Below are 71,901 nucleotides of genomic sequence, written 5' to 3'. Positions count from 1 at the left end.
ACAATGGTCACTTCAGTGGTGCTTTGCCAGTATGCCCAATGACTCCCTACTTGTGTCCAGAGAGGCAGTAGCCTGCAGGTCTGTCAGGAAGAACACTTCCAGCAGGTGTAAAAGGACGCTCTGGTCCTCGATGCCCTACACAGTCCAGGAACAGTGCCATGGCTGACTTGTGGTCCAGACAGAGCACAGTGGCTGGGTCTGGTTCGACTACAGTTCCATCTGGATAAATGACAAGCCCCGAAAGAAATTTGGACAAATTTAACCACATTATATTTCCGCTAAAGCAACAATTTTTTGATGGATGGATTTGTAATAAATGCTTGGCGATCTGTCTCAACATGAGCCAACTTAACCCCAGGCTGGTGAGACTAGAACCAATGTATCTATAAAAGTGGAGAATTTTTTTATTTTTAATTAAAGTCCAAGCTGCAAAGATTGGGTTTACAACCACAAAACTATAGTGACTTCTCACAGACGACTGACCTTTTGCTAGAGAAGGGAGTTGGAAAGGGATGCTGATGACCCCTTCAAGGTCTTGGATGGGGATGAGGATTGCCTTTTTAAAGGTTCAATGCAGACATTTTTAACTCAATAAAAAAAAAAAATTCTAGGTAACAATAAAGTCCTCATTGTTCAATTAAAATGGTCAGAAACAAAAATAGCTAAAGCCCTATTTGGACGGGATTAGTTTTATTGGGGGAAGTCGGGTAATGTAATTATGTGCACAAGCACAAAACACCACTTGCCATTTTTGTCCCGTCCGAATCTACCATGTCAGTCATTTTTACATGTTAATAGAGTAACAATTCCAGCCAGAATAACCTCTGACAATACTAGTCCCGTGCAAATCGACATCCCTGTGTTTTGAGAGAAATGTCTGAGTTTGATCAGGAAAACATTAACTGAGTCGATAAATTTATATATGAATGGCCTACATGTATCAACTTTCACAGTGAATGCTTTTGTTTGTTGTTTTGTACATATGAATATTGCCAAATGCATCAGTAAAAAAATATTGCGCCTATTTAATCCAACCCTTGCTGTTAATAGATCACAAAGCAGCATACAACTGACATAAACGTTTGGAAAGGACAAGTTAACTTTCTCATCCATAGCCTTATTAAAACACATCTCAAGTGCAAATGCACTGTTTAGCTCACATCTGAAGGCTGGGGGTCATTTATGACAAAATATCCTAATTACAATATTTCCTCAATTTAAGTATTATGGTGACGCTATACCAAAGACGGTTTGGTATGGTTTAGAAATTTGTGAACCAAACTCGAGTCAGTGTAGCCCTGCTGACACTGAACATGTTGAAATACAAGGTGTTTCTCAATATGCTTACTACCGTGCTCCACACTCTCAGTATGGAGAATGCATAAAACAATACATTTGAGAAGCACTCACACGCCACCTACTGTATTACATGACTTCTTCACCTCCCATTCACTGAACCTTCTTCCAGCCAGGACAATGGCAACAACAACGAAACAAGACATGCAAAGCAAACGTTATTACCTCATAATAAGCTAGATATGTGAATCATAATATCCTAGCTAGCTAGTTACAGGCAAAAATGACCTAAAACAAATGTTTTGCAAAGTAGATACATTTTTCATGGGTAGCTAACAATTCTTCGTGGCTAACTAGCCAGTTAGTCCTATGGACTTACCCGTTTACTGAATCCCCTTCCAGACAGAACAGAGACGAAACAAGATATATACAAAGCAACCGTTTTACTTCACAACTATCAGCTAGTTATGTGAATTGTAATAATGTAGCTAACCAGATAGTTTAACAGACAAAAATGATCTAAAACTAATTTTGTGCAACATAGATGTCAATTCTTCGTGGGTAGTTAGCTAACATTTTTTTGTGGCTAATAGTACTAGAAGGTAGCCAGTTAGCCCTATTGACTTATGGGCTTGCGATATACGGTATGTTGGCAGGTAACATGCCAAAATAAACACAGCATGTATTTATTCGCGTATCAAGATAAAATATTGCAGTCAGGTAACATGATATGTGAATAGGCAAAATTTCTTTTCGAAGTGCGAGTGTATTTTCTATCGCTTCAGCTCAAATAATGGTCGCCGATGATTAAGAAGTTTTGCGTAATTTTTACGTAGTTGGATCATATTTCTTTACATACTTTGTTGAAGCTTGCGTCGATGCATGCTTCAAAATATGTACAAGTGGAGTACGCATTCGAGAAGTCTCCTCCATGCTCCATTTCGCATACTACATTTCGCATACTAGGATTTTAACTCGTACTCCCACGCTCCTGTGCTCCAATTTGCATGCTCGGAGCACTGCAATATGCTTAAGTGATAATGCCCTCGAAGCCGGTGTTTGAAGGATACATTAGCACGGGTTATTAGGCCTGAGATGAAGTCGTGCCAATATATCCTCCAAACACCGGCTTCAAGGGCATTATCACTTTTATACAACGGGTTACCAACATTCAAATAATGATTTAAATATTCTAATTAAAAACTGTATTCATACTATTTCATCCTTCCACAAGATATAGTCCTGACACAAGTATACAGTTGCTACCCAAACCGGCTGGTCGTTCGCTCTATCGATTTGGTTGCCAAAGACGTGGCCCAGTCGTTTGTTCTAAATGTTCTATGGCCATACTGGCTGGCAACGTTCTTATCCCTTGCTTGCTAGCCAGCCTACTACGGCTAACTTACTAGTGACATTTATTTGGACACATCCATAACAAAGAGCTAATGAGGCTCGATTTCACCTGGCATAGAAAATCTGCTCTCGTCAGGACACTGTTGTTCAGAGGAGCTAGCCATTAACTCAGCTAACACAATCAAGGCACCCTTTGCCAGATCCGTGTAAAGCTGTTCTAACTCTAGTTGTAAAGATTTAAATACAAACTCTTTTTGAAATAGAGTATCTTTCTTTAGAAAACTGTCAAGCTTGCTCATCAACTGTTTTTCTAAGGTTCTTTAGGTGCACATTTAATGGCTACAACTGACTTTATATTTGAAAAATTCCCGTCTACTTCCATGACTCAAGTCCTTTCTTGCAAAAAATATTTAGCTAACATTTATGTTTCCAATGAGAAAAGGATCTTTAAGAAGTGTTTAAATTTCCAATACCCTCGAGTACCTTTTGATTTTTTAGTAGCTTGTAAATCCAGGGAAATCAAATCATGATCAGAAAAGGGAGCCAACTGATGATCTACATCTATAACAAAATGGGGGAAATCAGGAATAAATCTATTCTAGATTTACGTGACATAGTTGTGTTGGTCCAGGTATACCACTTTGCATCCGGATTGAAATAACACTAGGCATCAGAGATCCTTGCATAATGTTGATATTGCTATTTTGAGAGCTTTGCCTCATTCTAGGACGAAAAGGATCAACAGTCATGTGTTTCATTAAAATTCCCTGAAATAATTAGAAAAGCCTCTGAGTATTTGTTGTGTAAATCCTGTAATTTTCTGGTAAATTGGGGAAAAAGGGTCTTATGGGAGCATGTGAGTTATGGCCATACACATTACAGATGATGAAAATAGCATTGTCAAGTTTAACAGTTACTATGACTCATCTCCCACCCTGTGAAGATGTGGATTTAAGAATGTTACCTTTAAACTTGTGGATAAGTCTCAAAACACCAGCAGAATGGTTTTCAAATCCCTTTCACATAAATGAGTTTCCTGAAGGACAAAATCTACATTACTGCATTTACAATATAAAAATACGGCTTTCCTTTTACTAAGATCTCTCAAACCCCTAGCATTCAGACTAACGATATTGAGTGAGATGAAAACAAACTCCTGCATTAAAAAAAGAGACAAACTAGATGACAGATGTAGTAATGTGAACAATAAAACAAACATTGAACCTTGAGGGTTACTCTGACGGAAATCTACGGTCAGCAGAGGTAGCAGTGTTTAACAGTATAACAAATCCCTTTTTTTCTTGGCAAGTGTTCATAAATTGTAGTTCAAACAGTAAATTTACTTGTGGTGTTACATTAAATGTACTCTTGGCAGTACTCCCAGTTCAAGTGTGGTTCATGTCAGAGTGAACCAGTAATCTTTCTTCCTTTGATAAATGCGCGTGGGCCCTTGAACCCAGCGTTCTTTCCCTCTTGTCGTGCGTTCTGTATAAGCGGCCACAGCTTCTCCCTGGCAGTCTGATCCTGCGGTATCAGAGCCTCTGATGCGGAGCTTCTTCTTGTCCAGAAACTTGTTCCCCTAGGCCATTTTTCAGATGATGTCCCTGTAATGGTGCATAGTGAAGCGCAGGATGACATTGCGAGGGGGTACATCAGATCTTAGTTTCCCAAGTCAATGTACCACGTCGATCATGTCTCTTAGCTTGTCTTTGATGTACGAAGCCAGGATATTAATGACGGCTTCCCTAATGTCCTCTCCCTCTCTTACACCTTGGATTTTCAGATTCCACCTGCACGAGTACTTTTCAAGTTCAGCTACATTCTCACAGCTCATTATTTTTGGGATTGCAGTTTCTTCAGCTCATTCTCTAGGAACGTTATCTTTTCCTTGTTCTTACTCAACTTTGTGATTGTCTCTGACAATTATCAATCTTTGATGTTTCTTCGGTAACCTGCTCTATGATGGACACTTTTGATAACGTGTCACCTTGTTTATTAGACAGGGAGAGGATTGCGGAGAAAAGTTAATACATGGAAATGTCCTTTCACTTTTTTTAAATTTGTGGTCTGAGGTAGGTAAAGCGGTTGCAAGGATCTCATCCTGGTCAGTTTTTTTTCCTCTTGCTTGAGCTTGCAGCATCTAGTGTATCCATGCTGCTCTGGCTCTCATCGTAGCCACCTACTCCTGTCGTCTTCTGTGAAGCTTGGATATTCCATCTTCTGTTGTCTTTCTGTCGTGCTCTTCCCATTTAACTTGACAAAAACTAACTCTAAAACTTGCCCTATGTGGTTAAAACAAGTTATAGTTAGTTTCTTGCTACATTGATAGCATATATTAGACTGTTAACCACCTAACCCTCAAAGTTGCTTTGACAAGTGAGAAAACACTCCCTCACAGCGACGCCATCTTGGCTTCATCTCTCTTATAGGTATATTAACTAATGTCACCAGGCAGGCCAAAACTCTATCCCACCAAAATAGGCTGAAACTGCAGGTGGCCTTTTCAAACAGCTCTTACACGAAAAGGGCATTATCATCATTTTCACAATAGCATTCCAGTATTCTCATAGTGTGGAAATATATGTTAATATATATAAAACACAGGAAATTAAGTTAACTGCCTTGGGCCTTTAAGCTCTGCCATTCATTCCAAGATCTTCAAAGACCTCAGAGAAGCAGCCAATGTAAAATTATTTAGCGGTCAAGTAATTTGCTTGATATAATACCAACCTTTACTTTTTGGACACACAAAAAAGTGAGGAAATATAGATTCTTAACCCTGATAAAGTTTGGATTAGTATGCAGTGTCAATCACTGCATGGCCAATCAGTGTAAACCCAGGGGAGCTATTTGTGGTCCTACAAAACAGCACTAGTGTATTGGACTATTGACAGTGTCCCATCAGGAGGTTAAACAGACTCACATGCATCTCAGGAGCACAGCTGCCCAGCAGGTTGATGAGGGCAGAGTAGAAGGTCCTGATGGCGTGGCCCATGTGGATGATGTCGTTCTCCACATCCTGCAACACGTCGCTGTGTGGGAAGTGAGAGAGAAGTGTTCACATGACTCAGATGCTCTGCACCATAATGATTTTATCAAGGCGAGACCCAGATGCAGACACAGGAGGCAGATGGTTGGAGTCTTACAAGGTTTATTAATCCAAAGGAGTAGGCAAGAGAATGGTCGTGGACAGGCAAAAGGTCAAAACCAGATCAGAGTCCAGGAGGTACAGAGTGGCAGACAGGCTTGTGGTCAAGGCAGGCAGAATGGTCAGGCAGGCGGTACAGAGTCCAGAAACAGGCAAGGGTCAAAACCTGGAGGACTAGAAAAAGGAGAATAGCAAAAAGGAGTACAGGAAAAACACGCTGGTTGACTTACAAGACTAGACATACAAGACAAACTGGCACAGAGAGACATGAAACACAGGGATAAATACACTGGGGAAAATATGCGACACCTGGAGGGGGACAATCACAGGAACAGGTGAAACAGATCAGGGCGTAACAGATTTTACTCATGTTTAAAGGTCAGTTGACATTACTGGATGCCTAATTGAATCAAGCTGAAGAGGGGACAGTCACAATTACAGTGCAAACAGTATACTATAAATAAAATTGAAAACAATTGTCACATTCGCCGAATACAAGAGGTGTAGACTATGTTTATAGTAAATTGCTTGCTTACGAACGTTTTCCAGACAATGTCGTGTTATAAAGTAAAAAATAAAAAATAAACTCCTTTGTCTTGTTGACGTTAAGGGGAAAGGTTTTTGTCCTGGCACCACACTGCCAGGTGTCTGACCTCCCTGTATGCTGTCTCATCATCATCTGTGATCATGCCTACCACCGTTGTGTCGTCGGCAAACTTAATGATGTTGTTGGAGTCATGTGTGGCCACACAGTCGTGGATGAACAAGGAGTACAGGAGGAAACTAAGCAAAGAGAAATTCCACAAATTTACTTTTAACAAAACACACCTGTTAATTGAAATGCATTCCAGGTAACTGCCTCGTGAAGCTGGTTGAGATAATGCCAAGTGTGCAAAGCTGCCATCAAGGAAAAGGGTGGCTATTTGAAGAATCTCAAATCTCAAATATATTTTGATTCGTTTAAAACTTTTTTGGTTACTACATGATTCCTTATGAGTTATTTCATAGTTTTGATGACATCACTATTAATCTACAATGTAGAACAGTAAAAGTAAAGAAAACCCTTGAATGAGTAGGTGTTCTAAAACTTTTGACCAGTAGTGTATAAAGATAACTTTAAATAGAGTAATCTTCCATTAAAATCGTACAGGTAGAACAAACCTCTTAGAATGATCCATCTTTAAACGATCCATCAAACAAGCAAAGTGTCAATACAGGATTAAGTTTGAATCCTACTACACCGGCTCGTCGGATGTGGCTGGGCTTGAAAACTATTACGGACTACAAAGGGAAGCCCAGACACAAGTTGCCCAGTGACGCGAGCCTACCAGATGAGCTAAATGCCTTCTATGCTCGCTTCGAGGGAAGCAACACTGAAGCATGCACGAGAGCACCAGTTGTTCTGGATGACTGTGTGATAATGCTCTCGGGTGCCGATGTTTTTATTTATTTTTATTTTACCAGGTAAGTTGACTGAGAACACGTTCTCATTTGCAGCAACAACCTGGGGAATAGTTACAGGGGAGAGGAGGGGGATGAATGAGCCAATTGTAAACTGGGGATTATTAGGTGACCATGATGGTTTGAGGGCCAGATTGGGAATTTAGCCAGGACACCGGGGTTAACACCCCTACTCTTGCGATAAGTGCCATGGGATCTTTAATGACCTCAGAGAGTCAGGACACCCGTTTAACGTCCCATCCGAAAGACGGCACCCTACACAGGGCAGTGTCCCCAATTACTGCCCTGGGGCATTGGGATATTTTTTAGACCAGAGGAAAGAGTGCCTCCTACTGTCCCTCCAACACCACTTCCAGCAGCATCTGGTCTCCCATCCAGGGACTGACCAGGACCAACCCTGCTTAGCTTCAGAAGCAAGCCTGCAGTGGTATGCAGGGTGGTATGCTGCTGTGAGCAAGACCTTTAAACAGGTCAACAGTCATAAAGCCACAGGGCCAGATGGATTAGTAGGAAGTGTACTCAAAGCATGCGCGGACCAACTGGCAAGTGTCTTCACTGACATTTTCAACCTCTCCCTGACTGAGTCTGTAATACCTACATGTTTCAAGCAGACCATCATAGTCCCTGTGCACAAGGAAGCGAAGGTAACCTGCCTAAATGAATACCGCTACGTAGCACTCACATCGGTAGCCTTGAAGTGCTTTGAAAGGCTGGTCATGGCTCACATCAACAGCATCCTCCTGGATACCCTAGACCCACCCCAATTCGCATTCCGCCCCAACAGATCCACAGATGATGTAATCTCAATCGCACTCTACACTGCCCATTCCCACCTGGACAAAATGAACAGCTATGTGAGAATGCTGTTCATTGACTACAGCTCAGCGTTCAACACCATAGTGCCCACGAAGCTCATCACTAAGCTAAAGACCCTGGGACTAAACACCTCCCTCTGCAACTGGATCCTGGACTTCCTGGCGGGCCGCGCCCAGTTAGTAAGGGTAGGCAACAACACGTCTACCACTCTGATCCTCAACACTGGGGCCCCTCAGGGGTGTGTACTTAGCCCCCTCCTGTACTCTCTGATAACCCACGACTGCATGGCCAAAACGACTCCAACACCATCCTTAAGTTTGCTGACGACACAACAGTGGTAGGCCTGATCACCGATAATGATGAGACAGCCTATAGGGAGGAGGTCAGAGAACTGGCAGTGTGGTGCCAGGACAACAACCTCTCCCTCAATGTGACAAGACAAAGGAACTGATTGTGGACTGCAGGAAAAGGCAGGCCGAACAGGCCCCCATTAACATCAACGGGGCTGTATTGGAGCGGGTCAATCTACCAACGATCTATCATGGTCCAAACACACCAAGACAGTCGCGAAGAGGGCACAACAAAATATTTTCTCCTTCAGGAGACTGAAAAGTTTTGGCATGGGTCCCCAGATCCTCAAAAAGCTCTAAAGTTAAACCATCGAAAGCGTCCTGACCGGTTGCATCACCGCCTGGTATGGCAACTGCTCAGCATCTGACCGTAAGGCGCTCCAGAGGGTAGTGCATACGGCCCAGTACAACCCTGGGGCCAAGCTTCCTGCAATACAGAACCTATATAATAGGCGGTGTCAGAGGAAAGCCCATACATTGTCAGAGACTCCAGTCACCCAAATCATAGACTGTTTTTTTTTGCTACCGCACAGCAAGCGGTACCGGAGTGCCAAGGCTAGGACCAAAAGGCTCCTTAACTTCACTAGGGTAGGGGGCAGCATTTGGAATTTCGGATGAAAAGCGTGCCCAAATTAAACTGCCTGCTACTCATCCATAAAAGCCAGAATATGCAAATTATTAGTAGATTTGGATAGAAAACACTCTGACGTTTCTAAAACTGTTTGAATGATGTCTGCGAGTATAACAGAACTCATATGGCAGGCAAAAACCTGAAAAAAAATCCAACCAGGAATTGGGAAATCTGAGGTTTGTAGTTTTCAAGTCATTGCCTATCGAATATACAGTGTCTATGGGGTCATGTAGGACTTCCTAGGGCTTCCACTAGATGTCAACAGCCTTTAGAACCTTGTTTGATGCTTTTACTGTGAAGGAGGGGGGAATGGGAGCTGAATGAGTCAGAGGTCTGCCAGAGTGGCATGAGCTGATCACGCACGCTAATGTGAGAGTTAGCTCTGTTCCATTGCATTTCTACAGACAAAGGAATTCTCTGGTTGGAACATTAATGAAGATTTATGATAAAAACATCCTAAAGATTGATTCTATACATCGTTTGACATGTTTCTACGTACTGTAATATGACTTTTCGTCTGAACTTTCGCCTGGACTTGCCCGCGCTTCGTGAGTTTGGATTGTGTACTAAACGTGCGAACAAAAAGGAGGTATTTGGACATAAATGATGGACTTTATTGAACAAATCAAACATTTATTGTGGAACTGGGATTCCTGGGAGTGCATTCTGATGAAGATCATCAAAGGTAAGTGAATATTTATAATGCTATTTCTGGCTTCTGTTGACTCCACAACATGTACTCAGATTATTGCATGGTGTGCTTTTTCCGTAAAGTTTTTTTGAAATCTGACACAGCGGTTGCATTAAGGAGAAGTGGATCTAAAATCCCATGCATAACAGTTGTATCTTTTAGCAATGTTTATTATGATTAATTCTGTAAATTGATATGATCTCTGCAAAATCACCGGATGTTTTTGAACTACTAAACATAACGTGCCAATGTAAACTCAGATTTTTGGATATAAATATTAACCTGTCTAGGATCAGCGTGGCGCTAGCGGCACACCCCCCCCCCCCCCACTGAAAAACCAGTGCCGCGAAATTCAAAAAAAATATTTTTTTAAAATATTTAACTTTCACACATTAAAGTCCAATACAGCTAATGAAAGACACAGATCTTATGAATCCAGTCAACATTTCCGATTTTTAAAATGTTTTACAGGGAAGACACAATATGTAAAGATGTACATCTATTACCTAAAAACACATTAGCATAATCCACCATCTTTTATTTGTCCACCAACACCAGTAGCCATCACCAATTCGGCTAAACTAAGATATTTATAGCCCCTAACCAACAAAAAAACTCATTAGATGACAGTCTGATAACATATTTATGGTATGGGATAGGTTTTGTTAGAAAAAAGTGCATATTTCAGGTATATGGCATAGTTTACAATTGCACCCACCATCACAAATGGACTAGAATAATTACAATGAGCAACGTGTTTACCTAACTACTAATCATCAAACATTTCGTAAAAATACACAGCATACACGAATCGAAAGACACAGATCCTGTGAATACAGACAATATTTCAGATTTTCTAAGTGTCTTACAGCGAAAACACAATAAATCGTTATATTAGCTTAGCACATAGCAATTAGCAGCCCAGCATTGATTCTAGCCAAAGTGAGCGATAAAAGTCAACATCGCCAAAAGATATTAATTTTTTCACTAACCTTCTCAGAATTCTTCCGATGACACTCCTGTAACATCACATTACAACATGCATATACAGTTTGATCGAAAATGTTTATATTTAGCCACCAAAATCATGGTTAGACAATGTGAAATGTAGACAAGCTGGTAAAGAAAACGTCCTTGCGCCACTTAGACAGTGATCTACTCTTATACATAAATACTCATAAACGTGACTAAAAAATATAGGGTGGACAGGGATTGATAGACAATTTAATTCTTAATACAATTGCGTTATTACATTTTTTAATTTATCCTTACTTTTCAATACAGTTTGCGCCAAGCGAAGCTACGTCAAAAAACATGGCGTCCTAAGCCACTAAAATGTTTCGACAGAAACACGATTTATCATAATAAAAATGTCCTACCTTGAGCTGTTCTTCCATCAGTATCTTGGGCAAAGGATCCTTTCTTGGGAGAAATCGTCTTTTGGTGGAAAGCTGTCCTCTTGCCATGTGGAAATGTCAACTACGTTCGGGATGAACTGAAAAGCGTTCCCAACTTTTCACATCGTTGCAAAAATAAATGTCCCAAAATCGCACTAAACGGATATAAATTGCTATAAAACGCTTTAAATTAACTACTTTGTGATGTTTGTAACTCCTATAACGAGTGAAAAGATGACCGGAGAAATATAACAGGCTAAACTAACGCTTGGAACAGGAGAGGGTCGGTGTCTTCCACGCGCGTTACGCAGCAAGAAAAGACTTGCTAGCTAAAGGTTTTTTTCATTTGTAGGGCCTGTGAACGAGCAATCGAGCCCGTTGGAATCGTCATCACGTAAAGGCATCCAGGGGAAGACGTAAGAAGTGTCCGTATAGTCATAGCAACGACAGTGCCCGTTTAAATGACTTCAGAAAAGTGGCCAACGTTTCTCAAATCTGACTCCATGTCAGGGAAATTGCTGTAGAATGGGCTCTGTTCCACTTAGAGACAAAATTTCAACTCCTATAGAAACTATAGACTGTTTTCTATCCAATAATAATAATAATATGCATATTGTACGATCAAGGATTTTGTGGGAAGCCGTTTAAAAAATTAGCCACATTAGCATAAATAGTCTAAACAGCGCCCCCATCCCCAACAGGTTAACTTTACCGAACAAAACATACATGTATTGTGTAACATGAAGTCCTATGAGTGTCATCTGATGAAGATCATCAAAGGTTATTGATCAATTTTATCTCTATTTCTGCTTTTTATGGTATCCTTCTCTTTGGCCGGAAAAATGGCTGTGTTTTTCTATGACTTGGCTCTGACCTAACATAATCGGTTGGTGTGCTTTCGTCGTAAAGCCTTTTTGAAATCGGACACTATGGCTGGATTTACAACAAGTGTATCTTTAAAATGGTGTAAAATACTTGTATGTTTGAGGAATTTTAATTTGGGGTTTCTGTTGTTTTGAATTTGGCGGCCTGCAGTTTCACTGGCTGTTGACGAGGTGGGACACTACCGTCCAACATACCCTAGTGAGGTTAACAGCTTCTACCCCGAAGCCATAAGACTGCTGAACAATGAATCAAATGGCCAACGGACTATTACATTGACCCCCCCCCCCCCATATGTTTTGTACACTGCCACTTCTCGCTGTTTATTATATATTCATAGTCCCTTCCCCTGACTCGGTACCGGTACCCCCTGTATATAGCCTCGTTATTGTTATGTTATTGTGTTACTTTTTATTATGTTTTACTTTAGTTTATTTGAAATATTTTCTTAACTCTTCTGGAACTGCACTGTTGATTAAGGGCTTGTAAGTAAGCATTTCACGGTAAGGTCTACACTTGTTGTATTCGGCGCATGTGACAAATAAGGTTTGATTTGATGGCTCCCAACGTTTTTGTATTTATTTTCGGTAATAACAATTACCCAAGCGAAGACATTCTTTAAAAAAAGTATAATTGGTCATAACAGACATCATATGGGCAAATACAAGTCATCGAATAAAAAGGAAAGTTTTACATCTTCCTAAGTCTGAGGGTGGTTTTAACCTTCCAGACTTGGATCTGTATCAACTCGCTACCCAAGGCTTATTTTACAAGAACCAATATCACTCCCTAGAAACACAACCTAAAGGAACAATCCTTGGATAGTTTTTCAGAACTCATCGTAAAATTTGCACACATGGAAAACTAAAAGCATAGAAACCGTAAATGACTTGGTACATTTATTTCCATCACATTTTTAAAAATACATTTTGGATTGACCAATGTAGGCAGATATTTTCAAATACATTCAACTTAAAATGATCCAAGATGGCATAGCAGTCAGGCGTCTTTGTCTTCATCTTGTTATGTCCCGTGTATATATATTTTTTTCTTCGCATATATTTCGTATATATATATATTTTTTTTTATCTTTTTTAACCGCAACTTCAACATACTCTCCTGCAACCCGCCTCACCCAATGAGGTATGGATCTGCTATTTTCTTTACTTTAGAACCGGAACCCCCAACAGCAGCTAGTCAGCTAACTAGATACTAGCTAGTTGTCAGCTAGCCACTGCTAGCGGTCATCAGCTAACCTTTAGCCCAGACAACTCCTGCCAGTCTGCACAGTGCGATTCATCCCAGAGCATATCGGACTTCTTTTTCTCCACATCTCCGGATTCCTACCGCAAGCTCTGAACCTTTTCACCTGATCATCGCAGCTAGCTAGTTGCTATCTGAGTGGCTACTCCTGGCAAACGTCTCTGTTCCGAAGCAAGCACCAATTAGCCTGGAGCTAGTCTATGCTAGGCCCATCTCCCGGCTAGCTGAAGAGGTCCATCAGCCACTCCTTGGGCTACAATTGCCATTTGGACTGGGCCACTTTTACTGCCAATACAGAGCCCCGCCGATCCATCAGTACTGGACTACCGACGTAATCCGCACGAAGGGGTTTTCAACAGGCTCCTCCGCCGTGACGTCCCCTGAATTCCCATCTGTTAGCCTGCTAGCCGCGGCCCGCTAGCTGCCCGCTAGCTGACGGTTAGCTGAAGAGGTCCATCAGCCAAACTCTTGGGCTACAATACCTATTTTGCCAATTGACCTGGACCCTTTTACTACACGGATCCCTACCGATCCATTACAACTGGTCTGCTGACGTAACCGCACGAGGGGGCTACAACAGACTCTTCCGTCGCGAGGTCCCCCTAAGGCCCTTCTGCCAGCCTGCTATCCCCGGCCCACTAGCTGTCTGAATCGCCGTGTCTCCAGCCCACCTAGCTACTCACTAGACCCCATGATCACTCGACTACGCATGCCTCTCCCTAATGTCAATATGCCTTGTCCATTGCTGTTTTGGTTTTGGCTTTGCTTTATCTTGGCCAGGTCGCAGTTGTAAATGAGAACTTGTTCTCAACTTGCCTACCTGGTTAAATAAAGTTGGAAAAAAATCAAAAAACGTATATTTTGATTTAAACGTTTTTTTAACACAACATGTCGAATCACAAAATGAGAAATCTTGAGGGAAATCTATTTCAGTCAGAAAATAATATTAATATGATAGGTAAGCTATACAAAACCTTGCAAAACCTTATGCAACTGACAATCTCTTAGAAAAAAATATAAACTATTGGAAGCCAGATTTGAAAAAAAAACTGATATTGGCACAAGATGGAGGAAATGTTGCAACATAACTAACTAGATTACAACTGGCAATACTTGGAAAGTAATGTAGGCCTATGTGAGTAAAGAATGGACATTTCAGTGAGTCAGAGGGTTATTAATGGTTGTGTACCTGGTGACCTGGTTGACAAGGCAAGTGTGGAGAAGCAGGTTTCGCTCTGGTAGCAGGTTATCACAGATGCTGGTTGAAATGCACTGCCATACTGTGACATGCACACAGAGAACAACACCGCACATCCAAGACTTTACTCCCTACATTTTCCTTGACACCCAAAAGTACTCGTCACATTTTGAATGCTTAGCAGGACAGGAAAATTGTCCAATTCACACAATTATCAAGAGAATACGTTGTCATCTCTACTGCCTCTTATCTGGTGGACTCACTAAACACAAATGCATCATTTGTAAATTATGTGTGTGTTGGAGTGTGCCCCTGGCTATCCATACATTTTAAAAACATTAAAATGGTGCTGTCTGCTTTGCTTAATATAAGGAATTTGAAATTATTTATAATTAAGTATATTTGATCAATTACATTTACTTTTGATACTTAAGTATATTTAGAACCAATGCTTTTGGACTTTTACTCAAGTAGTATTTTACTGGGTAACTTTTACTTTTACTTAGTATGACAACTGGGTACTTTTTCCACTACTGGTGTATTGGTCATATTCAGTATCACAAACCCCAGAACTATTATAAACCGGTTAACAACATAATTGGAGCAGTAAAAATAGATGTCATAACCATGGTTTATGGTCGGATATACCACGGCTTTCAGCATTCAGGAATCGAACCACCTAGTTTATAATATCATATAGCCTGCTATAAACTCAGGACCCTGTCTTTCAAAGATAGTTCATAAAAATCCAAATAACTTCACAGATCTTCATTGTGAAGGGGTTAAACACTGTTTCCCATGCTTGTTCAATGAACCATAAACAATTAATGAACATACACCTGTGGAATGGTCGTTAAGACAGTAACAGCTTACAGACGGTAGGCAATTAAGGTCACAGTTATGAAAACTTAGGACACTAAAGAGGCCTTTCTACTGACTCATCTGCGTGAAAGTACCTTAGGCATGCTGCAAGGAGGCATGAGGACTGCAGATGTGGTCAGGACGATAAATTGCAATGTCCGTATTGAGACAGCGCTACAGGGAGACAGGACGGACAGCTGATCATCCGCGCAGTGGTAGACCATGTGTAACAACACCTCCACAAGATCGGTACATCCGAACATCACACCTGCTGGACAGGTACAGCATGGCAACAACAGCTGCCCGAGTTACACCAGGAATGCACAATCCCTACAACAGCTGCCCGAGTTACACCAGGAATGCACAATCCCTACATCAGTGCTCAGACTGTCCACAATAGGCTGAGAGAGGATGGACTGAGGGCTTGTTGGCCTGTTGTAAGGCAGGTCCTCACCAGACATCACCGGCAACAACTTTGCCTATGGGCACAAACCAACCGTTGCTGTACCAGACAGGACTGGCAAAAAAAACTCTTCACTGAATTCGCGGTTATGTCTCACCAGGGGTGATGGTCGGATTCGCATTTATCGTCGAAGGAATGAGCGTTATAGGATTAATTTGGAGGTGGAGGGTCCGTCATGGTCTGGGGCGGTGTGTCACACCATCATCGGACTGAGTTTGTTGTCATTGCAGGCAAACTCAACGCTATGCGTTACTGGGAAGACATTCTCCTCCCTCATGTGGTACTCTTCATGCAGGCTCATTCTGACATGACCCTCCAGCATGACAATGCCGCCAGCCATACTGCTCATTCTGTGTGTGATTTCCTGCAAGACAGGAATGTCAATGTTCTGCCATGACCCAGCGAAGAGCCCGGATCTCAATCCCATTGAGCACGTCTGGGACCTGTTGGATTGGAAAGTGAGGGCCATTCCCCACAGAAATGTCAGGTAACTTGCAGGTGCCTTGGTGGAAGAGTGAGGTAACATCTCACAGCAAGAACTGGCAAATATGGTGCAGTCCATGAGGAGGAGATGCACTGCAGTACTTAATGCAGCTGGTGGCCACACCAGATGCTGACTGTTACTTTTGATTTTGACCCCACCTTTGTTCATGGACACATTATTCCATTTATGTTAGTCACATGTCTGTGGAACTTGTTCAGTTTTTGTCTCAGTTGTTGAATCTTGTTATGATCATACACATTTTTACAGTTTACTGAAAATAAGTGCAGTTGACAGAGAGAGGATGTTTCTTTTTTTGCTGAGTTTATATACACATATTACTGTCCACTACAGTGAATGTATTTCATGCTGAGTGGGTCATTCTCACCTGGTAGCTCATAGAAGTAGTTGAGGATGTTCTCCCACTCATCTGCTACATTTTCCTAGCAGCTTAGCAAAATGGGTTGCCTTGCTGTACAGGTGTAAATGGTCAATGCAGTCAAGGACCAAACCTGATGACCCCCTGAGAGAGAAAGAAATATTATGTGTTAAAATAGCAAACTTTCAAACAAAAACATACAAATACAGAAAACGTATTTTGTCGTGGCTATTCTGGGGACAGTAGATTCAAGGCTAAATAAATCACCATTACCTCCACTGTTCTTCAGTGCTCGCACACTTTTCTGCTTAGCCTCAGGTCCTAGCCCCTCCCCAGGTGTCTGGAAGTAGGCAATCAGATCCTGCAGACTCAGGCCCACTGTTTCTAGTGGCAGGTTGAAAGAGGGAACGTTCCCCTGCTGACAGACCATCAAGTCTCCTAAAAACTTGAGAGAAGATTGACAACATTCAATCAACCATTTCTGCATTTTCAAATGTGTAGATTTTTTGTCCAGGCCTTGCTAAATGAGCCCAAATGACAGACTTACTCAACACGCAGTATCTCCAGCCTCTAGAGAGAGCGGGCATGGCTGGACACTGCTCCACCCTCATAGTGCACTGCCCTGTTGACATGAGATAGAGAGCACAAGCGAGTGAATTAGAGAGCACAGAGAGCACAATGAGTGAATGATTGGCAGAATTGAAATCATCAAAATGCTTGTTGGTGTTTAATATGTGTATGGGTTTGACTGATCCTCTCCTGCTCTGTAGACGGACCAGTCAGACACTCCCCTGTGTGTCCAATCAGCAGCCTCAACGTGTCCCCGCCCTTCAGATACCCTACGATATCCCATAGACATTCCCAAAATTGCAGCAGTTGCATTTTGTCCTTGACCGATAGGTTGTGTTCTCTGTAATGACAGAAAGAGGCAACGTGCCTTGAGCAACTCCACTCCAGGAGAAGATGGAGGTGACACTCCAGAGGGTCTGCTGGAAGGCTGCATCCACAAGGAGGAAGAGGACGAAGAGAGAGATTATCAGGATTTAAAAAGGATTTCACATAATGGAAACTGTTTCTAAATAAACCATCCATAAAGTGGCTGTTATTATTGTGGGGTCTATATCAGACATTATTGAAGTTTATTCTAACATTATCATGTTAACTACTTCTCTCCTCTTCGAAGGTTACCTGCGTTGTCTGCCTTGCATGGCATGTCACTGTATCTCTTCATGACACACTGACCAGTATGAGCTCGTCCCCGGCATGGACCTTCTCCTCCTCTGACCTCTTCTTGGAGGTAGGGTGAATAGTCCACCAACATGCCTCACCTGGACATAGGTCATTTGTTTTGAATTTGGTTGATTGCCAGAACAGAGGACATACTACTCATAGGCCTACTGAAAAATGATATCTGAACATCATCAAAACGAATATCTACACATCATTACAATGATGCAAAATACTTGTTTTATCATCCTGCAGGCCAACATCAAATGCTAGCTTATCTGTCAAAGACTGGGATGTGGACAAACAACGATACTGAAGGAGAAGAAAACGTAGGTTGATCCATTTAAACAATGAACAACCCCTTATGACAGGAATAAACGGTATAATCAATCACATGACTGCCCTCGTGAGATTGATACAGCCAAATGACACGTCTTAGTTATTGAGAGAGACACTGTGATTGGTTGAGAACACTCACCATCCTGCTGTAGGAGTGTAGGAACAGTGCAGCATGATCGTAGAGGGCGATGCGATAACCACCTCCCTGTCCAGCCTGCACAACATAACATTACTAGGGATCTTATTCTAACAAAACCATGACTTAATCGGTCCCTTATAGTTAGGCAGCATATTATATTGGAATGAGACCCAAGCTGTTGGTCCTCCCTGTTAGCCAACATCTCCTGCAGAGCTCTGACAGACAGACACTGGACCAGCACAGAGGCACACACCGACACGTCTGGAGGAACATTCTGGGGTACACAGTGCACATATTTCAGACGAATCAGTCTCTTATACTTATGGGAAAGTATTCAGACCCCTTGACTTTTCCACATTTGTTACGTTACAGCCTTATTCTAAAACTGATTAAATTAAACATGTTCCTTATCAATCTACACACAATACCCCATAATGACAAAGCTAAAACTGTTTTTTTGGAAATGTTTTACATAAGTATTCAGACCCTTTGCTATGAGACTTGAAATTGAACTCAAGTGCATCCTGTTTACATTGATCATCCTTGAGATGTTTCTACAATTTGATTGGAGTCCACCTGTGGTAAATGCAATTGATTGGACATGTGGTAAATTCAATTGATTGGAAAGGCAAACACCTGTCTATATAAGGTCCCACAGGGCATGTCAAAGCAAAACAAAAGCCATGATTTTCGAAGGAATTGCTCATAGAGCTCTGAGACAGGATTCTGTCAAGGCACAAATCTGGGGAAGGGTACCAAAACATTTCTGCAGCACTGAAGGTCCCCAAGAACTCAATAGCCTCCATCATTCTAAAATGGAAGAAGTTTAGAACCACCAAGACTCTTCCTAGAGCTGGCAGCCTGGCCAAACTGAGCAATCGGGAAAGAAGGGTCTTGGTTAGGGAGGTGACCAAGAACCCAATGGTCACTGACAGAGTACAAGAGTTTGTCTGTGGAGGAGGGAGAACCTTCCAGAAGAACAACCATAAACAGGCGTTTATGGTAGACTGGACAGACTGAAGCAACTCAGTAAAGGGCACAGCCCGTTTGGAGTTTGCCAAAAGTCACCTAAAGGATTCTCAGACCAAGAGAAACAAGATTCTCTGGTTTGATGAAACCAAGATTGAACTCTTTGGCTTGAATGCCAAGCATTACGTCTGGAGGAAACCTGGCACCATCCTTACGGTGAAGCATGGTGGTGACAGCATCATGCTGTTGGAATGTTTTCAGCGGCAGGGACTGGGAGACTAGTCAGGACTGAGGGAAAGATGAACGGAGAAAAGTACAGAGAGATCCTTGATGAAAACATGCTCCAGTGCACTCAGGACCTAAGACTGGGGCGAAGGTTCACTTTTCAACATGACAACGACCCTAAGCACACAGCCAAGACAATACAGGAATGGCTACGTTATAAGTCTCTGAATGTCCTTGAGTGGCCCAGCCAGAGCCCGGACTTGAACCCAATCGAACATCTCTGGAGAGACCAGAAAATAGCTTTGCAGTGACACTCCCCATCCAACCCGACAGAGCTTGAGAGGATCTGCAGAGAAGAATGGGAGAAACTCCCCAAATACAGGTGTGCCAAGCTTCTGGTGACATACCCAAGAAGACTCGAGGCTGTATTCGCTGCCAAAGGTTCTTCAACAATGTACTGAGTAAAAGGTCTGAATACTTTCTGGGTGTTTTTACAACGCATTTAAAAAATGTCAAAAATCTGGTTTTGCTTTGTCATTATGGGATATTGTGTGTAGATTGAAGAGTGAAAAAAACACCAGTCTCAATATCAACAGTAAAGAGGCGACTCTGGGATGCTGGCCTAGGCAGAGTTCCTCTGTCCAGTGTCTGTGTTCTTTGCCAATACTAATATTTTATTTTTATTGGCCAGTCTTAGATAATTATTTTTCTTTGCAACTCTGCCTAGAAGGCCAGCATCCCAGAGTTGCCTATTCACTGTTGATGTTGAGACTGGCGTTTTGCGGGTACTATTTAATGAAGCTGCCAGTTGAGGACTTGTGAGGCGTCTGTTTCTCAAACTAGACACTCTAATGTACGTGTCCTCTTGCTCAGTTGTGCACCGGGGCCTCCCACTCCTCTTTCTATTATGGTTAGGGCCAGTTTGTGCTGTTCTGTGAAGGGAGTAGTACACAGCGTTGTACGAGATCTTCAGTTTCATTTTGAGCCTGTAATTGCACCCACAAATGCTGACGCTCCAGATACTCAATTAGTCTAAAGAAGGCCAGTTGTATTGCTTCTTTAATCAGAACAACAGTTTTCAGCTGTGCTAACATAATTGCAAAAGGGTTTTCTAATGATCAATTATCCTTTTAAAACGATAAACTTGGATTAGCTAACACAACGTGCCAGTGGAACACATGAGTGATAGTTGCTGATAATGGGCCTCTGTATGCCTATGGTAGATATTACATTTAAAAAATCCACCGTTTCCAGATACAATAGTCATTTACAACATTAACAATGTCTACACTGTATTTCTGATCAATTTGATGTTATTTAAACAAGGACATTTCTAAGTGACCCCAAACTTTTGAACGGTAGTATACGTGTTGAAAGTCTTCGTCGGGTGTCTCTGTTGGGCCTAGGCCTTCGTGGGATGGGTTCTGCTTTGTGAGAAGGGTTCGATTGGGCTTTCTTCAGATGGCCTTCTCCTTCGTTCTCAGGTGTAAGTCTCTGATTGTCCACAAGAGATCACAATGTCCTTCTTCTTAGTTGTCTGTTTACTTGCACTCGTTCTGGAAGAGTGGTCTTCTGAGGACGGCTAATCAGTCATATCAATGATCCTCAGAGTAGTGATGAGAGCAGTGTAGGCGACGATGATTTGAAGAGAATAACTGGATCATTCTACTTAAGTTCACTTTCTTGGATACAGTACTTAGAACAGCTACTCAACCGTAGCATTGGATTGTTAGAGGTTTCTTTGTCTTCACCAACCTCGTGTGGCGTTTCAGGGTCGTGACTAATGTAGAACTAGCTGCAGCTTGTGGTCCTTTTAGTCTGATACGTAAATTTTTAACTCAATCTTTTATACCCTCTGGTAAAAATGTCATACTGACATGCTCTCTGGGCTCACTGGAGTGTGGATAGTTATGAGGCAAGGTATCATAATTACTATGATCTCGTTAAGTAACTAAAATCACAATCCTATTGTCACAAAAACATTCTGTTTATCCTTGATATTTTCTACACAACATAAAAGATGTAAACCTGATATACCCTGTGTAAAAGCTTTATACCAATTTTAATGACATCACAAAATAGACATACATTTCCATATTCCATCTCTCATAATTTCTAACATTTGGATGTTGAAATATATTGTGTGTGTGTCCCCCTCTCCCGCTGATCCACTGTCCTAATCTTTGGATCCTCACAGGAGAGTCATGACATAGATATCGTGACGTGATCCTGAGGCCCATTGTTGTGCCATTCATCCGTCACTATCACCTTATGTTTCACAATTCCTGGAAGCTGAAAATGTCCACATTGCACAAGCCACAATCAACAGCCTGATCAACTATGCGAAGGAGATGTGTCGCGATGCATGAGGCAAATGGTGGTCACACCAGATACTGACTGGTTTTCTGATCCACGCCCCAACCTTTTTTTTAATGTATAATATCTGTCACCAACAGATGCATATCTGTATTCCCAGTCATTTGAAATCCATAGATTAGCGCCTAATTTTTTCTTCTTCAATTGACTAATTTCCTTATGTGAACTGTAACTTTGAAATTGTTACATGTTGCGTTTATATTTGTGTTCAGTAAAAGTTAATGAGGCATCACAAATGTGATGTGACTAAAATGAAAGGGCATTTAGTTGACTAAAAGACCCACTGTTTTCATAATTTCGACAATAACTACACAAAAGTATTATGCAAATGGGAAAAATGTGACTAAGACTATTATTTTTTTTTTCAAAATGACTAAGTCTAGACTCAATTTAAAAAAGAGTGCCAAAATTAACACTGCTTACATACTACTTCAACACTGTAGCAAAGATTCCTGTAAAAAGTGCACACCAAGGGAGTCAGGTCACAGCCATATAAGGAAAGCAGCCAGGCTGGAACACCTCTCAGTGCCCAGGGCATGATGTCACTGTGGTGTCTGATCCCTGCCTCAACCTCCATTCCACCCTACTATGAGCAGCCTCTGGACTTTATGAGTCACACTGCACAGTAGAACCACTTATGGACCTAACTGAGTAAGGAATAGGGCTCAGAGCTGGCTGGGGTGAAGAATGTCATTTCCACTCAGGCCATACATTTAAAATTGTCAATATCCCATGAGATTTGAAAGGTTTTGAATTGTTACTGAGCTCAATCTTGCATTGTAGAGTCAGGTCAGGGCAGGGCAGGGGGATTGACTTGGCCCATCTCAAGTTCTTTGCGAGCAGAGATAAAGGCCACAGCAAAATTAACTGCAAACTTAGTTTCAGAGATTTCTAGTGTGGGCTGAGAGACCAAAATGACCGAAGCAGTACTTGTCACCACGGCCTTAAATAGTCCATCTAAGCACGTGACTGTCTCACACAGCATCAGCCAACACTCCACCAGTGACATGTCTTATCAAATGGCTGAAATACCAAGCTGTGAGAGGATGACTCACAACAACAGAGAATGATAGGCCTCCGTTATCTCAGTAGAGATAATATGTTTAAACACAGAAAAAAATGAAATAAACTAACATTTCTACAGAAGTAGGCTAATGTTTCTTTAGAGTTTGTAAGAAAAGTCAGCAAGTCATTTGCAAGAGTGACTCAAGAAAAGGAATAAATGGCTGTTGTTATTCACTCAAATGAGAGGAGAGCAATAGAGAGAGTGAAATTCTGTAATTTACTGTCTTTTCTTAGCAAAATAAAAACATGTCATGGTAGCCTACAAATAGTACGTTTTAAAGGCTCAGTGCAGTCAAAAACATGATTCCCTGTGTTTAATATAAATTTCCACACTAGGAGGTTAGGAGAACTGTTTGAAGGGAGAGCTGTTTGAAAGACCGCCTGAAATGTCAGCCTGTTTTGGTGGGATGACATAAACAGGCAGTAAATTAGTTAATAAAACAATAACAAATAGAGTTTCAAACCTCTTTGCTAATAACAGCTAGTTTTTTGTTTTCCCCTTCCCACTCAGACCACTCCCAGACAGTCCTAGCAAAATTCTTTCTTGAGGAATTGCTCTTTGTTAAGAAACTATTTTAGTAGATTTGTGACCATTTTAATTTAAAACAATCACAGTAAGGTACTTGATTGTTACCCAAATATGTTGGGATTTTAAGAAAAAAAATGGCTGCATTGAACCTTTAAAGACAAGTAATAGCCATTCAACACAGCCTAGTAACTTTCAAATGGACAAAAATTAAACAGTTTCATAGTGTACTCTAAACTCTCTATCATGAAAACAAAGGTTTGGCTTTTGTAATTTTTTATAAGTAACTTTCAAAAGAGTGTGTGACAGTGGGAAAAAGTGAAGAAGTAAAATAGCACATATTATCATACACCTGACCATTGTGGCCGAAAGTACCAGTGATTATTTTACAGTAGGCTACTGTAAATGGTTATTTTTCTGGCTACCGTATCGATACCCAACATAGCGTATGTGGCACACAACCTTACTTTCCCGCCAATGCCACCACCTGTGTTAAATTCTCAGTAGCATTAACCTACTTACCTTACTTAGAAATGTGATTTTATCTTCGCTTTCTCCCGATTCAGCCATGTCTGAAAATGTTAAACATTTCACTGTCTGTAGAAAGCATAGTTGAAAAGTAATCAGTGAGATGGACCGACTCTCATTGGGTGGCTCCTTATCATTCTGACCCAGCGTCTGCTTGGCAGGTAAAACTAGGCTACAGTCGAACATTTGTCCACAACCACGCACATGAATCGACCAACCTGGGCAATTCTGCTACTCTTAGACTGTTAATGCTAGAAATTCTATTCAAACTTTGAAACGTGCAGACCGGTCTGGAATAGTGCACTTTATACAGCTTTTAGATAACACTGATGAATCACGCTTCACCATCTGGCAGGTCAAGTGACAAATCTGGGTTTGGCGGATGCCAGGAGAACACTACCTGCCTGAATGCATAGTGCCAACTGTAAAGTTTGGTGGAGGAGGAATAATGGTCTGGGGTTATTTTTAATGGTTCGGGCCCCTTAGTTCCAGTGAAGGGAAATCTTAATGCTACAGCAAACAATGAAAATATGTGCTTCCAACTTTGTGGCAACAGTTTGGGGAAGACCTTTTCATCACATTCCCAGTGGGTCAGAAGTTTACATACACTCAATTAGTATTTGGTAGCATTGTCTTTTAAATTGTTTAACTTGGGTCAAACTTTTCGGATAGCCTTCCACAAGCTTCCCAAAATAAGTTGGGTGAATTTTGGCCCATTCCTCTTGACAGAGCTGGTGTAACTGAGTCAGGTTTGAAGGCCTCCTTGCTCACACACGCTTTTTCAGTTCTGCCCACAATTTTCCTATAGGATTGAGGTCAGGGCTTTGTGATGGCCACTCCAATACCTTGACTTTGTTGTCCGTAAGCCATTTTGCCACAACTTTGAAAGCATACTTGGGGTCATTGTCCATTTGGAAGACCCATTTGCGACCAAGTTTTAACTTCCTGACTGATGTCTTGATGTTGCTTCAATATATCCACAAATTTTCCTGCCTCATAATGCCATCTATTTTGGGAAGTGCAACAGTCCCTCCTGCAGCAAAACAACCCCCACAACATGATGCTGCCACTCCCGTGCTTCACGGTTGGGATGGTGTTCTTCAGCTTGAAAGCCTCCCCCTTTTTCCTCCAAACATAATGATGGTCATTATGGCCAAGGAGTTCCATTTTTGTTTCATCAGACAAGAGGACATTTCTCCAAAAAGTATGAACTTTGTCCCCATGTGCAGTTGCAAACCGTAGTCTGGCTTTTTTATGGTGGCTTTGGAGCAGTGGCTTCTTCCTTGCTGAGCGGCCTTTCAGGTTATGTCGATATAGGACTCGTTTTACTGTGGATATAGACACTTTTGTGCCTGTTTCCACCAGCATCTTCACAAGGTCCTTTGCTGTTGTTCTGGGATTGATTTTCACTTCTCGCACCAAAGTACGTTCATCTCTAGGAGACAGAACGCGTCTCCTTCCTGAGCGGTACGATGGCAGCGTGGTCCCATGGTGTTTATACTTGCATACTATTGTTTGTACAGATGAATGTGGTACCTTCAGGCATTTGGAAATTGCTCCCAAGGATGAACCAGACCTGTGGAGGTCTCCAATTTGTTTCTCTGAGGTCTTGGCTGATTTCTTTTGATTTTCCCATGATGTCAAGCAAAGAGCCACTGAGTTTGAAGGTAGGCCTTGAAATACAACTCCAATTGACTCAAATTATGTCAATTAGCCTACCAGAAAATTCTAAAGCCATGACTAATTTTCTGGAATTTTCCAAGCTGTTTAAAGGCACAGTCAACTTCGTGTATGTAAACCTCTGACCCACTGGAATTGTGATACAGTGAATTATAAGTGAAATAATCTATCTGTAAAAAAAATTGGAAACATTTCTTGTCATGCACAAAAGTAGATGTCCTAACCGACTTGCCAAAACTATAGTTTGTTAACAAGAAATGTGTGGATTGGATGAAAAACAAGTTTTAATGACTCCAACCTAAGTGTATATAAACTTTCGACTTCAACTGTACGTATTACAGAGCCCAAGATACAGCAGACCCAAACAAATTTACCATTTTTTTTTTTTTACTGTTTTGACAGTTTGAGATAAAATATGTCTCCAATTACTATTCCAAAATTATTGTTTCCCCCCTGAGATCTTTTACCTCATGGTGGCACTCTAAACATGAGCAAATTCCCATTGGAACACACCCATTTTAAAAGTGCAGGGCTTGTGCAATGTCCCATACATTATTTTTCATCTTACTGGAATTATGTACATGCAGTGCATTCAAAAGTATGCAGACCCCTTGACTTTTTCCAAATTGTGTTACGTTACAGCTAAATACTGAAGTGGATTAAATTTACAAACAATTAAAATCAATCTACACACAATACCCCATAATGACAAAAAGAATATAGGTTTTTAGAATTTTTGGGAAATGTATAAAAATAAAAAACAGAAATACCTTACTTAAATAAGAATTCAGACCCTTTGCTATGAGACTCAACATTGAGCTCAGGTACGTCTTGTTTCCATTGATCATCCTTGAGATGTTTCTTAAACTTAATTGGAGTCCACCTGTGGCAAATTCAATTGATTGGACATGATTTGGAAAGGCACACACCTGTCTACATAAGGTCTACACACACCTGTCCACAATTGAAAGTACATGTCAGAGCAAAAACCAAGAAATGAGGACAAAGGAATTGTCCGTAGAGCTCAGAGACAGGATTGTGTGGAGGCACGGATCTGGGGAAGGGTACTAAAAAATGTCTGCAGCATTGAAGGTCTCCAAGAACCCAGTGGCCTCCATCATTCTTAAATGGAAGAAGTTTCGACCCACCAAGACTCTTCCTAGAGCTAGCCACCCGGCCAAACTGAGCAATCGGGGCAGAAGGGCCTTGGTCAGGGAGGTGAACAAGAACCCGATGGTCACTCTGACAGAGCTCCAGAGTTCATCTGTGGAGATGGGAGAACCTTTCAGAAGGACAACCATCTCTGCAGCACTCCACCAATCAGGCATTTATGGTAGAGTGGCCAGATGGAAGCCTCTCCTCAGTAAAAGGCACATGGCAGACCACTTGGAGTTTGCCAAAAGGCCCCTAAATGACTCTCAGACCATGAGAAACAAGATTAATTGGTCTGATGAAACCAAGATTAACCTCTTTGGCCTGAATGCCAAGCATCATGTCTGGAGGGAACCTGGCACCATTCCTACGGTGAAGCATGGTGGTGGCAGCATCATGCTGTGGGGATGTTTTTCAGCAGCAGGGACTGGGAGACTAGTCAGGATCAAGGGAAAGATGAACAGAGCAAAGTACAGACAGATCTTTGATGAAAACCTGCTCCAGAGCGCCCAGGATCTCAGACAGTTGCGATTGTTCAACTTCCAACAGGACAACGACCCTAAGCACACAGCCAAGACAATGGAGAAGTTGCTTCAAGACAAGTCTCTGAATGTCCTTGAGTGGCCCAGCCAGAGCCCGGACTTGAACCTTATCGAATATCTCTGGAGAGGCCAGAAAATACACTCCCCATCCAACCTGACAGAGCTTGAGATGATCTGCAGAGAAGAATGGGAGAAACTGCCCAAATACAAGTGTGCCAAGCTTGTAGCATCATACCCAAAAATATTCATTGCTGTAATCACTGCTAAAGGTGCTTCAACAAAGTTCTGAGTAAAGGGTTTGAATACTTATGTAAATGTGATATTTACATTTTTTAATTGTGATAAATTTGCAAACATTTCTTAAAACCTGTTTTTGCTTTGTCATTGTGCGGTATTGTTTGCATATTGATGAGGGGAATAAACAATTTAAGCAATTTTAGAATTTGGCTGTAACGTTCCAAAATGTGGAAAAAGTCAAGGTGTCTGAATACTTTCGGAATTCACTGTATGAGGAGAAAGCTGAAGTCTCTACTCAACTGTTGATGTATATCCTCTGTCTGATTCCCAGTTCATCCACTAGAGAGCAGTAGGAGATCACATGACATCTCTTGTCCACTTGAAAAGAATTGTGTCTGGTTTGGGCAGTGAGCCTGACATCTTAAAATGAACTTAGCAATCAGGGCTTTCAAGTTCAACTAGCTTTCAGTCTCACATCAGAATAGACGTTCATCCATGTTTCTCAAATGTCAAATTTCAAAGTTGTTGCTAATGTCAAATTTCAAAGTATTTAAGATTCAGTTTTGGCATTAACTACACATTTTTAAGGTTAGGGTTAAATTTAGGTATTAACTCTGAATGGTTAAGGTAAGGGTTAAGGTTTTGGATAGGCTTAAAACAAAATTTCAAAAACAACTTTCTATTGCTGGATTCGAACTTGCTCAAACGTCCAAAAGACATTGGCGTTGGTCAGTGTTTAGTGGGAACTGACTTAACAAATACCCCTCTTTGTCAGGAAGCTTATGCATACTATCCCCATATTTAAAGAGGTGGTGTCAGGTAACTAGGCTACGTTATCCCCACTTTGTCCTACATTACCATTTTGACACAAAACGGCTCAATATACCCTCTCTGTGCTCATAATCACACTCATACAGTAAGTAGCCTTTGACTACAGGAATGCTACCATTGAGAGCCCTTGCCCTGCCAATCTTATCAAATGTAGGATATTCACATCAGGTTTTGCAGATGATTTTTATTTATTTATATCCATGTTTGAATTGTGACTGTCATTCTAACTTTCATATAGCCTACTTTAATCAACTTCAATGAAAGGAAATACGGCTTTTACAGTTTAGGCCTAGAGAATAGAAAAACACAATGTTGTATTTAACTAAACTCTTATTATGTAAAGAAAAATAAACATCAGTGATGATCAGGAAGAGGGTTTATTGAATAATATAATCAAATCACTTCAAAGTACAAAGTTTACTGTCAACAGTCTCTCAAACGGTCAAATGTTTTTTTTTGTTGCTTTGGATTGAATAGTACATGGATTCTTTTCTCCCTCCCTGTCTTCAAATGGGAAATCCCAACTGCTTAACAGGTGGCAGGCTGAGAGACAGGCTTAACCCTCTTTGAGGTTTGATTCAAAGTATGTAGGAATTTGATAGGATTTAAGGAAAAAAGCAATATCATCAGAGGCAAAGTTGTTCCAAACTCCTTATGTTCTCAAATAAGAAAATGTAACAATGATTTCTCTTCGCTTTGGGTGTGAGAAATACACTGTACATTGTGTTTTAACTGTGCAACCTATTATTCTATCAATCAACCATAGCCTATAACTGTTCTTCTTTATATATACACTGCTCAAAAAAATAAAGGGAACACTTAAACAACACAATGTAACTCCAAGTCAATCACACTTCTGTGAAATCAAACTGTCCACTTAGGAAGCAACACTGATTGACAATACATTTCACATGCTGTTGTGCAAATGGAATAGGCAAAAGGTGGAAATTATAGGCAATTAGCAAGACACCCCCCAAAACAGGAGTGATTCTGCAGGTGGTGACCACAGACCACTTCTCAGTTCCTATGCTTCCTGGCTGATGTTTTGGTCACTTTTGAATGCTGGCGGTGTTCTCACTCTAGTGGTAGCATGAGACGGAGTCTACAACCCACACAAGTGGCTCAGGTAGTGCAGTTCATCCAGGATGGCACATCAATGCGAACTGTGGCAAAAAGGTTTGCTGTGTCTGTCAGCGTAGTGTCCAGAGCATGCAGGCGCTACCAGGAGACAGGCCAGTACATCAGGAGACGTGGAGGAGGCCGTAGGAGGGCAACAACCCAGCAGCAGGACCGGTACCTCCGCCTTTGTGCAAGGAGGTACACTGCCAGAGCCCTGCAAAATGACCTCCAGCAGGCCACAAATGTGCATGTGTCTGCTCAAACGGTCAGAAACAGACTCCATGAGGGTGGTATGAGGTCCCGACGTCCACAGGTGGGGGTTGTGCTTACAGCCCAACACCGTGCAGGACGTTTCGCATTTGGCAGAGAACACCAAGATTGGCAAATTCGCCACTGGCGCCCTGTGCTCTTCACAGATGAAAGCAGGTTCACACTGAGCACATGAGCACATGTGACAGACGTGACAGAGTCTGGAGACGCCGTGGAGAACGTTCTGCTGCCTGCAACATCCTCCAGCATGACCGGTTTGGCGATGGGTCAGTCATGGTGTGGGGTGGCATTTCTTTGTGGGGCCGCACAGCCCTCCATGTGCTCGCCAGAGGTAGCCTGACTGCCATTAGGTACCGAGATGAGATCCTCAGACCCCTTGTGAGACCATATGCTGACACATGCACATTTGTGGCCTGCTGGAGGTCATTTTGCAGGGCTCTGGCAGTGTACCTCCTTGCACAAAGGCGGAGGTACCGGTCCTGCTGCTGGGTTGTTGCCCTCCTACGGCCTCCTCCACGTCTCCTGATGTACTGGCCTGTCTCCTGGTAGTGCCTGCATGCTCTGGACACTACGCTGACAGACACAGCAAACCTTTTTGCCACAGTTCGCATTGATGTGCCATCCTGAATGAACTGCACTACCTGAGCCACTTGTGTGGGTTGTAGACTCCGTCTCATGCTACCACTAGAGTGAGAGCACCGCCAGCATTCAAAAGTGACCAAAACATCAGCCAGGAAGCATAGGAACTGAGAAGTGGTCTGTGGTCACCACCTGCAGAATCAGTCCTGTTTTGGGGGGTGTCTTGATAATTGCCTATAATTTCCACCTTTTGTCTATTCCATTTGCACAACAGCATGTGAAATGTATTGTCAATTAGTGTTGCTTCCTAAGTGGACAGTTTGATTTCACAGAAGTGTGATTGACTTGGAGTTACATTGTGTTGTTTAAGTGTTCCCTTTATTTTTTTGAGCAGTGTATATATATATTGGGTAAATTGTGATGTGAGAAAAGTTTGCATGGAGCAGGAAACATGAGCTATGATTATACCACAAGTACATTTTGGTTACATAAACAACATCCCACTGGAAGCAAGCATCAGTTCAACATCTGGCATTGATGTGTTTGTCTTATTCCCAATTAGAACTCATGCAGTAGTTCCTAATAAGGCACTGAAAGAAGATGAGGAGAAAATGCTGACTATTAGCCTGCTATTTGTCTGTTCTAGCTTCATATCCAACTGCTGCTATTACTGTTGTCAATAAACATTATATTCTATCTAACTATTGTAGCTTATATGATCATGTTATTCCTTAAAGCAGATAAGAAAAACTGTTATTCTATCTTCACTTCACCGCAGAACTCATATGAGGGAAACTATTGTGTTACAATAAGTGGCGAGATGTACTATATCTACCTATTGTGACTCTAACATAGGTAACCGCCTTGCATTTACAGCGTGTTTGGTTAAAGGGAATTTCCTCCAGACGTATTGGGTGGGGTCAAGAGGTCACTTTTGGGCATCATCTTGCAGGGTTAGAGGTCACTCTCTCCATAGAGGGCAGTGGAGAAGGCGGTGTAGTCTAGCGCCCCTGTGGACCCCCCTGGGCCACTATAGCGGGGCATCCTCAAGATGCAGTACTCTGCCTGGTCAGGGGGGAGCTCTCTCCTCAGCTCCTCAACCAGGATGTAGGGCTGTGGAGTCGGGAGAAAAACAGAGAGAACACGGGCTCATGTAGGTAATTCCGCTTTAGCAAATATTAATAATCTGACAGAACAATATGCGTGTTGACCATTTTACTGAATCTGCCCCATCTGTGTGATTGACATGTTCCACTCAATTGTCACACTCCCCGTTCACTTTCTCTCACACACACACACACACCTTATCGGCTGCCAGGATCCTGAAGGATGCCACAACCTGCTCGGCGGTGTCCGTGTCAGCAGTTTCTCTGGTCATAAAATCGATAAATGATTGAAAAGACACCATGCCAGTGGCACTGGGGTCAACCAGCATCATGATACGGGCAAATTCTACTTCACCCTGACAGACAGAGAGAGAGAGAGAGATATTAGAGCGAGATCAGAGACAAGAGCACTGATATCTTTGTTCGTTATTACACAGAATATTATCAATACCTCTTGGTATTAGTATGCATTGTTTGCATATTGTAATTCTGCATGAGAATATTGAGACACCTACCAAATCATAACCCATGGAGATCAGACAGGCCCTAAAGTCATCAGTGTCCATCGCCCCATGTTTCTTCTGTAGTCGGAGGTCAAGGGTCATAGGGTGGAGGTTGGGAGTAGGAGAGGAGGGAGGGAGACCAAGAGAAGATGGATGGTAGAGTAGTGGAGATCCGGTAGGGGAGAAGACCAAAGCTAACATCAGAAACATGTACACATACACACAACCACAGACGAAAGCTGCTACCGCCTATATAGCCATAATGTAGTGTATTATTTAGAGCCCACTATTCAAAAATAGATAGAACTGGGAAAATATGTGAGGTAGCAGCAGATTTGGTCTGTTCTAGAAGGATGGAAGAAGCCTAAGTCGTCAAAGAGAGTCAGTCAGGAATCATGAAAGGTTAGAGGTCAGTAGGGGTGAGTACCTGATGTTCATTGCCCACATGACCAAGGCTGATCAGACAGGTCTTGAACTCCTCACAGTTTCCCTGTGTTCTCCTGGGACCAGGTGTTAGAGTTCACTCAGAGGTGTCACACACACACACACACACACAAGTGTCCACTGTCCATAACATGCAGCATTAAAACAATGTAGAACCAATATAAAAAATAGATTTTTTAGAGATCTATACACTACACTATCATAAAGTACAATTGGATTTGTATTATGTTTTAACCGTCTAAACAACCAAGGCCACAGAGCAGTGACCATTCTATTACAGTATCAACAACAACATATTACCCCAGTTTCCTTACGCAGCTTCTGGATAAGATAGGCAAGACGGTAAAAAAAATTGTCAGTGGTATTATGCTACTTAACATGCCATTCAGGTTAAGGGTTATTATAGGAGACTGAGAACCGGGAGTCCAGGGTGTGGATAGAGTACTATACCCGGTCAAAATGGTTGAAGGAGGAGCGGAACTCGTGCATCTGTTCTTGGCTGATGCCCTTGGCGTCACGGGTCAGGATCTGGGTCTCGATCTCGTTGATGGTGCGGGCGATGGTGGTGAGGAGGAGCTCCCAGCCCACACGGATGTGCTTTTACCATGACGATTAAACACACCGACAGATATAGACACAGACAGATTAATCAGCTGTCAACAATGTATTCCAACAATGCACTTTGGGATCTCGGTGACATCCATCATCATTATCCCCATTACCACTTCTAATCTATATAGACCGCATGTAGAGACCGTCTCTCTGTGGTGCTCTGCAGTACCTCCATGGTGTAGTTGGTATGCTTGTTGTCAAACACCAGGGATTCCTGGATGTGCTGGTGGTCTCCCTCCAGCTTGTCGATGTTGGGCTTGTAGGTAACGATGATGTGCTCAAACTGCTTCAGCTGGGTCATCTGGTCCTCCAGGGTACCGCCCACCTCCAGGGAGCAGCGCCCAATCTCCTGTCAGAACCACACAAGTGAGCAAATCAGGGTTTTGTTCCGGATCCAAGGGTACCCTTAGACACTAAAATGATGGTTGGCTCTCTGACCTCCATCCTTGTCTGTATCCAGGGTCCTATGAGGTTAGCCTGGGTAGCAAACTGCCGTCTCAGGCTCTCGCTAGTATGCTGCCGGGCTAGCTCCTCCTGGAGGGAGCCTTCTCTCTGGGGAACGAGCTTCTTCACCTGGTCAGCAACATGGCAACAAAACATACATCAATCTGACAGAAATTGGCTGTGTATGTGCATGCGTGAATGCATATGTGTGCATGCATGTCTCGTGTTTATGCATGTGAATTTTCGAGGTTGTACCTTGTCCCACTTGGTGAGGAGCTCCTCTGTGGTGATTGTGCTGTAGAGGTTGAGGAGGTTGGCCTTGATGCCGTAGCTCTGGGAGATCTTCTGCACCTCGTTGTGGATCCCCAGGATGGCCTGTCTCTCTCTGTCTGCCTCTGGGAGGGTGGCCTTGAACTGCTCATGGGCGGAGATCAGGCACTGCAGGGGAGAAGGAGAGGAGAGGTTGCAGTGTACCTAGCAAGTACTTTGGGCACTGAACCAAAATTACATAGCTGCAACATTTGTAACAACGGTAGGATGATTAAATCATAACAGTGAGTATTACGTACCTGGACCTCATCGATCGTGTGTACAATAAACATATCCTGCAGATCCTCCATAGCCCCTTCCATCCAGTTGTTGAAAGGTGCTGATCTCTTGGCAAACTCCAGGAACAACTGATCAATGGTTTCCAGCAGCTTCTCTGTCCTCTGGAAAACAGGAGCAAGAAAAAAACGTTGCCATTCATCTCATTGACAATTCATTAATATTGCTTCACCTGTTTGGGATGCTAATCCCAGGATGCATCACATTGACGTGACCCAATTGACCCCTGAGTTTGGCAAGATGGATTAGACTACTCCCTTTGGGCAGGGGCAGGTGTCAGACAGCAGCCCATGTCAGTCACCCTAATCCCAGGCCTGGATAAGGGTCTTGACACATTTGCAGGTCATGAGCATCCAGTATGGATCAGAGGGGCTCAGAGGAAGGGGAATGTGGGCATCCTGCCAGCCAGATACTGTACAGGCAGCCATATCTACATGAATGTGCCTTTAGTTCATCCCTTTATCTCGGCCAGCAGACTTAGTGGGCAACCAATAATACGCCGTGTCTTCATTCCCAAGACCCAATCCTAAACTATCTCAATAGAATATACATGAGATGTAGCTTTATTATGGATTAAGCGGTCCTGTGAACACTCCACCCCAAACCAAGGTTACGTCATTCACTGCTTTACCTCCTCAGTTCTCAACTGGATTCATGGAACTGGTTCTCTTTTCACACTACCAAGATGTACTGTGCCGGCTTGCTTTTCACTGGGTTTAGCCCAGTTTAGCTGAGAACATAGCATGTCATGTCCCAAACCTCAACCCCCTCCACTCACCTCTAAAGCCTCTCTCCTCTTCTGGGTCAATGTACCAAGTTGATCCCACAGATCACAGATGCTCTGACACCTCTGGTTGACAGCAGCCACACCATGATAGTCCAGCTCACTGCACAACACCACAGGAAACAGGTCAATCTAGGGCTGGGAAGTTTACTGTGTTTTGCTAGCATAATACTGGCATTGATGCAAGTACCAGTTTGGATATGTACTGTACCTTCTCTATCACTATTTTAATTTATAGAAATAGAGGCACACAAAGACAAAACAAATGTGGTACAGTGTGGAAATTAGTTCAGGAAATGTAGAAATGTACAAAATTGATGAAAATGATCAGAATGGAGAAATCCCATTAACATAACTTAGAATGTATTTGTTGCCACACCTAATCACAGGTAAAGTGCATCATACCATATTTATGTATTTTGAAATTCTATATCTTAAAAACGTGATTGCTGACATGCAAAACATTTGGGGACTATATCAACAATGGACTGGTTTTTGGGTGGAATTTCCCTTTAAGTAGAATGCAGATTGTATTCTTTGTCAAAGCCATGATTTTAGGAACAGGATTTGGTAGGGATGATGGTTAGGAGTGAGGGTTAGAGGAAAAGTCCGCACTTGAGCTCCTGTGCGATGGCAGCGATCTGCTCCACCCTGTCCTGGTGAGCAGCCAGGTCACTCTCAAACGCCTCGTGTTTCCTTAGCAACGCCCGAACCTCCGTCAGGGTGGCTGTCTCGTAGTCCTTCTGAGATAAAATCAGCTCTTTACCTTGGTCACAGAGAGAGAGCGAGATAGAGAGATTATTGTTTATTTCACTTTTGTATATTATCTACTTCACTTGCTTTGGCAATGTTAACATATGTTTCCCATGCCAATAAAGCCCCTTGAATTGAATTGAGAGAGACAGAGACAGAGACAGAGACAGAGAAAGCGAGAGCAACGGTCATGAATCTCCCGTTAGTCAAAACAAATGCTGAAGATTTACTCGGACATTTTCCCATTGAAGAATCTCAAAGGATTTGGAGCTAATCACTTACATTCAAAGGTCAAACTCTAGACATACCAGAGGCATAAGTAAACACTGCACAGACAGACAATAATAGCCCATACTGACCACTAGCCCAGGTCTCATGGGTGGTGGCTTTCTGGCAAAACTTTTCAGCCAGGTGGGCCAGTCTCTCCAGCCTGCGGATCTCGGTCAGAAGCCACTCCTCATAACCTTTCTCAGCCCCCTCCAGCCCCTGCCATGCACTGGCTATGTCCTACAGCCACATGGAGACACAAAGACACGGGTCAAAAGCAGCAAACCATCACGCTCAGTTGATATGCTATTAAAACAGCTTTTTAACTTTATCAACATTCTGGTAAGAGTGCCTTGGTCTTTACCTTGGTCTTTTGGATTACCTACATCCATAGCTATCTATAGCTACTGTACTTTGACTGGTGGCTTGTGTTTCATCAGTTTTATATGATTCATCATTGAATGTTGGGTGTTAACACTTACAGATACCATCTTTCCCTCAGAGGGCATAAAGGCGGGCCGGTTGCTGATGCGCAGCTTGGTCTGCAAGGTGTTGAAGCTGATCTCCAGCTGGCACTTCTCCTGCACCTTGGGGGGCTTGTGCATGCGGCGGTAGTCCCTGAAATCCTCCAGCTTCCTCTGCATCTCAACCATGGTCTTCTCTGCGGCCCTGTTCTCTAGCCATGGGGTGGTCCGGCAGATCCACTCCAGTAGCTACGGAATACAGAAGGTAATGATGGAGTGGAGCTATGGGGTTTGTGTGCTGTGTGTTGTTATTCCTCTCAATTCAATTAAGTTGAATTGGACTTTGAATTTGATTTGAATACTTGGAAATTTCCAAGTGGGGTAGAAGTATGTCCCTAAGAGAGTTCACCAATATGAAAGCATATATCCAAAAGTATGCTTTACCTCGCTGGCCAGCCTCTCGTATTCCTCCATAAGTTTCTCATTATCCTGGTTCACACCTAGCACTTTACAGATCCTGTTGGCTGCTGTCTCAGCCTACCAAGGGGAGGGAGGAAAGAGGAAAGAGAAATGAGGTCAGGGAGGAAAGAGAGGTGAGGTGAGTCGCATATCTAATGCAATTCCTCATACAATTACCCCCCACCCCACCAACATGCACACCATTTAAGTCATACATTTAAAGCAATCTGTGTGTGTCGTTTCAAAAACATGCATGTCAATGTCAAACTCACAATTTACCAAATTAGTATGATGTCAAACAACTTTCAGGCTAGCGAAGAGGACAGACCAGGATATGTGTTTTTGGTAGTGACGGGGAAATAAGACTATAGAAAATTTGAATGATTGGATTATCATGTGCTTATTTTAAGTGGAATGATTGACACATGGTAATCACCATCAAATGATTTGTGAATATTGGACACAAAACATATTGCATTCACAAACTCGATTCAAATTGTTCATGGTGCAAGCTGTATACCTGCTCAGCTCCAGCAAAAGCATGATAGAAGCAGGACACATAGGTCATGATAGCTCTCTCATCAGGCTTAGGAGTGTTGATGATGTCTACAGCGTGGACACAGGGACAGAAGAGGGTGACAGACAACAAGTAGAGAAGGAGGAAGACACTGAAGGTGGAGACAGGAAACACAAGAGCACAGACAGAGGAAAAGGACCACAGATAGAGACTCCACACCTGAACGTCTTAGCCCAGGGCTATCCTGGAAGGAAATTGGGTTGGTCTATGGCCAAGGGGTCTAAACAAGGACCTAAAACTTGACCAATGTGCCCTCACCTTCTGTACCATTGCAAATGTGTGATACAAACTGCACATATAGGTCATAACAGTCCTGTTGTCTGGCCTTGCTGCACTTATCAAATCTGTGGGATACCAGGCACTTAGGACTTTATCATTACAATGTTCATACAAGTACACACAATCCTCCTGGCAATCTCCTCCAGACAATCCTGCAACAAAGCCCGTAGTCTGACTCCCACCATTACAGTACCAAATAAGATGGTTTATGTTTTCATATTGAGCAAAACAAGATGCCTATAGCTAATGCCGAATTCAAAACGTTGTTTCCTTAGAAGACATTACCTTCTGCGTCCATCATCTTGGGAATATCCAGGTGCTTCTCTGCTATTTCAAAGGCCAGGTTCAGGTTCCCCATAGGATCATCCTAGAAAATAATCAGTATTATAGAAACATACGTTCCAATTATATTGTTACATAGCAGTTAGCATATAGCGGTCTTTCAATGCCACCTTAACACTATTACACTTTTTAAAACTAAGATACAGTCATGTTTTCATTTACTTTTAACATGAAAAAACATGCACATGTAAAGTATTTGAAATCAGATTACAAACTGTCCTGCACCCAGTGATGTATTAACCAAACAGGTGACAGACAGTCAGTAAGTGTCTTCTCACTAATGCGGTAGGGTGAGTCAGTTGGTTTAGTGGGAGGAGAGGGCTCATGCTGCTGCTATTGTACTAAGTCTGTTCCACTGATGCTGGCTGAGGGGGGAAAGCCTGTTACAGGACAGTGGCAGCTGCAGAGATCCAGGGCGGGCAGATACCCATGGGCCTGTTCCCCACATGGAGCCATTTCAGCAAGCTAACACTCATGGCTTACTGAGCCCACTCACCTGGAGCCAGACATGACAGCTGACAGGGCCTGTCTGGGTCCAATGCAAGCATGGAAGTGTTTGGGGGGGGCAGCAGAGGTGTGTGTGTGTGTGTGTGTGTGTGTGTGTGTGTGTGTCCACATGCATATGTACGAGAGAGAGGGGGAACACCTCTACTAAAACTGTCTCTTTTTGGTATTAAACAACATTCTGAATGGTTTGGGTTTCCCAGATCTATTCATTTTTATGTGTATTCCCAAACAACAATGGATAGATTGATTGCCCTATAAAGGGCTGCCTCATTTAGAGGTATCTGCCCACCACAGCTGAGGTAAACCCTGGGCTCTATTGGGATGTGGCTCATATTTCTTCATCTATTCACAGTCAGGGCTAAGTCAGTTCAGCCTCCTGGGAAAACCATAATGGACTATGTTACTTTTTTTTTTAGATTAACAAGGATGGAGATGTACTGTGAATGTAATTCGGTATTATAAAGGCCACAGGTTACACGGTGGAAGGACACAAATCTGTATATTCAAATCTGTATAGTCTACTCTTTAAAGTTACAATCATCACATATTCTCCAAAAAATACGTACAGTTAGGGTACATTTCTGTTTCCGAGGACACAAACCTATTTTATGTACCCCCAATGGTCCACTAATGATTATTGATGGTACTGATCTGTACCTTTGCTTAGCAGAGAAGTTACACATTTAAAATGTATTGAACAAAGGTAGATATTTGTACCCACCATTAGATACAATAATGAATCCACCTGTGCCATCGTATTGACAGGATGTAATGTATTGTAATGGCGGGGCCTCGTTAAATAGGAGGCGTGGTTTAGTGAGGTGTGTGGCTTTCAGTAAGTTCTTTTTGGCCACCCGTGAGTGGAAGTTTTGTACCAGTTTAAGTGGTCTATGGTTATTCAAATTCAACTTTGAGCAGATCTGCTGCCAGTTCTATAAAAGCTTGCATTAGAGCAATTAAAGCACACTAATAAATTAAATAAATAAATACATGTAATTACCCAGTGTGTACTAGGCTTGGGCGGTATACTGTATATACCATAAACCAGGGTATTTGGAAATAGCCGAGGTGAGGAGGGGGATTGTTTAAGATACTCTTTGAAGAGGTAGGGTTTCAGGTGCTTTTGGAAGATGGGCAGGGACTCTGCTGTTCTAGCTTCAAGGGGAAGCTGGTTCCACCATTGGGGGGCCAGGACAGAGAAGAGCTTGGACTGGGCTTAGCGGGAGCTACTCTCCTGTAGCGGTGGGAGGGCCAAGAGACCAGAGTGGCAGAACGGAGTGCTCGGGTTTGGGTGTAGGGTTTGAGCATAGTCTGAAGGTAGGGAGGGGGCAGTTCCTCTTGCTGCTCCGTAGGCAAGCATCATGGTCTTGTAGTGGATGCGAGCTTCGACTGGAAGCCAGTGGAGTGTACGGAGGAGAAGGGTGACATGTAAGAACTTAGGAAGGTTGAAAACCAGGCGGGCTGCAGCACCCTGGATAAGTTGCAGGGGTTTGATGTCACAAACCGGCAGCCGAGCCAACAGTGAGTTGCAGTACTCCAGACGGGAGATGACAAGTGCCTGAATTAGGACCTGCACTACTTCCTGTGTGAGGTAGGGTCGTACTCTCATGATGTTTTAGAGTATGATCCTGCAGGATGTTAATCCTAGTTGTTTATCCCTCCCTGGACAAACGTTGAATATTGAAGTAAGACCGTGAGATCTTGTTAGTTTTTGTGTGTGTGTGTGTGTGTGTAAAACTTTGTTTATCTGCACAAAGTCTCTCATTTACATTCGCTTGTAAATGTCCAAACTCACCAAAAAGGACATTTGGTAGGTACTACCTATATATGTATAACTTTATGAGTTGGATTGCCTGTCTTTGCAAATTGTTTTTATTTCGTTTGCGCTCGTTAGCAGATTTAGCTAGCAGCCTCTATGGAAATTCGCTAGTACTTGTGCTAATTTGTTAGCATTCTGGTAATAGTTTTTACTGATTTATTTTTGTTCGTTTTTAGCGACCCCTTGTGTACTAAGGCTGTAATACCATAAACCATGGAAAGAGATAAGGACGGTATGACGATATGAAAATCTGGATACCGCCCAACCCTAGAGTGTACCATACAAACGCTAAGTCTATTAGAGCTTACTACTACACACACAATTCTACACACAACAAAGTCTACTTTTATGAGATTTCAAACACTGCTGTACCTAGACTTATGATACCTTCAGATTGTGATAGTTGATTAGATCTGGCCTGTGTTTGTGTATCAGGGCACAGAAGGCTAAACCTTCCTTCCAGTTTTATACAATAGGGAGTCATTGAGAAGAGCATGTAAGTAAGACAGTGGATGCAGAAATCAGTAAAGAATAGATTGGGTGAGTTAAATTAGGGGCTCATTTCATTTTTTGGGCAAAGGGATCCGTGGAATAAGTTAAGATAATAAGATATTGGTATCCACAGTACCACACCAATTATAATTTTTTTAACTCAATACTATCACCCCCCAAAACATTTTTTTAACCTAAATGTACTTTAATTTAATCTTTAAAAATGTACAGTTTTCTCTCTGCCTCATGGCAGAATGTGTAGAATTGAAGGATTTTAGCTTGAAAACTGCAACATTTTCTCTCTAGTGCCAAGAGGCGGGCCTTTTAAATTTTATTTCCCGGGCCTGAGAATTGGATTGTCCAGCCATGTACTGTAGAAGTCCTTGTAGGCCATTTTTAACACACTCAAGTTGTGTTCTGATCATGAGGGAGTCCCTGATGAATTTGCAAACACAAAAGGTGTCCCTGGCTCCAAAAAGTTTGAGAACCCCTGAGTTAAACATAATGAAACACTCTCTTATTTCTGCTTCTCAAAAGTCAACCCACCCACATCATAACTTTCTATTAATCCACACTGTGGGAAAAGGCTGGAGTTAATATTATGGACATAGGGAACCCTTCTCTGTTAGTATGTGGGAGGCACCAGACACCATCATGGTTAGTGATTGGGACACACGAGAGACCTTGTTGAGCTTAGCATAGTCGATAAGGTCAGGTCTGTGTCTGTGAATCAGGGCGCAGAAGGCAAGTCCGTCCTTCCAGCTTCACCAGCAGGCAGCAGAGAGAACCAGGTCAGAGGTCAGATTGGCATGATAACTGAGTAAATTAGAGGTCACCAACACTGGTCCTAGAGAGCTATAGTGTGTGCAGGCTTTGCATCTCTTATTACTTATTACTAACACATTAGTATAGAAAATAATAAAATAGAAAAATACCTATTAGGCATCTTCAAGGAGTCTTAACATTCAAAATCAAAATAACAAAATTATCCTTGTAATGAACTTCTTAAAACAATTCCATATAGCTAAGTTGAACACCATCAACTGGGGTAGACAGGGCTTGGACTCTAAAGGGTTAGGAAAAGACTCAAGATTGTTCTCACCTAATGTGGAAGTTCTGGACATTGACATTTCTGTAGGGGGCAGTCTTTCTCTGGCACCACAAGAGAAGGCCTTCCTTTGCAGATGTTTCTGAAAGGAGAGAGAAATATTTGTTCAACAGCAATATTCCCCAGTGAGATCTCTATTTCATTAAACCAGGAAGGCAATACAGATCATCTGTCCAAGAAGGTAGCTGCAGTATAAAAACACTGGGAATCCATATGCAGGACATAACTTACTATACAATAATTACAAAGGCAGGTTTTTTTCCACTCAAGTACGCTATTTTGTTAGAATTGTCCTTTATTACCTTCTACAGAGATGTCCTGGATTGCAAAGCGGAGGATGATGGTCCATATCATTCCCAGAGTCATCTTAACGTTACCATCCACAATTTCTGAAGAGAAAAAATCCAACTACCATCAGATCCATCACATAATTGTAAAAGTTAATGTACAATGGACTGTAAAGTTTTACAACATTGTGGAACACTCTACCTTTGATGAATAAGACCTGCTTCAGTGAATTAGATAATTGATTATTCAAATGAATCAAAAGATACTGAGCTGCCAACAGGTAAAGTACAGGCCAAATAAAATATCACCTTCAGCTCCAATAGAGACAAGTTTCACTCCCTTGCTGGTGATGAAGTCTAGGGCTTTGTTGACATTGGCAATCTTGTGAAAACGCATCTTCCCTCTGTCAGGCTTAGGTAACCTCTCACCTGAGGGAAGGAGCAAACAGCATTCATTTCTCTGTGAGTACCAATCAATTTATTCAACTATCAACTATTTAGTCAACAAACAGTACCTGAAATAATTTCCAAGAGAAGCATGAGTTTGAGGCCATTCCTGAAGTCGTCCTCAATGTTCTCAATCTGTGTTTCTGCTTTCCTCAGGTGGGAATTACACCAAGCTGTGAAGGTCTACAAATAAAATGATATTTTGGTGAGTAAAATACAAATAGTAGAAGGTAAATTTCCCATAACTTAGGATCTTATTCGTCACATTCTACCTTATTCGTCAAAGGTAGAATGTTCCACAATGTTTAAAAACTTTACAGTCCATTTTACATAACATTTTCCAATTTACCCTTCCCAGTTGAAAGTGTTTGCCATCTATACTCTATGAAGGTAGCTATTGTAAGTGTAAAGCTTGGTTGTAACATACTATAAGATAACAGCTTAGCATGACTTAGCCAGAGGCCATCAATTGTGATGACTGTGGTCCCTATGGCAAGTGCCACATATTGAGATGTATCCTATCTGTCGAGGGTCAGCAAAACCCCTAGGTTTCAAATTACACCTTCCCTCCAACCAACCTACTGCCTATAAAGGATAAAGGATAAAATAATGTGTTCTCCGATAACGCTCATGCTTTCAACTGTATCCTGATGCATGACTTAACCTCTTTCAGCTAGGGGGCAGAATTGTTATGTTTGGAAAAATTACAGTTTTAAATTTGGTTTTAAATATACTTAAGTATCAAAAGTATAAATCATTTCGAATTCCTTATATTAAGCAAACCAGATGGCACCATTTTCTTGTTTTTTTATTTATTTATTAATTGCCAAGGTCACACTCAGACATAAATTACAGACGAAGCATTTGTGTTTCGTGAGTCCGCCAGATCAGATGCAGTAGGGATGACCAGGGATGTTCTCTTGATAAATGTGTGAATGGGACCATTTTCCTGTCAAAATGTAACGAGTACTTTTGGGTAGTACAGAAAATGTATGGAGTAAAAAGTACATTATTTCATTTCAGAATGTAGTGAAGTAAAAATTGGCAAAATATAAATAGTAGAGTAAAGTATACATCCCCCAAAAACAACTTAAGTAGTACTTAAAAGTATTTTTTACTTAAGTACTTTACACCACTGCTGATGATATAAACTGCACAGGTGTCAAACTCATTCCACGGGGGGCCGAGTGTCTGCGGGTTTTCGCTCCTCCCTTGTACTTGATTGATGAATCAACATCACTAATTAGTTAGTAACTCCCCACACCTGGTTGTCTAGGGCTTTATTGAAAGGAAAAACCAAAAACCTGCAGACACTAGGCCCTCCGTGGAATGAGTTTGACACCCCTGATATAAGGTGTCAAATGTAGCCTGCTCTGGTGGCCCTAGTGATAAGAGACAGGAAGAAAACATTTTAACTGAATATCAAAATGAGAGGAAAATGTCACATGCACACAGTGCATTCTTCTCTCACGTGTTTCTCTTTGAAAAGAAAAAAGCCACACTTTTACTAAAATGATAACAAGTGCCTGATAATCAAAAAGGATAAGTGGAACTATAGCCTTATGCTTTCGCTATCTATCCAGTCCTTCCAGATACTGTATGTGAATACCGAAAGGGCAAAGGCTAAAACGGGTGGGGACTATGGGCCTTAATTGAAATTAATCTTGCCGTGTCACAAACTGAGAGTGATCTGCATTTTATTGAATGGAATACATTGAACATTCCTTCTCAAAATGCCTTACTGGATCAGCCTCAATTAGACTCCTTACATCACTCAGGAATGTGATCTGTCAATCTGCTTCCAGCTTTCATCTACACAGTGTTGACTGTACTGTGCATAAACACAGAGAATGTTTGTATGCTTCAGTGACATGTTGCATTTTCAAGCCATTCCAGTCCACACAGCATGACTGGGGGAGTGATCCTTTGGCCCTTAAGAACCTTAAATTCTTATAGTACATAGCCTGGTCCCCCAGAGGGCTGTGGGTTAACGCCACCCGCCTGGAGAGGCTGCCCGTCTAAATTAGGAATATTAGAGGCTTTGGAACAAAGGACGCAGCATGACAAAGCAGACCAAAGTGTACGTGACATTGAACTGCTGCCCCCTCGTTAAACATGACTACTCTTCCAGACCTAACCCCCGCCAACCTCATTCCTCCCTCCAACAGCCCTAACGTTCAGAGCTAAATATATTCATGAACCATGTCCAATAGGGACCAACCCTGTCATTGAAGGAGGTGTTCAAACACATGAACTGGTTGAAGGCTGTTTATTCATTGTTTTCACTCTTGGTTCCAAGAATCATGCCTAATTTGCCTCTGTTCACCAAACCCGGCTGAATCAGGTGGCACACCTAGCCTGTGCTAGAACATGGTAGCCTAATTGGCAAGTTAGTGTACAAAGGTAAGGACAGTTCAGTGTGCCAGAAGGTCTCATTCAAGGGCAGCCCTGTCTTCCCTGGTGGCTCTTACTGGGAAATAGGATTAAAGTGGAGGGAAAGCTAATAAAGAGCCTTAATTAAGATGCCAAAGAAGTTACTGAGAACTGCAAACAAATCCCATGTGGTCAACACTGCTATCCAAGTATACCTTATACCATGCAGAAGGCACCCAGTAGGCCTATAGGTCTTAATTAGCATGTACCTAAAATACCCACAAAATACATATTTGCTTTGCCTTGTTAAATGAAGATAGTTGAGACACAGTTCAACCTCTTCCATGACAATAAAGTGTGAGCATTTCTGAAGGAAGACATACTGTAACCTCCTTCTGTATTAGACCAGTTGACAGATTGGCTAATGAGTTGGGAGCCTATATTCAGATGCTTGGTACAGTATTTTGTGGTTTCTATAAACAAAACAATTCCACACCAAGGACACTTGATTAACCCACTATAATGCCTTTTGGTCTCGAGGTTAAAATTAGATATAGCATCCATTCTAATCCCAAGCACGCCATCGTGTGTTAAGAAGCATCTGTTGACAGTTCACATTCCTCGCGTATCAGTGGAATGGCAGCAGTTTCGAGAGCCGCTCATTGAGCTATTGTTAGCTGGTACCCATCGCATCTGTCCGTCAATATTCCCGTCAACTGGAGCCAAGACAGACCCCTTGCTCCGTCTGAACCCAATACCAGGAACCAGAGACGCTTTGAAGTCTGAGCTCAACGTGAATAACTTAATATTTAATTATCAAACAATTTGGAAATGCAAACAAATTTTAATTTGATGTCATGTAAACTCCCAACCCGGTGAGTAAAGTAATGCAGTGCATAAAGTTAATTTGTTGAATTGGTTATGTGCATGTCGTCATCTTCTCTCGATTTACCTTTCTTTGCTGTTTTTCCCAGGCAGGGTCCAGTAACATGTCCCTGTCCCACTCATCATCCTGTATCATGTAGTCCTCCTCATCTCCGAATCCGTTATCATAATGCACCGTCGTCTCTATTTGGGTAATCATCGCGTCCTAAGTATTTGTATTTCCCCAAATTCACTGCGTTTTTGTCTTCCAATATCCTTATGTGTTTTGACTCTGATAATTGAATTATTGACCTGGGATGGGTAACTTCCACTCTCCCTCTCTAGCTCACTCCCTCACGCTTGCCCGTGTTCTGTCTGGCCGCAGTTGCCACAGCCGGACAAGCGCTGACATCAATTAGTACTGACAGCTCACGTGACAGGCGCGTTGTGTATCAGGGCGCTATACCCAGGGGATAAAACTGCTCTACTGTTCACAGACCCACGGGCACCACACACACACACACACACACAGGCAGATAAGTATTTGTTTCATTAATATAATATCAGTATGATTGTAAGATGGATAGTTATATTGTTGTAATGATAAATTGAGTTTCAAATGCTATCATCTGTGATAATACATTCTGGAACAATAAGTGCTTTCACATCTGAGTACACACAGAAGTGCTCTAGGACACCACAGGATAACTGAAGTGATTAGGATGAGAAGACATTGCTCTTGGAATTTGATTCCCAGGTCTGGACACTGTCACTTCCAACATTGGAGACCTAAGGAATATGATTCTGGTGATTCTGCAAGCAGGTCCTAGCAGTGACTTAACATACATGCGTATACACACACACACACACACACACACACACACACACACACACACACACACACACACACACACAATAATGTATTTCTGATTAAACCAAACACACTATCATTCACAAACGCACAGCAAAGCCTCCTCCCTAACTGTTCCATAAAAGCATCCCCTCTTCCAATCAAGCGGGGCAGTTTTTTTTTCACCCCTTTTTTTCTCCCCAATTTCATGGTATCCAATTGATAGTAGTTACAGTCTTGTCTCATCACTACAACTCCTGTACGGAGTCGGGAGATGCGAAGGTCGAGAGCCATGCGTCCTCCGAAACACAACGCAACCAAGCCGCACTGCTTCTTGACACAATGCCCATCCAACCCGGAAGGCAGCCACACCAATGTGTCGGAGGAAACACCGTACACCTAGCGACCTGGTCAGCGCGCACTGCGCCCGGTCCGCCACAGGAGTCGCTAGTGCGCGATGAGACAAGGATATCCCTGCCGGCCTAACCCGGACGAAGCTGGGACAATTATGCGCCGCCCCGTGGGCCCCCCAGTCGCAGCCGGCTGCAACAGACCTGGACTCAAACCCAGAATCTCTAGTGGCACAGCTAGCACTGCGATGCAGTGCCTTAGACCACTGTGCCACTCGGGAGGCCCTAAACACACCCTTTCTTTGCATGAGAGAGTACATAGCATCTCTCAAATCCAGAGATGCTTTTATAAATCATCAAAGCCTACTTCTTTTGGATATTTGAGTGAAAATGGCCTACAAAATACCCAGGTCAACAAATGAGAATAAAAAATAAAAACATCACTCAGGTGGGCAGCAATATACTTGATTTCTGTAGAAAACATACATTTCACACTTCCAAAAAGATTCCTGCACATTTGAAAGGACATACAAACACAACATGGGGGAATTTTGTCAGATATAAATATAATCTTTCTTCCTTGAGGCCCCCAGATAGTATTGCATAAAGAAAAACAGTAAACAAATTACACCCCAAGCTATAAACAGATAAACATCAGATAAGATTGTCTGCGCAGTACGTGGGAGTGTTGGAGTGTATGTCTGTGTGTGTGGTGTCTTTGTGAAAGAGTTATGTTAGTATAAACTGGAGTGACTTGAAATAAGACGTTGATTGAACATTGACCTGAAATGACAAAAAAGTCCATGGCTTACTATGGACTCATTCATGTAGAGAGGAGCAGAGACTAAATATGAATTACACTAGAACAGAGCTAGATTTGCCGTCATCTCCAGAACCTGCACTCTGAAATAACCATTTGAGCTGTGTACACACAGAGCCCATAAAGAGTGAACACACAACGTGTTCATTTGAGACATATCCAACAGTCTTGAGATCACCATGTCAGTCAGAACACCACTAGTACTGTCCAAACTGAAAGCCCCAAAACATCCTGGGCTCAGAGGGGAACCGAGTGGGGGTAAGGAGCGAATAAAGGAGGGAGGGAGGAAGAGGAGGAGGAGGGATGCCCATGGCCCCCTTTTCATAGACTGAAGTGTTTGCAGAAGTGTTCTCAGGTCCCGGGGTTCAAGAGGAACAGTGGGAAAGAGGAGGAGGGATGTGGAAGGAAAGCCTTCACCCTTCATCATGCAGTCTCATTCAGGCCACAGGGTCGTCTGAACTCCTGCCCTCGTTCATGGATCCATTTGTTTGATACTGAGGGTGACAAGGAGGATAGAGAAAGATGTTAGCTGCCATAGCCTGGTCTGGTAAAACCTCTACAGTACTTAGAGATTCATTTAGGTGGTTTCAATACACAAACTCACCCCACTTGTTGCCCACCAGTACTGGGCAGGCTGCGTGTCTAGTACTGTAATCTCCCTCTCCACTGAGAAACAGGTTGTACCAGAACACTGCAGTCCCCTGTAATACATCAGACACAGAAGAGAGGTTACAGGGAATGATGTAACTACGCTCATACACATTGGCCGCAAATACACACACTCGTAAGCATTTAGTCACCTTTTTCGGCCATACTACAGCACCCACATCTGGGAAAACTGTAGCACCTCCTGCTGCCACATCACTCATCTAGAATCGAGAAAACAAGAACTAGTCATCCACTATTATCTTATTGGAATCTTCCCTAATGTATTTATTTTAGGGGGGTGGGGGTAAAGAAGGAAGCAGTCCCATGCATATAGAGATACTCACATAGAAGAGCCAGGTTGCTATGCGGTTTCCAGTTCCCAGCTCTTTAAAGGCATCAGGCTCATCTTTCTGTAGAGAGAGAGAGAGACTAAGTTATCATGACATGATCAATATGAGCAAAAATGGCACGTACTATGTGTAATCCAAAAACATCTTACAACAATAATGTGTCCAGTTATAAATCAGGGCTGCAGGGCAATACTAACCCGTCCAAAGTCAAAGTGTGGCTCATACTGCCCTCCCACACCGTAGTTTGCAACCTGAAAAGCAACAAAAATTTGAATAGTAAGATCATTAATATTGGAAATGTAACCATCAACAATCTCAAACAATGACACAAACAAACACACATTACCTGCAACTCTTCTGCAGTGTCCATCTCCAGTCCTGTGAGGTCCTCAATCCGCTGGTTGACCTGGTCAATCAATGGGTGTTCATACGCTGTCAGCCATGCACTGGGACAGGGGAAGGACACAGGGGTTAATGGAGAACAGGTCAAATACAGGGTATATAAATTGTCACAGGGGGGCAGTAGAGTCACTATAGGACAGTAGTTATTACTGATGAACAGTATAGAAGAGAGAGAAACTAGACAAACCATGCTGCAAGCTCCTGCTGAAGATGAAATACACTGCTCAAAAAAATAAAGGGAACACTTAAACAACACAATGTAACTCCAAGTCAATCACACTTCTGTGAAATCAAACTGTCCACTTAGGAAGCAACACTGATTGACAATAGATTTCACATGCTGTTGTGCAAATGGAATAGACAAAAGGTGGAAATTATAGGCAATTAGCAAGACACCCCCCAAAACAGGAGTGATTCTGCAGGTGGTGACCACAGACCACTTCTCAGTTCCTATGCTTCCTGGCTGATGTTTTGGTCACTTTTGAATGCTGGCGGTGCTCTCACTCTAGTGGTAGCATGAGACGGAGTCTACAACCCACACAAGTGGCTCAGGTAGTGCAGTTCATCCAGGATGGCACATCAATGCGAACTGTGTCAAACAGGTTTGCTGTGTCTGTCAGCGTAGTGTCCAGAGCATGCAGGCGCTACCAGGAGACAGGCCAGTACATCAGGAGACGTGGAGGGGGCCGTAGGAAGGCAACAACCCAGCAGCAGGACCGGTTCCTCCGCCTTTGTGCAAGGAGGTGCACTGCCAGCGTCCTGCAAAATGACCTCCAGCAGGCCACAAATGTGCATGTGTCTGCTCAAACGGTCAGAAACAGACTCCATGAGGGTGGTATGAGGGCCCGACGTCCACAGGTGGGGGTTGTGCTTACAGCCCAACACCGTGCAGGACGTTTGGTATTTGCCAGAGAACACCAAGATTGGCAAATTCGTCACTGGCGCCCTGTGCTCTTCACAGATGAAAGCAGGTTCACACTGAGCACATGAGCACATGTGACAGACGTGACAGAGTCTGGAGACGCCGTGGAGAACGTTCTGCTGCCTGCAACATCCTCCAGCATGACCGGTTTGGCGATGGGTCAGTCATGGTGTGGGGTGGCATTTCTTTGTGGGGCCGCACAGCCCTCCATGTGCTCGCCAGAGGTAGCCTGACTGCCATTAGGTACCGAGATGAGATCCTCAGACCCCTTGTGAGACCATATGCTGACACATGCACATTTGTGGCCTGCTGGAGGTCATTTTGCAGGGCTCTGGCAGTGAGAACAGCAGAACGTTCTCCACGGCGTCTCCAGACTCTGTCACGTCTGTCACATGTGCTCATGTGCTCAGTGTGAACCTGCTTTCATCTGTGAAGAGCACAGGGCGCCAGTGACGAATTTGCCAATCTTGGTGTTCTCTGGCAAATACCAAACGTCCTGCACGGTGTTGGGCTGTAAGCACAACCCCCACCTGTGGACGTCGGGCCCTCATACCACCCTCATGGAGTCTGTTTCTGACCGTTTGAGCAGACACATGCACATTTGTGGCCTGCTGGAGGTCATTTTGCAGGACGCTGGCAGTGCACCTCCTTGCACAAAGGCGGAGGAACCGGTCCTGCTGCTGGGTTGTTGCCTTCCTACGGCCCCCTCCACGTCTCCTGATGTACTGGCCTGTCTCCTGGTAGCGCCTGCATGCTCTGGACACTACGCTGACAGACACAGCAAACCTGTTTGACACAGTTCGCATTGATGTGCCATCCTGGATGAACTGCACTACCTGAGCCACTTGTGTGGGTTGTAGACTCCGTCTCATGCTACCACTAGAGTGAGAGCACCGCCAGCATTCAAAAGTGACCAAAACATCAGCCAGGAAGCATAGGAACTGAGAAGTGGTCTGTGGTCACCACCTGCAGAATCACTCCTGTTTTGGGGGGTGTCTTGCTAATTGCCTATAATTTCCACCTTTTGTCTATTCCATTTGCACAACAGCATGTGAAATCTATTGTCAATCAGTGTTGCTTCCTAAGTGGACAGTTTGATTTCAGAGAAGTGTGATTGACTTGGAGTTACATTGTGTTGTTTAAGTGTTCCCTTTATTTTTTTGAGCAGTGTATATAAACTACAGTAGGTTAATGCGTTACTTGCATTCGATAGATGAGCGGTGGGAGGGGCGTTGAGAGAGGACGAGGAAGGACTTGAGAAAGTGGCCCGACAGTCTCCAATCAGCTCAGCATACAGTGGTGGGAGTGTCTGAAGTTTAGGAGTAACTAAATAAAGTCATGTGTTTCTTTATCTACTTTTCAAGAACGTATGCCTTCTATAGGTCAAAGCTTTCAGTCATAATATGGGCCGCCCTTTCATTGAAAGACTCAATCATGGACACTCTTACTGACAGTTGTGGCTGCTTCGTGTAATGTATTGTTGTCTCTACCTTCTTGCCCTTTGTGCTGCTGTCTGTACCCTATAATGTGTGTACCATGTTTTGTGCTGCTACCATGTTGTGCTGCTGCCATGTTGTGTAGCTACCATGTTGTTGTCATGTTGTGTTGCTACCATGATGTCATGTGTTGCTGCCTTGCTATGTTGTTGTCTTAGATCTCTCTTTATGTAGTGTTGTGTTGTCTCTCTTGTCGTGATGTGTGTTTTGTCCTATATTTTTATAGTATTTTTTATTTTGAATCCTAGCCCCCGTCCCCACATCAGGTCTTTTGCCTTTTGGTAGGCCGTCATTGTAAATATGAATTTGTTCTTAACTGACTTGCCTAGTTAAATAAAGGTTAAAGAAAAAAGGGAAAAAAAATTAATGTGGCTTGGGAGAATTCTGGAGGTCACATAGGCTTGGTTGACCACACACACTAGCAAACACACACACAAATAAGCACTCATTTGCAGTAATAGGCAGGGACAGAAAAAAGAAAGTGATGTGTGGTGGTGGAATGGTTGGTTCTATTATTAAAAAGAGGAACATTTTTTTAAGTAACTTTGACTTAAGACTGGTGTAACAGTATAGCTTCCGTCCCTCTCCTCGCCAAAACCTGGGCTCGAACCAGGGACCCTCTGCACACATCAACCACAGTCACTCACGAAGCATCGTTACCCATCGCGCCACAAAAGCCTCTGCAGAGCAAGGGGAACAACTACTTTTAGGTCTCAGAGCAAGTGACGTCACCGATTGAAACACTATTAGCGCGCACCACCGCTAACTAGCTAGCCATTTCACATCGGCATGTTCACGTACAATCAGTAGTCTGACCATAGATTTGGGTTGTGTGGGTGTATTAGATCTCCACAAGGGGGCACTCACTGTTCGAGAGAGAGAGAGAGAGAGAGAGAGAGAGAGAGAGAGAGAGAGAGAGAGAGAGAGAGAGAGAGAGAGAGAGAGAGAGAGAGAGAGAGAGAGAGGAGAGAGAGAGAGAGAGAGAGAGAGAGAGAGAGAGAGAGAGAGAGAGAGAGAGAGAGAGAGAGAGAGAGAGAGAGAGAGAGAGAGAGAGAGAGAGAGAGAGAGAGAGAGAGAGAGAGAGAGAGAGAGAGAGAGAGAGAGAGAGAGAGAGAGAGAGAGAGAGAGAGAGATATATATATATATATATATATGATATGGAACTTGAGGTGTTATTGGCCCTGTCTGCACAGAAACACTGTGGCCTCAGATGGAGAAGAGAAAAGATGCCAGAATGAGCTAATTCACCTGATTGTAAGAGAGCAGCGCACTGTAGATTCACTGCAGAAAAAGGTTGGTGAGGTGGCCCTATTGACTCAAAGACCTGCCAAAACATGGATAGGACATCCTGGGGATGCAGGGCAGGTCAGGGTGGTATGAGATGGATAGAGAATAGAGGGGATGGGGGGTCTCTGGAGCCCCTAATGTATTATGCCCTTTGACCGCTTACCTCTTGGAGACTCTGTACAGGGCCGTGGTGAGTTTCCCAGTTAGAGGGTCATGTACTGTGGCGCGCCTTAGCTAGTTCCCCGGGCACAAGAAAAAACAAGGAAGGAAACAATAGACAGAGCGAGAGAGAGGTGTAACATACACAACACAACAATATAGGAAGTAGAGGGAAACAGGAAGTGAAAGAAACAGAAAGAGGAGAAAGATAAGCAGATCTGGTAAATGTTATTCCGACATTATGCCAGGGGTTGTTTCAGGGCCAGTCCTTTCACCCAAGGTTAATATCACTTAATGGTTTATGCTGTAGATTAGGAGAATTGTCACGCCCTGGCCTTAGTATTCTTTGTTTTCTTTTATTATTTTAGTTAGGTCAGGGTGTGACATGGGGAATGTTTATGTTTTGTTGGTTTTGGGTGTTTCTATGGTAAAGGGGTTATGGGGTGTAGTATATGGGTTTGTGTTGAGTTCAGATGTCTAGCGTTGTCTATGTATGTTTAGTTATCTAGGAGAGTCTATGGTTACCTGAATGAGTTCCCAATTAGAGACAGCTGATTTCGGTTGTCTCTGATTGGGAGCCTTATTTAGGGTAGCCATAGGCTCTCATTGGTTGTGGGTAATTGTCTATGTAGAACGTTTGTAGCCTGTGTGTGTATGTGCACAACGTTTATTAGCTTCACGGTCGTTTGTTGTTTTGTATAGTTTGTATTAAGTGTTTCGTGTTTATTTTTTCGTCATCTTTTAAAATAAAAGAAGATGGCTTATTTTCCAAAAGCTGCGTTTTGGTCCATCAATCCGCCACACGATCGTGACAGAATTACTCACCATTATAGGACCAAGCGGCATGGAAAGCGGCAACAGGACCTACCTACACAGGATTCATGGACATGGGAGGAGATACTGGATGGTAAGGGGCCGTGGGCTCAACCGGGAGAATATCGCCTTCCTCGTGAAGAGCTGGAGGCAGCTAAAGCCGAGAGGAGGCGATATGAGGAGGCAGCACGGAGACAAGGCTGGAAACCCGTGAGTACAACCCAAAAATTTCTTGGGGGGGGCCTTAAAGGGAGTGTGGCGAAGTCAGGTAGGAAACCTGCGCCTACTCCCTGTACTTACCGTGGAGAGCGAGAGTAAGGGCAGACACCGTGTTACGCAGTAGAGCGCACGGTGTCTCCTGTACGCGTGCATAGCCCGGTTCGGTACATTTCAGCTCCACGTATCGGCCGGGCTAGACTGAGCGTTGAGCCGTATGTCATGAAGCCGGCCCAACGCATCTGGTCACCAGTGCGTCTCCTCGGGCCGGCGTACATGGCACCAGCCTTACGCATGGTGTCCCCGGTTCGCCTACATAGGCCGGTGCGGGTTATTCCACCTCCCCGCACTGGTCAGGCGACGGGGAGCATACAACCAGGTAAGGTTGGGCAGGCTCGGCGTTCAAGGGAGCCAGTACGCCTGCACGGTCCGGTATTTCCGGCGCCACCTCCCCGCCCCAACCCAGTACCACCAGTGCCTCCTCCACGCACTAGCTATATGGTGCGTGTCTCCAGCCCTTTACCACCAGTGTCTAAACCACGCACCAAGCCTCCTGTGTGTCCCCAGAGTCCTGTGCGTCCTGTTGCTGCTCCCCGCACTAGCCCTGAGATGCGTGTCCCCAGCCCGGTGCCACCAGTCCCGGCACCACGCACCAGGCCTACAGTGCGCCTCAGCCGGCAGGAGTCTGCCGTCTGCACAGTGATGACTGAACTGCCCGTCTCCCCAGCGCCATCTGAGCCATCCGTCTCCCCAGCGCCATCTGAGCCATCCGTCTCCCCAGCGCCATCTGAGCCATCCGTCTGCCATGAGCCTGCAAAGCCGCCCGTCTGCCATGAGCCTGCAAAGCCGCCCGTCTGCCATGAGCCCACTGAGCCGTCCGCCAGACAGGAGCCGCTAGAGCCGCCAGCCAGACAGGAGCCGCTAGAGCCGTCCGTCAGACAGGAGCCGCTAGAGCCGTCAACCAGACAGGATCTGCCAGAGCCGCCAACCAGACAGGATCTGCCAGAGCCGCCAACCAGACAGGATCTGCCAGAGCCGCCAACCAGACAGGATCTGCCAGAGCCGCCAACCAGACAGGATCTGCCAGAGCCGCCAACCAGACAGGAGCAGCCAGATCAGTCAGCCAGCCATGAGCAGCCAGATCCGTCAGCCAGCCATGAGCAGCCAGATCCGTCAGCCAGCCATGAGCAGCCAGATCCGTCAGCCAGCCATGAGCAGCCAGATCCGTCAGCCAGCCATGAGCAGCCAGATCCGTCAGCTAGCCATGAGCAGCCAGATCCGTCAGCTAGCCATGAGCAGCCAGATCCGTCAGCTAGCCATGAGCAGCCAGATCCGTCAGCTAGCCATGAGCAGCCAGATCCGTCAGCTAGCCATGAGCAGCCAGATCCGTCAGCTAGCCATGAGCAGCCAGATCCGTCAGCTAGCCATGAGCAGCCAGATCCGTCAGCTAGCCATGAGCAGCCAGATCCGTCAGCTAGCCATGAGCAGCCAGATCCGTCAGCTAGCCATGAGCAGCCAGATCCGTCAGCCAGCCATGAGCAGCCAGATCAGTCAGCCAGCCATGAGCAGCCAGATCCGTTAGCCAGCCATGAGCAGCCAGATCCGTCAGCCAGCCATGGGCCGTCCCTCAGTCCGGAGCTGCAGTCCCTCAGTCCGGAGCTGCCATTCCTCAGTCCGGAGCTGCCCCTTACCCTGGTGCTGCCCCTTACCCTGGTGCTGCCCCTTACCCTGGTGCTGCCCCTTACCCTGGTACTGCCCCTGACCCTGGTACTGCCCCTTACCCTGGTACTGGCCCTTAGTCCGGAGCTGCCATTCCTCAGTCCGGAGCTGCCCCTTAATGCAATGGGGTTAATGTGGAGGGGGGTCATTTGGAGGAAGCCTAGGAGGTGGTTAGGGACTGTGGTGACGTGGGGACCACAACCTGAGCCGGAGCCGCCACCGTGGATGGAAGCCCACCCAGACCCTCCCCTAGACTGTGTAATGGTGCGCCCGGAGTTCGCACCTTAAGGGGGGGGTTATGTCACGCCCTGGCCTTAGTATTCTTTGTTTTCTTTTATTATTTTAGTTAGGTCAGGGTGTGACATGGGGAATGTTTATGTTTTGTTGGTTTTGGGTGTTTCTATGGTAAAGGGGTTATGGGGTGTAGTATATGGGTTTGTGTTGAGTTCAGATGTCTAGCGTTGTCTATGTATGTTTAGTTATCTAGGAGAGTCTATGGTTACCTGAATGAGTTCCCAATTAGAGACAGCTGATTTCGGTTGTCTCTGATTGGGAGCCTTATTTAGGGTAGCCATAGGCTCTCATTGGTTGTGGGTAATTGTCTATGTAGAACGTTTGTAGCCTGTGTGTGTATGTGCACAACGTTATTTAGCTTCACGGTCGTTTGTTGTTTTGTATAGTTTGTATTAAGTGTTTCGTGTTTATTTTTTCGTCATCTTTTAAAATAAAAGAAGATGGCTTATTTTCCAAAAGCTGCGTTTTGGTCCATCAATCCGCCACACGATCGTGACAAGAATACTAAACTAGTGATTACATTAGTGATAAATGGAACAGGTGATTTGTGAAAGGACTGCTCCTGACACACCCTTAGTTGGCCAAAAGCAACTATGTTAATATAAACAACTACATCGTTACACCCATACGTTTTATCCTCCCCCCTCCACTGGGTTAAAATCCTAGAGCAGCTGTAACTCCTGAGCAGAAGCACATTTTCACCACTTTCAGGCCCTACACTCTTCTCTCCTTTTTCATTAGTTTATACTCTGAACCTATAGAACGCCCTTGGAATCTTCTAGAATCTGACTTACGGTTAGACTAACAAATTTGTCAGAGAGAGAGAGAGTGGTGGAGGGTCTAATCCAGGGGTGTCAAACTCATTTCGCATCGTGGGCCACATACGGCCTAGGGAGATGTCAAGTGGGCCGGACCACTCCTCGAATAAATATGGCCAGTTGGGCCACGTCTGTGATGTCAGTGCTCTCGTCAATTGCCACGGAAAATGCAATAAATGACTTGACTCTCTGTTTCAATTGACTGTCTAAATCTGCCGATAGTTCCGAAATCCTCTCTGCTATAGTATTCCTCGTCAGGCTAATATTGGCAAAAGCTTGTCGCTTCTCGGGACATACAAGTTCAGCCGCCTTCATCATGCATCGTTTAACAAAGTCACCGTCGGAATACGGCTTCGATGCTAATGCTATTTCGCTAGCAATTAGGTAGCTGGCTTTTACCGCTGCTTCACTGACTTCTCGGCTCTGGATGAAAGTTGACTGCTGTTTCCTCAGACCCGCCAGCAATTCGTTAATCTTATCTCTTCTCAGTTGTCCTTGCAAGCCGTCATATTTTTCGCTGTGATGAGTCTCGTAGTGGCGTCGAATATTATATTCCTTCAATACCGAAACTTGTTGCAAACACACCAAGCACGAAGGTTTTCCGTGCATCTCTGTAAATAAATAGGACGTGGTCCATTTTTCTTTGAAAATTCTACACTCCTTATCTACTTTTCTCCGTTTGGATAACAACATTTTGGCTAATGAGGGTGTAGCGGAGAGGTAGAGACCAAGGTATTAACAACGTCGTAACAAGCAGCAGATGGCGCATTGATACCGTCTGCTGTTTTCAGTCTGTCTCAGTGATGCGGCTTGTCTTCTACTCTGATGGAAAGAGTGCGCCCCTTAGCGGATAATCCATGAATTGCAGCGAATTAAAAATATTAATTCCATGTCTTTTATGCATTTTTTCCACTTTCAAATTATCCTGCGGGCCTGATCGAACCTCCTTGGGGGACGGTTCCGGCCCGCGGGCCGTATGTTTGACACCCCTGGTCTAATCAAAGTAAGATTCTGTGCTTCTGCAGAGGAGTCTTCAAGCCTAGGACGGAGGGAGGAATGCGGACAGGACTCAGAGGCATAGGCCAGTGGCAGGCATAAGAGGAGGGGATTGAGGTGGGGTGAGAATGGGGAGAGGGGTTATGTGTGCCCCCCTCCTGCTCCACCCCTCCCCTCGACCCCATCCTCTCCTGCTGCCTGCACCTGGCTGTGCTTTACCTCTTGCTGATCCTGTAGGGGGCAGTCTCGAGCACACCAGTGATGGGGTTGGAGATGGTGGCCCGGCGGAGCTGTAAGCCAGGGAGAGGGGGTTTACAGGATATCCTGACACCACCTTCATCGCCCAACTCCACGCCCCAGCCTCTGCTCTGGGTGGGCTTAAAGGGCTCAACCTACCTACACTTTCATGGCTCTTTGATATAAGTCAAATCTCATTGACTCGATCAATGCATACTGTGTCAAGAGTGTTTAGGTTTAGCATTAACATTGCCCATTCGCTCTGCCAACCAATGGCCTCGAAGCTGCAGATACACAGCTGCAGCTGGTCAGACAGTTACTAGTATGAGTATCTTGATTACCCCAGAGCAAAGACACAGAAATTACACTTCTGTAGGACCATGAACCCCTTCCATCACACACTTCTGTGTGGCCATGACACCCTTCTGAACCGTTATTAACTCAATGTAACACACACACACATACCCGACAGAGAGTGGAACTTACCCTGGGCTTGGCCAGCTCTTTGACCTTCTCGATCTCGCTGTGAGAGATGATGTCATGGTAACGGACGATGTAGGGCCGGTCCCACTCGTCCTCCTGCTTCACCGGGCTCAACAGGTACCTGGGGTGACTGTGGTTGTCATAGTAACGGCAGAAAAGCCGGCTCTGTCTGCGGGGGGTCTACAAGGCAGGGATGGGGGAGGGTGGAGGTAAGAAGACAGATAGATTGACACATAGAGATAAAGACACAAGAAGAGACGGAGCTAGAAACTGGACGTTACTCTTTGATGACTACAACTTGTGTTCAACTAACATACATATGCACAACCACATTAACACACACTCTAAACCCATTTATATGAGCTCAACCTTTCACTGTGTATGTGAGTAACTCCTCCTCACCAGCTTGATGCCCTCCCCTCGACACAGCATCTCATACATCTTCCTCTCTGGGACAGGCTCCCTGAAGCGCATCTTCTTCTTGGAGGCATCACTCGTCTGTCTCTTCGTTCGCCCCTTGCCCTTATTCTGGGTCTTCTGGGCCTCCTCGGCCTGGGCCTTCCTCTGCTTTATCAGTTGAAACTCAAAGTACTTCAGGTTGCCGTTGGCACGCTGGTGTTCCGGGTCTGGAGTGAGGAGAGAGAGAGAGGGGACAGTGAGATGAAATACTGATGCTCATACAGTAACAAGACAAGGAAAACTTATCTCATTACTCAGCGCTACTGACTATCTGGATGACTAACTTCAGATCCTACTGCCACCTGGGACATTTTATGAGTAATCCTCTATCCCAGTTTATGCTGGGCATACAGGACAGTATCTGTTGTTCAATGATTCACCTGGAGGGCATCATATTCCCTCAGCACTTGTTAACAGTTCAGGTCCTTCAGTGTGCTCTCATTTTCACTCCTTTAACTTTCTTTGTGTGTCCTAAGTTTGACGCCACCCTCAGTGTGCCTAGTTTAACTCCTTTAATTCTGAGCCATGTTAGGGTAACTCACCCAGTATGAGCAGCCTCTTGGTGAGCTCCAGGGCCCTGCCTAGCTCCCCTTGCTGGTAGATGGCATAGCTGAGGTAGTCCAGCACGGTAACCTTGTCCACGGTGGACTCCTCTCCTTCGTCCAGTTGCTTCAGGGCCTGCTCCATCCACAGCTCAGTGTGGTAGTAGTCCACCTCGGTGTAGGCAATCTTCCCCAGCTCAAAGCAGTCCTCCACCGTCATAGGGCTCTTGTGCGTCACTCCTGTGGATGAGTTAGTGGTTACAAACTTAAATTATAAAAGAGCTCAAGTTCTCTCTCTAGCACTCCCTAACCCCTTACCTGGCAGGTCTCCTGTAGAGATGATGTTGGTATCCAGCCTGTAAGTGTCCTGCAGTCTGAGAAGGGCCTTGGCTGCGCCTGTCTGGTCCTCGTCTGTAGGGAAGTGTTTCCTCTGGAGGGTCAGGTTAGAGATGAAGCCTGATAGAAAGATAGAGATCCTCATTGATGAGGATGCTCACTGTGAGTATACAAAAAGACAAACAAACATTCCAGCAAATCTCTAAGATTAACACTTATCTGTCGTTGCTGCTTTGTGACTACTTACACCATCCTTTTCATCCCTTCTAATGTGACCCTCATTGTGTAATAATGTCTAACCGTCTGTGGTGTCCTTTAGCACCAGGCTCTCCAGGTCTCCCCATTCTGTGTTCAGCCTCTTCATCAGTTTGAAGGCGTTGACCGGGTGTCCCAGGAAGCCCTCGGGATCCTGCACGGCTGTGGCTGACAACACATCCAGCTTCTCTGCCCACCTAGGAGAGAGTTGGGAGAAGAGATGCAATTCAGCAACTCTGTGTGTGTGTGTGTGTGTGTGTGTGTGTGTGTGTGTGTGTGTGTGTGTGTGTGTGTGTGTGTGTGTGTGTGTGTGTGTGTGTGTGTGTGTGTGTGTGTGTGTGTGTGTGTGTGTGTGTGTGTGTGTGCGTGCGAGCGTGCATGTGTTTCTGGACACTCACAGTTTGACCTGCTTCAGCTTGTTCTCCTCTGCCGTGATATAATCCTTCAGTGAAGTGACCAAGTCTTTCTCTGTGTACAACAGATCTGTCATGTGACCTAAGGGAGGAAATACACAGACACATTATCAAACTTTGTTTTAAGTTTATCTAAACAAATAATACACATAGAGATAAGGGATACATTGTGTACTATATAATTCAACTTCCGGGTAGATAACAATCACAGTATGTGCTTGACATTTCAGACAGCCAGAGAATTTATTTCATTGGGGCAGTGAGGACAGACCAAACCGGTTTCTATTTCATAGGAGAGGGAGGAGCCTCACCGATGGATGTGTAAAAGTCACTGTGGGCTGAGAAAATCTGGAGCAGGCAGCTCAATACCGGTAAACACCACCAACACCGTCGCTCCATCCTGGACATACTGGGAGAGAGAGAGACAGCGACAGAGAGAGGTGAAGGAGAGAGAAAGAGAGATAGAGAGGGGAGGGGAGGGGAGGCAGAGAAAAGAAGAAAGAGGAGGTGAAAATGAGGGTTAGTGAAAGAAGGACAGTATGCTGTTTTTGAACTCGAATAATCTATCAGCTAATGTACTAGAAAAAGTCATGATTTACAGGGTAGTTCCCTTATGACAGAATGCACTAAGCACGGACCAATGTCGACGTCTTTTGGAAGTCTTTTTTCAAGCTCTTTTTTTTGTGCGGTCCGCACAGGCCTTGATTTCAACGTCCACAGACGTCCAGTCTGGACCAGCCTATATTTGGCCCAAACATAGATGTCTATAATTGGTTCAGATTAGGTCTGGTGTGGGCTGGCCTTGATTAGTCACAAACATAGACGTCTAAGTTCGGACAGCACAGTACAGTAGAGCACAGTAGAGTAGAGAACAGCACAGAAAGTAAAGTATAGTACAGTATGATACAGTAGAGCACAATAGAATAGAGTAAAGTATAGTTCAGTAGAGCAGAGGAGAGTATAGAACAGAATAATGAACTGTATTGTACCCTACTCTAATGTACTCTGCTCTACTGAATTAAACTACTGTACTGTACTGTACCGTATTGTACTGTACTCTACTAAATAAAACTCTACTGTCCTGTACCGTACCATACTGTACTCAACTGTACTCTACTGTGCTCTACTGTACTAAACTGTGCGGTACTGTACTGTGCTGTTCAAACTTGTGAAACACAGCCTAGAAGTCTACATTAGTCTAGATTTGGTCTCGTCCGGACCGAACACATTTGTGACTCGTTTCAGGACACTAGGCATATTTCGCGCGTCACTACTTCACAGGAGAGGCATTTGAACGTAAATATATATATTTTTTTAATCGAAATGCGTTTTTGGCAGAAATGCTTTCTGGAACATGTGAACTTTCAAGTGCCTTAATAACAAATGTGTATGCCATCTGTAAATACGAATAGAATTGTTAAATTATGAGCCTAGTTGGTTTAGCCACAGAAAAAGGCAGGAACCTTCCAGCTAGTCATGATTGGCTGAGATAATGGATGGGTTGGAATGGAAGCAGAGTATGATAGCTAAGGAGGTGGAAAAAATCCAGGCGTTTGATTGCAAATATGTGGAGAAAGTAGAAAAGAGGACACACAGAAGGCTGTTGTATATAACACCTGTCTCCGGATTACATCTTCAAATTAAGGGCAACCATGGCATCCGTGACAGAGGGAGAAGCGTTCATCAATGTATACGGGTAAGAGAGTCTAGGTAGCTACATTTTCAGATATTATACGTTTCTATTTAGTCAGAAAGTCATTTTCATTGCAAGTAAAAGCGTACCTTTAACAAGCTAAGGTTTAAAAAATTAAAAGGAGAGGTGCACATTCTAGGAGCTCAGAGGCAATAATTGAATAACCTAATAACCAACGTTTCGACAGACAAGCTGTCTTCATCAGGGTATAATGACAAACACTGCGGGGTGACGAGTTTACAGTATATAGTGTCAAAGAATACACACAGGTGTCTGTAATCATGGCTGGGTGTGGCCTGATATCATTGGTACATTCTCAAATATAAAAATAACATACTAAAAACATGAATGGATAGCATACGATCATAGATACAATTTGGCTACATAGGCCTACAGACATTTACAACAGCAAAATCACAATAATCACAAGAATGGCTTCAGATCAAAGTCTACGTTGAGACCGAAGGGAGCAAGAGTTTTTAAATTAAAGATCCAGGCAGCCTCTCGTTTTATCAATAAATTATCAATATAATGTAGGGACGAAATCGAGTGGTTTGCTTCCAAAAAGTGGGCAGCAACTGGGTAAGTCAAGTTTTTGTAAGTAAGTCAATTTAAGTAAGTCAATGTATTTCCTTTATCCAATGTAAAAAATATATATATAATAATTTTGCTACATAAGACCGAATCGAACAGGTCGGTCACATTTGTCCTTGTTTGGGGTGGAGGTCATTAAATAATACCCAGCATGCTTTGCAAGTGTTTGTTTTTACTTTACATTTTGGTCATTCAGCAGACACTCATCTAGAGCAATTTACAGTCAGTGCATTCAACTAAGGTAGATAAACAATCACATATCACAGTCAAAGCAAGAAGAAAAAAATTATGTAACTATTACTGATAATGTTATTGTAGTTCAAGTGGTTTGTTGGTTTACATCTGAAACCTATAGCATAATGAGTCCACTCATCTTTTTTCCCCAGAGTTTAGACTATCCTGACAGAGGTCAGAAAATACACACAATTAGCTATAGCTGTGCTTCCACTGGTAGAAATAATTATAATAAAAGTGGGAATGGACATTCCTTGAGGACAAGACTACCCATAACCCTGACGCTGGCCTCTCCCCTGTCTTGGAATGGGCTCATTCATCCAGGCTTGCCTGCCACCCTAGCTCTTGTTGGACCCTGGCCTTTGTGCGACAACGCCTTTGGTGGCCCACCATCGTTCCAGACATTGACAGATTTGTCGCCGCCTGCACCATCTGTGCTCAGAACAAGACTCCACGGCAAGCTCCGGCTGGCCTCCTTCAACCTCTTTCTGTCCCTCACCGTCCCTGGTCACATATATCCCTGGACTTCGTCAATGGTCTCCCTCCGTCTTATGGCAACACCACAATCCTCACAGTGGTGGACAGGTTTTCCAAAGCCGCCCATTTTATTCCCCTCCCCAAGCTACCTTCTGCCAAGGAGACGGCCCAGCTCATGGAGCAGCACGTCTTCCAGATCCATGGACATCCGGTGGACATGGTTTCTGACCGTTGTCCTCATTTCTCGTCCCGGTTCTGGAAGGCGTTCTGCACACTCATTGGGTTGTTGGCCAGCCTCCGGGTTTCATCCCCAATCCAACGGCCAGTCGGAGCGTGCCATTTAGGACCTGGTGACAACTCTTCTGTGCCTCGTCTCGGCCAACCCCACCACCTGGAGCCAGCAACTCGTGTGGGTGGAGTACGCCCGAAACACCCATCCCTGCTCGGCCGCTGGGCTCTTGCCCTTCGAGTGCTCCGTGGGTTATCAGCTCCCGCTCTTCCCGGAGCAAGAGGAAGAGGTCAACATACCATCTGCCCAGATGTCTGTCCCCTGCTGTCAGCGTACCTGGAAGAGTGCTCTGTCTGCTCTTCTCAAGACCACCTCCAGGTATCGTCGACAGGCGGACCACCACCGGACCCCAGCTCCCCGCTAGCGTCTTGGGCAGAAGGTATGGCTGTTCACTCGGGATCTGCCCCTCCAGGTAAAGTCTTGCAAACGTTCCCCTCATTTTATTGGCCCTTCCCCATCTCCAAGATTATTACCCCCTCTGCTGTTCGCCTTCTGTTGCCCCATACCCAACGTATGCATCCCACTTTACATGTGACTAAGATTAAACCTATGTATCACAGACCTATGTCTCCTGTTTCTTGTCCTGAGGTGGAATGTCACGATAACAGCTAAAAACTCCCTTGAGAGTTTGAAAGGTCGGCATTTGACCATCAGGTATTCCAACATGGGTGAACATTTTCATTATCCAACTACAGTCTAATTTTGATATCCTCTTTCTTAAAATGTTTGAGATTGATGACCAATGAGTTAACTTCTCTGTGCTACGGATCCCTTTAGCGGGATCATTTTCCTAAACAACTGCTGAATTGAAGTTGTTTACTAAAAATATTACTAAAAATATTTATAATCATGCAATCACAAGTGAAATATACCAAAACACAGCTTAGCTCGTTGTTAATCCACCTATCGTGTCTGTTTTTGAAAATATGCTTTGCAGCGAAAGCAATCCAAGCTTTTGTGAGTGTATCAATCAATGCTAGAACAGCTAGCCCCAAATTAGCATTGTCACGAAAGTCAGAAAAGCAATAAAATTAATCGCTTACCTTTGATAATCTTCGGATGTTTGCATTCACGAGACTCCCAGTTACACAACAAATGTTATTTTTGTTCGATAGATATTACTTTTATAACAAAAAAACGCAATTTGGGTTGCGCGTTATGTTCAGAAAACCAAAGCCTCGTTCCATTCGACGAAAATTCCAAAAAGTATCCGTAATGTTCGTAGAAACATGTCAAATGTTTTTTTATAATCAATCCTCAGGTTGTTTTTAACAAACATAATCGATAATATTTCAACCGGACCGTAACCTATTCAATAAAGGTGCAGGGGATCAGAGGACACCTGACTATTTTTGAAAAATCTCACTAATCTTTCAAAATAAAAGCCTGAAACTATGTCTAAAGCCTGGTCACAGCCTGAGGAAGCCATTGCAAAAGGAATCTGGTTGATACCCCTTTAAATGGAAGAAAGACGGGCCAGGAAACACAGATTAAAAAATTAAAAAATCACCTCCGGGTTAGATTTTCTCAGGTTTTCGCCTGCAGAATCAGTTTTGCTATACTCACAGACAATATTTTGACAGTTTTGGAAACTTTGGAGTGTTATCTATCCTATTTGTAAATTATATGCATATTCTACGATCTGGACCTGAGAAATAGTCCGTTTACCTTGGGAACGTAATTATTATTTTTTTAATCTGACCCCTAGTGTCAAGAGGTCCCACTTCAATATAAAGGGACAGGGGAAAACTTGCCTTTGCTACCACTCGTCTGTGCTCCATTGCAGTTGGTAAATAAATGTGAGCAGTTGAGACATTTGACATAGACAATGAGACATTTTTTGTAGATTCTGACTGTCAAAGATTTTTTACTGTGCGTTACTGTTCTGTCGTGGCCTTCACACCCACATTATGCCAATTGTTATGCTTACAGTAAGTGTCATATGTTGCGGTCCCTCAGGAAAGTCCTAAAATATCCCTGACCGCAGTGGTAGAGGAGGATGCAAAGTATGTATATGAGCAATTTGCTCTTTTTTTAAAGATCTATAAGCTATAACTGCACAAACTTCTTCAACTAGTACCATGTGTCACGCCTGCTCCCGCTCCCCCTCCCTGGCGCTCGAAGGCGCCAGGCTCCCCGGCATTACGCACTCCTGCCGGCATCATTACGCTCATCTGCCTTCCCCCGTCACGCGCGTCAGCAATTATTGGACTCACCTGGACTCAATCACCTGTGTCATTACATCTCCTATTTCTGTCTGTTCCCAAGCTCTGTTCCCTGCTTCAGGATTTATGTTCGTATGTCGTTCTGTTACCCGTGTGCTGACGCTGTTCCTGTCTTGTTCCATGTCTGTTCCTCATTAAATGTTCAACTCCCCGTACCTGCTTCTCTACTCCAGCATCGGTCCTTACACCATGGAAATACTTTTAGCCAGCTCATTCCACAAAGTTTCTTCAGGAATGTCCTTTTCTAGTTTTCTTTTAAAATCTCAAAATGATCAAGTTGTAATGTGCTGATTCTTCTCAATACAGATTTGACCCATCACACCACTCTTGAGGGCCACTACGCTCCAGATTGCCTTCTCTGCTCAGAGGTCCTTGATGAGGATTTTACCCCATCACACCACTCTTATTAATCAGTCATTAAAACATTATGAATTATAAAACAGTTACTGTATGCAGATGTGCAAAAGAAATGTGATGTAGATTTATTTTTGCCATTGCTTGATCTATTTTAAATATAACAATAGGTTGCAGATTGAAACTTAAATTGGTACCTATGGAAACCAAAAGAAATGTAATTAACAATATTTTCAATATATAACTTTATTCTCTGCAACACTTGATACAGTAGGTAATAAGCTGTAGTCATGTGGTCATTAACAGGTTATGATGAGGTCTTAACTATGACCAATAAATAATATACCACATAATAGTGGTCAGAATTATGAACAGCTGGTCAGATAGAGGTCACAATTATGACCAGTTGGTTGTACGGTGGTCAGAAAACCAGTGCGACTAGAATAAGACTTCTGAAAAAGTCATACTGACGTCTTTTCAACCAGATTTTGCTCACTGGGAACAGGGTTGCCATGTCTGCAGTTTTCTACCCAAATGTAGATACTTTGAAAATTATGTTGCGGGTGAAAATATATTGGTACAGGTTGCAGGTTTTTGGGCTACTTCTAAGTTACACCGCGGCCGCCATGGAATTTCTCTTAAAAAACAACATCTATTTCACTGTGACCTGCTGCTGCAGGCTGTTGGTGAGCGAGTGGTGTGGAGGCCTTAAGGAGTGTGTGACTAGCATGTGAACTTGGCTGAGTCACGTGAGTGAGGAGACATAGCAGTTATGTTATGGGGAAAAGTCCTGCATGGAACTGACATTAAATATGGAAAATAATACATCTGTTGGCAATAAAGTAGCCTATTAATTTATATGATATTGTAGGCTACTGTAGGCTAACATTTTACATAATAAATATGTAGAAATGACAATATCACTGGAGTCATTGCAAATCAATGTGTGCCACTTGCGTAGCCTACCTGGAGCTATTTAACAGATTTAATAAATAGCCTATAACTTCAGTTTATTGTTGTTGTAGCCTTGTGTTACTATGCAATTATTAATGGCCATGTTTCGTTAATTCAATTGGAAGTTGAGAAAGCTCTATCGCAACTGCTTATCAATTGTTAGAATGCATAAGATTGAGGTTTAACAGTCAGTCAGATTAGGCTACAGGTAAAAAAACACTTGCTGTTGTCGACAAGCATATTCAGTTCATATACATATTATTAATATTTAATTCAGAAAATTGAAATTACGACCCCATCCTCAGTAGCCTATTCCAGCAGGCTACTGGGAAACAAGCACTTCTTACCTTGAAATCGCCTCACTATTCATGTTGAATAAATTAGTCAGTTATTTTGAACTAAGCAAGCTGCTAAATCGTTCAGTTTACATCTAACCTACACCTTGCCTTGGCTACTGAAATGAAATGTAGGTGTATCCGGGGCTATAGGCTACCTGCATTTACCTAAGCAAACCATGACAATGTTTAATTATGAAATGAAAAGTAAATCTTGCAAATGGCCATTTATAACTGTTTGTAGTCTTTAAAATCTGGCACATAATGAAGGCAAAATTGCCAGAAAATAGCCAAGCATTTGTTTTTTTAAAGTTTGTCCAAGAGTTTCTTCTTCAAAGATTTTTAGATCCTCTGTCCAACTTTCATCACTCAAACTCTCCTGTCAGATGTATCTATAGTTATGCACATGGGCAAAAGGGATGTCGTGACTGATGGGGTTATCTAGTTTATAGATTTCTAGGTTGGTGGTATCTGTGGTTCCCAATTAGTGGCAGCTGGCATCTAGGCACTCCTCTTTGCATCATGCTAAAGAACAGCCCTTAGGCTTGGTATATTGGCAAAATACCATACCCCCCCGTGCCATATTGCTTAATCATAGGAGTCAAACAAGTTAAATCAACATCCATTGATGGAAAATGATCTGGCAAGTTTAATAAGGGTGAATTATCTTTTATCTTGAGACATATTCAAATTCCTTTATTATGTCATGTCATAGCTAGCAAGACCTGCAATTTGCTTCTAATGTCTTTACAAGTTACATTGATATTCCTTCTTAATTGGCTTGATAGCGTTATGGAAAAGGGGTTTATTGTATCAATGTGGCAACTCTTCTCTTGCTGCAGGAAAAAAACTATTTTTCTAGTTTTCAGGCCTTTTGTGCGAGTTTTGTGTTGTAATTCGCTTATACATTTTGAAAGACCTGGCAACCCTGACTGGGAAAGGGCACACAAACTGACACCCAAAACAAACTTGAAATGTGACATCAAGTCTACCCTTACAAAGAATAGCCGTTTTGAAACTGCAGAAAGCGCGGTAACTGCAGTCGACTGTGGTAGTATGGACACAGTAATTGCAGAATAACTGCAGTGCGAAATTACTGTGGTAGAAAAAAGTGTAATTTTGGCTGAAGTTTTTGCAGAATACTGCAGTTAGACTGCACTTTAACTGCAATGTTTTTTCGTAAGGGTATATCACTATCGTCCATATATTTGGAGGGCTGCTGAATCCAAATACATGCATAAACGTAAAGAACATAATTCCCAAAACTGTGCTACAGTCATTTTTTGGGGAGACTAAAGACATAAGTATGAGTGAAAGTTCCAGAATCAGAGGATGTGGAGAGCACTGCCACGTCTTCGCCACTCCCCCGCATGGAAGTTTCTCGTGATGGGAGTAGCCTATGTGAATGCTGTGATTGCTATACTTGCAACCAGCAAGAAACGAATGAAAAATACTGAGAGCTGAAATACTTACCTGGAGATTCTGACAGTTTGTTAATTCAGTAAATCAGCCCTGACAGACAATAAACATCAGTGGCCTACACAGGTATACTATAAATAAATGACCTGCTAATATGTAACAAACAATGGTAACAATCACTATAACAGCCAGGATATGTTTATTAATTTTAGCAACATAAGTATTGTAGCTAACTTTTCCTTTTGATAGACTACTAAAGCCATGGCATATTCATATCCGATTTCAAATATAGCCTTCTACAATATAGCAATATATGGAATAAAACAAACATAAATTCCTTTTAGAGGCTGAGATAACGCAGACACAGTCGTGTGTGTATAAAGTCATACCCACGTTGCATCGGAATTTAACGCAGTGGGTTTGGAATAGATGCCTAGATGTATAGGTTTTGTGCGTCAAGTAGGCTACAAATAAATAAATGACAAGACCAGTTTGAATGATAAAATAGAGACAATAGACTTTAAGCAACTGACTATCACAAATTGAACATGCAACGCGTTTGTAGAGAAAGTTATTGGTCTATTGATAATGCAGATGCATGCAGATGAAGCTCCCATCCAATTTGGTGATCATACTAAACACTAGGCTATGTTTAGACAAACAGATAATTGTTAACATGCAAACAAACATGAATCATTACCGAAATGATGAGACCACTTGTCTTGGAACCGTGGCACAAAAGCAGTCCTGTGTATCCCCAACTCCCGCTCGTAAACTCTCCAAAGGTGTCTCCCTGCTCGGTGCGTTGGTACTGTTTAGGACAGCCCCAATCTCCAGTCGCTCTTATCCTCGGTGTGTGATCGGTCCTCGGCTCACCATCTAGCGGCTGGTTCTATCCTCGGAAAATGCTACGTGCAAAGGCTCACACAAACTCCACCTTAGTTTGGTACGAGGAATTTCAATGCAGTTGAGAACTGCGGTCAAATTATCCTGCAAAATAAAATCTTTAGTTAACGCATCTGCACTGTAGAATTTCCCGAATGGTCTATTAGGTTAGACTTTATATAGTAAACGTAAATTCTGGATAATCAAATTAGTATATGCTATGTTTGGTATGGTTACATACTTAAGCCAAAAAAAGGGAGGGTGGTTGGTGGGGGTAGATGGTCAAATCTCATCACGGGAACATTAGCATTTTAGTTCATTAGCAACCTTGCAACTACACTGAACAAAAATATAAACGCAACATGTAAAGTGTTGGTGCCATGTTTCATGAGCTGAAATAAAAGATCCCAAAATAGATGTCTTAAGTTTTGATGGAGCATGCAATTGGCATGCAGACCGCAGGAATTTCCACCAGAGTAGTTGCCCGATAATTTAATGTTAATTTCTCCACCATAAGCCATCTCTAATGTCTTTTTCGAGAATTTGGCAGAATGTCCAACCAGCCTCACAACCACATGTAACCACGCCAGCCCAGGACCTCCACATCCGGCTTCTTTACCTGCAGGATCGTCTGAGACCAGCCAGCATGGCATTGTGTGGGCGAGCGGTTTGCTGATGTCAATGTTGTGACCAGAGTGCCCCATGGTGGCGGTGGGATTATGGTATGGGCAAGCAGGCATAAGCTACGACCAACAAACACAATTTAATTTTATCGATTGCAATTCGAATGTACAGCGATACGGTGACGAGATCCTGAAGCCCATTGTCTTGCCATTGATCCGCCACCATCACCTCATGTTTCAGCATGATAATGCACAACACCAAGTCGCCATGATCTGTACACAATTCCTGGAAGCTGAAAATGTCCTGTATACAATGGCCTGTATACTCACCAGACATGTCACCCATTGAGCATGTTTGGGATGCTCTGGATCGACGTGTAAGACAACGTGTTCCAGTTGCCGTCAATTCCAGCAACTTCACACAGCCATTGAAGAAGAGTGGGACAACATTTCACAGGCCACAATCTATAGCCTGATCAACTCTATGCGAAGGAGTTGTGTTGCGCTGCATGATGAAAATGATGGTCAAACCAGAGACTGACTTGTTTTGTGATCCATGCCCCTTCCGTGACAAGTACCTGAGGCTCATTATGAGGCCAACAGATGCATATCTGTATTCCCAGATGTGAAATCCATAGATTAAGGCCTAATTAATTTATTTCAATTGACTGATTTCCATATATGCTGTGTTTATACTTTTGTTCAGTGTACTTAACTACCACATTTTACCTACTTTGCAACTACTTAGCATGTTAGCTAACCCTAACCTTAACCCCTAACTCCTAGAGCTAGCTCACATTAGCATTAGCCACCTTGCTAACGTTAGCCACAACAAATTGGAATTCGTAACATATCATAAGTTTTGCAAATTCGTAACATATTATACAAATTGTAATTTGTAACATCACAAGAAAGGAATGATGGACATCCACCAATTAAAACA

The 71,901-nt window shown here is 43.4% G+C and overlaps 3 protein-coding genes across 4 annotated transcripts; all 3 read right to left on the bottom strand.

Annotated features, from left to right (window-relative positions):
- Positions 1-17,897: 17,897 nt before the first annotated feature.
- On the bottom strand, positions 17,898-24,106 carry LOC129858915 (ryanodine receptor 2-like). Its single transcript, XM_055928185.1, has 5 exons — positions 24,059-24,106; positions 18,543-18,649; positions 18,376-18,463; positions 18,134-18,209; positions 17,898-17,998 (listed from the first exon to the last, which is right to left on the bottom strand). Exons 1-5 carry the CDS (start codon positions 24,104-24,106, stop codon positions 17,898-17,900), a joined length of 420 nt encoding a protein of 139 aa, XP_055784160.1.
- Positions 24,107-30,860: 6,754 nt separating this feature from the next.
- On the bottom strand, positions 30,861-46,412 carry LOC129857922 (alpha-actinin-2-like). The gene is made up of 21 exons (XM_055926620.1): positions 46,100-46,412; positions 42,843-42,957; positions 42,637-42,756; positions 42,343-42,429; positions 42,035-42,122; positions 41,616-41,694; positions 38,058-38,139; positions 37,437-37,522; positions 36,902-36,994; positions 36,476-36,706; positions 36,086-36,233; positions 35,589-35,739; positions 34,968-35,076; positions 34,153-34,293; positions 33,839-34,021; positions 33,578-33,712; positions 33,309-33,488; positions 32,978-33,124; positions 32,096-32,161; positions 31,778-31,936; positions 30,861-31,587 (listed from the first exon to the last, which is right to left on the bottom strand). The coding sequence occupies exons 1-21, from the start codon at positions 46,229-46,231 to the stop codon at positions 31,429-31,431; spliced, it is 2,691 nt and encodes an 896-aa protein (XP_055782595.1). The 5' UTR covers positions 46,232-46,412; the 3' UTR covers positions 30,861-31,428.
- Positions 46,413-47,655: 1,243 nt separating this feature from the next.
- LOC129857927 (prolyl 4-hydroxylase subunit alpha-1-like) lies at positions 47,656-70,545 on the bottom strand. Of its 2 annotated transcripts, none has more exons than XM_055926632.1 (15): positions 70,151-70,545; positions 61,188-61,285; positions 60,862-60,958; positions 60,509-60,660; positions 60,191-60,328; positions 59,873-60,112; positions 59,274-59,497; positions 58,875-59,051; positions 58,371-58,441; positions 49,376-49,475; positions 49,227-49,280; positions 49,024-49,089; positions 48,832-48,900; positions 48,636-48,732; positions 47,656-48,525 (listed from the first exon to the last, which is right to left on the bottom strand). In XM_055926632.1, exons 2-15 carry the CDS (start codon positions 61,282-61,284, stop codon positions 48,455-48,457), a joined length of 1,653 nt encoding a protein of 550 aa, XP_055782607.1. In that variant the 5' UTR covers position 61,285; positions 70,151-70,545; the 3' UTR covers positions 47,656-48,454. The 2 variants fall into 2 exon arrangements, with proteins under 2 accessions (XP_055782607.1, XP_055782616.1); XM_055926641.1 differs by lacking the exon at positions 58,371-58,441 and adding an exon at positions 53,300-53,370.
- Positions 70,546-71,901: the final 1,356 nt, after the last annotated feature.

Source organism: Salvelinus fontinalis, chromosome 1 (genome assembly GCF_029448725.1).
Source record: "Salvelinus fontinalis isolate EN_2023a chromosome 1, ASM2944872v1, whole genome shotgun sequence".
Taxonomy (NCBI): Eukaryota; Metazoa; Chordata; class Actinopteri; order Salmoniformes; family Salmonidae; genus Salvelinus; species Salvelinus fontinalis.
Note: the sequence above shows the minus strand (reverse complement) of the source record. Positions and strands in the feature narration are given on the sequence as shown.

Bases quoted from the DNA above. Each gene is read 5' to 3' on its own strand.
- LOC129857927 (XM_055926632.1), bottom strand. From the start codon at position 61,284: ATGTCCAGGATGGAGCGACGGTGTTGGTGGTGTTTACCGGTATTGAGC. The intron at 60,959-61,187 runs GTGAGGCTCCTC...TTCCTCCCTTAG, and splicing joins TGACTTTTACACATCCATCG to GTCACATGACAGATCTGTTG. The intron at 49,281-49,375 runs GTAATGTGTGTT...GTTGCTTTTCAG, and splicing joins ACACTGCAGAAGAGTTGCAG to GTTGCAAACTACGGTGTGGG.
- LOC129858915 (XM_055928185.1), bottom strand. From the start codon at position 24,106: ATGGCTGAATCGGGAGAAAGCGAAGATAAAATCACATTTCTAAGTAAG. The intron at 18,650-24,058 runs GTAAGTAGGTTA...TGTGTACCCCAG, and splicing joins AAATCACATTTCTAAGTAAG to AATGTTCCTCCAGACGTGTC. The intron at 18,210-18,375 runs GTGAGTGTTCTC...CTTCTCCTTCAG, and splicing joins TACACTCCTACAGCAGGATG to TATCGTTGTTTGTCCACATC.
- LOC129857922 (XM_055926620.1), bottom strand. From the start codon at position 46,231: ATGATTACCCAAATAGAGACGACGGTGCATTATGATAACGGATTCGGA. The intron at 42,757-42,842 runs GTACTGTTTGTT...TCCTTCCCTCAG, and splicing joins TCTCTTGGAAATTATTTCAG to GTGAGAGGTTACCTAAGCCT. The intron at 35,740-36,085 runs GTCAGTATGGGC...TCTGTGACCAAG, and splicing joins CCATGAGACCTGGGCTAGTG to GTAAAGAGCTGATTTTATCT.